Below are 66,642 nucleotides of genomic sequence, written 5' to 3' on the forward strand. Positions count from 1 at the left end.
TTGTGTCGAGTCGGAGACCTGGGGAAGGGTACCAAAACATTACTGCAGCATTGAAGGTCCCCAAGAACACAATGGCCTCCATCATTCTTAAATGGAAAAAAAATCCTAGAGCTGGCCGCCCAGCCAAACTGAGCAATCGGGGGAGAAGGGCCTTGTTCAGTGAGGTGACCAAGAACCTGATGGTCACTCTGACAGAGCTCCAGAGTTCCTCTGTGGAGATGGGAGAATCTTCCACAAGGACAACCATCTCTGCAGCACTCCACCAACCAGGCCTGTATGGTAGAGTGGCCAGGTGGAAGCCACTCCTTAGTAAAAGGCACATGACAGCCCGCTTGGAGTTTGCCAAAAGGCACCTAAAGGACTCAGACCATGAGAAACAAAATCCTCTGCTCTGACGAAACCAAGATTGAAGTCTTTGGCCTGAATTCCAAGTATCACCTCTGGAAGAAACCTGGCACCATCCCTATGGTGAAGAATGTTGGTGGCAGCATCATGCTGGGGGGATGTTTTTCAGCGGCAGGGACTGGAAGACTAGTCAGGATCGAGGGAAAGATGAACGGAGCAAAGTACAGAGACAGCTCAGGACCTCAGACTGGGGGCGAAGGTTACCTTCCAACAGGACAACGACCCTAAGCACACAGCCAAAACAATGCAGGAGTGGCTTTGGGACAAGTCTCTGAATGTCCTTGAGTGGCCCAGCCAGAGCCCAGACTTGAACCCGATCTAACATCTCGGGAGAATATCGCTGTAACGTAACAAAATGTGGAAAAAGTCAAGCGGTCTGAATACTTTCCGAAAGCACTGTATGTGTTGGATAGGCATCAGTTTTGTTCACTTCAGTTCACTTTACCTTATTGGCCTTTGAAATAAATAAGCTCACACTTCTCAAGCACTTAAAAGACAATAGTATATTGACAATAGTCAACAGGTGAGAGGGAGAGAGAGAGGCAGAAAGATGGAAATCACGATGGTCATAAAGTAGGAGAATAGATGCGTTATCAAAGACGGTGGCGCAAAGCACCAGTAGGTTATACACACAAAAATAGATGATATCATAACATGAAAATTACATCAACAAAAGCAACATAACAGACAAGTCTATACATTAAATAATGAAACACAGAAAGTGAAAGGGTGACGTCATGATTGAGAAAACAACAACAAAACAAAACAGAAAATGCAAAAGTTGGCTAATGAAGGTATGGAGTGCAATCCTCCCCAAATTCCCATGACCTAATTTTCTCATCATGGTAAGCTGTTACGCCATGTTTTGAAACTAACGCACATCATCTTCTGTCTGGAGCAAACTGTCCGCCTTACCACTGTACATTTAGTTCCATAATACTGTCCTCATTCTGTAACAGCATGACATATGACCCCTGAAATGAAGTAGGATTACGGTGTCTGAATAAGTACATTGAACATGTTGATGGGTTACAAAAGAATGATTAGCTCCAATAATAGGGTGTTTGTTTTGCTGCAGTGGTATGTCATCATACGTGCCCTCCGCTGCCTAACGCTGGAGTCACGCCAACATCTGACCCTTTCTCTGTATTGTTCTGAGGATGTACATTCAGAGAATAGCTGGTTTCTGTATTACAGTTCTATCAAGTATTCATACCACTGACAGACTTTTATAAAAGGTGTTTTGACTGCAACTAAATCAACTGTAATTTGGCTTTTGTATACGCTCATACCTAGTAATAACCAGTTATAACCTATTATATAGACCATGTCATTTCATGTCATTTCAGCATCACGTAATGTCTGTTAAAGGGGTGACGCCTCTCTCTTATGTAAGATTCCCCCTGCAAGCCGGGGCATGCTCCCCATGCAGGCACAGCCCAATGCTGGATTCCTAACTGCTGTTCACGACATAGTGTTCCTCTTTTGGCCAGTGATGCAAAGGTTCCATTAGGCATCCATGAGTCTGAAAACAAGCTGAAACAAGTTCCTTTCCCATAATATTTGTCTTTGTCACACTCACATAGCTGGTCTCGTGTTCACTCCTTTGTGCATAACAACACACAGTAACAGTGCTGTCATATGAAGATGACTTTATTTGTCAATTGCACACAAGGTCCAACCAAAATTTGTCTTCCGCTTTTACAGGTTTTGGATAGGTGTGGGGGGCTGCCACACTGGGCACCCAGGGAGCTGTTGTTGTTGGGGGGGTAAGAGCCTTGCTCAAGGGCACATATGGTACAGTGACAGTGCAGGCATAGACTAGGAGGAAAGATGGGTTGTGTAATAACATTGCATGTTTACTGTATCTACATCTGATAATGTACATAGGTCAAAGATATTAGACCCTGACCTGACCACTGAAATGACATTTTCGGCTCATGTTATGTCATGTTCCTTTTTAGAGGGTTAATACTAGGGGTGGCAGGTAGCCTAGTGGTTAGAGCGTTGGGCCAGTAACCGAAAGGTTGCTGGAATGAATCCCCAAACTGACGAGGTAAAAATCTGTCGTCCTGCCACTGAACAAGGCAGTTAACCCACTGTTCCCTGGTCGGCCATCATTGTAAATAAGAATTTGTTCTTAACTGATTGGGTAAACATAATTCCATGGGTTTGAGGGCTGTGTGACTTGTGAATGTAGATATTCCACGGCAAAACAGTCTGTGGAACCTTGCCAAAATTCCACAGAAATCTACCCATAATCCACCAGATAAATCCCATGTAACTCCCAGCTGCAGCCTTGGGCACAATTGAAAAAGCATATAGGCCTAAATATCTCTATCACTAATAAAAACAATGAATCAAGCGAAGTTCTGGATGGATTTCAGGCAGAGCTCGTTAGTCAAATTTGCACAAGAAAATTATGAGTATATTCAACAATGAACAATTTCATTGCAATTAAGAAACCAGGAAAACATCCTGGTACTTCAATCTAAAAACAAACAATCGTGCCTCTGCAGGTGATTTGAAGGAGCTGTATGACTGCCACATGACTAAGAAGGTGTATGCTCCATTCATTGTTCAATCTTTCACTTAAGAACATTTCAACCATTCCTGGACAGCCAATCCTTAGTTTGCTTTAATGGGTGCGGCGTGGCATAATAGCTTGGTTGATATGTAAGATTCTAACAATCTCAATATTAGGAAGGTGTCCTTAATGTTTTGTACACTCAGTGTAGGTCTGGCTATATTTACTGTATAATATATATAGCCCATAAAGTGTGTTCATGTACTGTATGGTCTTGGATACTAAACACTTTGAGATAAGAGGTAACCCTTAGACACAAACCCATACCTTCATATAAGACATAAACCCATATATCTTTATTGACGACTGGAACACAACACACATTAACATTATTGAGACCATATCGAAATCTTGGGTTTGAATGTCTACACACATCACCTTGGCTTGGAGACCACTACAAACCACTTTGCAGAGCCTTCATCCGCTCTTTTTGTGCATCTGCCCATTTACATTTCGTCACTGTGGGGCTCACACAGGTTTTTTTTTTTTTTTTTTTACAGCTTTGATCCTTCTCCCAGCTGTTGTAAACATGGGATCTGGCAGAGTGTCAGAGTAAATGACACAACAGACAGCAAAACTGGGCTAAAGGTGCAGTGCTGTACCCGGAGACGGATACACAATTATGGTCCTTTATAGCTCCTCACAAACCATTGAATATAACTTATTTCTTTTGATTTGTTTAACACTTTTTTAACACAAATTCATGTCGGAACTCTGACATGCGAAAAAATGCTAATGTTTATTATCTGGTCAAATTGGTCTTTACGATTTGGTCAAAAATTCCAGTAGTGGTGAAGTATTAATATTCTAAATATTTGAATTGTTTTTATACCATTTTATGTACTTAAGCACTTGAAGAGTTTATTTACAAAATGCTATAGACACCAATTTTTCACATTTGTGTTTTTTCATCAGAAATGATTGCTTCTGGGTACCTTCATGTGTCTGTAAAATATTGCTGTTATCAGATTCTTAAATCATAGATTTTAGAGGTGTATGTTTTTTTCCATTGTACATGTACATCCATTGTACATGTATATCCATTGTTTAGCTTAAATGAAATGTTCTTATCCTGTATATTTGACTGTGATATGTGGTTGTCTCACCTAGCTATCTTAAGATGAATGCACCAACTGTAAGTACTGTAAGATAAGAGCATCTGCTAAATGACTAAAATGTCAAAGTTATACATTCAGATCTCATATTACTGTATTGAAGTATAAAAAAAAAATATATATATATATATATATATATATTGATGTCACAAATGTATCATTTGTAAAAGTCTTTATTAAAAACGTAGATATTTGTTACATTTGACTGTGTAAAACCTAGCAGTACTACTTATTTCTCTGATAGTGAGCATTTAGCAAAACATTTGTCTCTCTGACGTGAAACCATCAAGTGATAGATATTTATTTTATATTTTGTACTGTCACCCCTTTTTCGTGATATCCATTTGGTAGTAAGTCTTGCCCCATCGCTGCAACTCCCCTATGGACTCGGGAGAGGCGAAGGTCGAGAGCCATGCGTCCTCTGACACAAGACCCTGCCAAGCCGCACTGCTTCTTGACGCACTGCTCGCTTAACCAGGAAGCCAGCCGCACCAATGTGTCGGAGGAAACACCGTCCAGCTCAAGCGATAGATTTTAAACAAATATATGTCTGTCATTGAACAACCCCATGCCATGATTGGATCTCTTTTATAATTTCTTTAAACAATAAAGCAATTTAAGCAATAAGGCCCGAGGGGGTGTGGTATATTGCCAATATACCACGGCTAAGGGCTGTTCATACACATGACACAATGCGGAGTGCCTGGATACAGCSKMMYGSRGTGGTATATTGGCCATATCACAAACCCCTGAGGTGCCTTATTGCTATTATTAACTGGTTACCAACGTAATTACAGCAGTAAAATTAAATGTTCAATATATTTATAAACTGTGTGGTTCGAGCCATGAATAATGATTGGCTGACAGCCGTGGAATATCAGACTGTATACCACGGGTATGACAACATTTTTACTGCTCTAATTACATTGGTAACCAGTTCATAATAGCAATAAGGCTTCTCGGGGGTTTGTGATATACGGCCAATATACCACGGCTAAGGATTGTGTCCAGGCACTCCGCATTGCATTGTGCTTAAAACTTCTTACGGCTGAAATCCCGTTAACGGGATCAATATGACAACAGCCAGTGAAAGTGCAGGGCGCCAAATTCAAACAACAGAAATCTCATAATTAAAATTCCTCAAACATACAAGTATTATACACCATTTTAAAGATAAACTTGTTGTTAATCGCACCACAGTGTCCGATTTCAAAAAGGCTTTACGACGAAAGCATACCATGCGATTATGTTAGGTTAGCACCTAGTCACAGAAAAACACAGCCATTTTTCCAGCCAAAGAGAGGAGTCACAAAAAGCAGAAATAGAGATAAAATGAATCACTAACCTTGATGATCTTCATCAGATGACACTCATAGGACTTCATGTTACACAATACATGTATGTTTTGTTCGATAAAGTTCATATTTATATCCAAAAATCTCAGTTTACATTGACGCATTATGTTCAGTAATGTTTTGCTTCCAAAACATCCGGTGATTTTGCAGAGAGCCACATCAATTTACAGAAATACTCATAATAAACATTGATAAAAGATACAAGTGTTATACATGGAATTATAGATAAACTTCTCCTTAATGCAACCGCTGTGTCAGATTTCAAAACCGCTTTACGGAAAAAGCACACCATCCAATAATCTGAGTATAGCGCTCAGAGACCAAAACAAACCATACAGATACCCGCCATGTTGTGGAGTCAACAGAAGTCAAAAATAGCATTATAAATATTCACTTACCTTTGATGATCTTCATCGGAATGCACTCCCAGGAATCCCAGTTCCACAATAAATGTTTGTTTTGTTCGATAAAGTCCATAATTTATGTCCAAATACCTCCTTTTTGTTCGCGCCTTTAATTCACAAATCCAAATTCACGAGGCGCAGGCCAGACGAAAAGTCAAAAAGTTCCATTACAGTTCCTAGAAACATGTCAAACGATGTATAGAATCAATCTTTAGGATGTTTTTATCATAAATCTTCAATAATATTCCAACCGGACAATTCCTTTGTCTTTAGAAATGAAAAGGAATGCAGCTACCTCTCACGGGCGTACGCCTGACTGAGCTCATGGCCTTCTGCCAGACCCCTTAGTCAAACAGCTCTTATTCTCTCCCCCTTCACAGTAGAAGCCTGAAACAAGGTTCTAAAGACTGTTGACATCTATTGGAAGCCTTAGGAAGTCCAATATGACCCCATAGACACTGTATATTGGATAGGCAAAGACTTGAAAACCTACAAACCTCAGATTTCCTACTTCCTGGTTTCCTACTTCCTACTTCCTTCCTGCCATATGAGTTCTGTTATACTCACAGACATCATTCAAACAGTTTTAGAAACTTCAGAGTGTTTTCTATCCAAATCTACTAATAATATGCATATCTTAGCTTCTGGGCCTGAGTAGCAGGCCGTTTACTCTGGGCACCTTATTCATCCAAGCTACTCAATACTGCCCCCAGCCATAAGAAGTTAAGAACAGCCCTTAGCTGTGGTACATTGTTATATAGCCAAAGGGGTGAAAGTACAAAACAGAAGAAAAAAATATCACTTGATGGTTTCATGTCAGAGAGACAATAAATGTATATTGGCTATATACCACACATCATCGGGCCGTATTGCTTAAATATAGCGTTTTAGAATTAAACTTCTATGGTGCGATTTCAGAGCACTTGTTCTACCAATACAAAAAAACAATGATGGAATTCAAGTACAATTTCTGTTGGCACTGAAATCGCTCCATATTCCTGACAAATATAATTGGATTGTGCACCACCTGGCAAAATGGGTACTTTCTGGGCACGCATGGGTACTTTCCTCTTGTAAAAGCACAATTACCAAATAGGTATATGGGTCACTAACTTGTCCTGCTCCACCTCATAGATTTATGTGACATGGTGGTTGATCTGAAACCTCTCGCTAACTAACTGTACACTCTCACACACTAATAGTGGTCTGTTTTACCGCATTCTACACCTTTTGGAAATGTCTCTTTCAATTCCACCGTGGGACCTTTTTCAGATTTCCAGCTGTCTTAACTGGTAGAACAAGACAGCACCCATCCAGTACCCTGCCCTGAACTTTAGTCACGGTCACTAGACGGCTACCACCTGGCTACTCTACCATGCACCAGAGGCTGCTGCCCTATGACCATAGTCATTGAACACTGGTCACTTTAAATAATGTTTACATACTGCTTTTCCCACTTGATATGTATATACTGTATTTTAGTCATGGCCTATCCTATTTAACTATTGCTGTACATATACTATTATTAGGATATACTACATAATCTATCCATAGGCTGTCTAAATTGTCTATACATCCCATCACATATATACAGTACCAGTCAAAAGTTTGGACACACCTACTCATTCAAGGGTGTTACTATTTTCTACATTGTAGAATAATAGTGAAGACATCGAAACTGTGAAATAACACAAATGGAATCATGAAGTAACCCCAAAAGTGTTAAACAAATCTAAATGTATTTTGATTCTTTAAAGTAGCCACTCTTTGCCTTGATGACAGCTTTGCACACTCTTGGCATTCTCTCAACCAGCTTCATGAGGTAGTCACCTGGAATGCATTTCAATTAACAGTTGTAACCTCTTAAAAGTTAATTTGTGGAATGAATTTTTGAGCCAATCAGTTGTGTTGTGACAGGGTAGGGTTGGTAGACAGAAGATAGCCCTATTTGGTAAAAGACCAAGTCCATATTATGGCAAGAACAGCTCAAATAAGAAAAGAGAAATGACAGTCCATCATTACTTTAAGACATGAACGTCAGTCAATCCTGAACATTTCAAACACTTTGAAAGTTTCTTCAAGTGCAGTCGCAAAAACCATCAAGCGCTATGATGAGTTTGCAGCAGTTACCTCTGCTGCAGAGGATAAGTTCATTAGTTACCAGCCTCAGAAATTGCAGCCCAAATGAATGCTTCACAGAGTTCAAGTAACAGACATGTCAACATCAACTGTTCAGAGGAGACTGTGTGATACAGATCTTCATGGTCGAATTGCTGCAAAGAAACCACTACTAAAGGACACCAATAAGAAGAAGATACTTGATTGGGCCAAGAAACACTAGCTATGGACATTAGACCAGTGGAAGTCCAAATTTGAGATTTTTGCTTCCAACCGCCGTGTCTTTGTGAGATGCAGAGTAGGTGAACGGATGACCTCCGCATGTGTGGTTCCCATCGTGAAGCATGGAGGAGGTGGTGTGATGGTGCTTTGCTGATGACACTGTCTGTGATTTATTTAGAATTCAAGGCACACTTAACCAGCATGGCTACCACAGCATTCTGCAGCGATACGCCATCCCATCTGGTATGCACTTAGTGGGACTATCATTTGTTTTCAGCAGGACAATGACCCAACACACCTCCAGGCTGTGTAAGGGCTATTTGACCAGAAGGAGAGTGATGAAGTACTGGATCAGATGACCTGGCCTCCACAATCACTCGACCTCAACCCAATTGAGATGGTTTGGGATGAGTTGGACCGCAGGGTGAAGAAAAAGCAGCCAACAAGGGCTCAGCATATGTGGGAACTCCTTCAAGATGGTTGGAAAAGCATTCCAGGTGAAGCTGGTTGAGAGAATGCCAAGAGTGTGCAAAGCTGTCATCAAGGCAAAGAGTGGCTACTTTAAATAATCTAAAATATATTTAGATTTGTTTAACACTTTTTTGGTTACTTTATGATTCCATTTGTGTTATTTCATAGTTTCGATGTCTTCACTATTATTCTACAATGTAGAAAATAGTAAACATAAAGAAAAACTTTTGAATGAGTAGGTGTGTCCACACTTGACTGGTACTGTATATACAGTATTTATACTCCGGACTCAGACATTGCTCATCCTAATAGTTCTATATTTCTTAATTCCATTATTTTACTTTTTAAATGAGTGTGTATTGTTAGATTTAACTGCACTGTTGGAGTAAGGAACACAAGCATTTCACTACACCTCCAATAACATCTGACAAATATGTGTATGCGACCAATAAAATTAGAAAATTAGGATGGAGTCACTTCCTCCTGGCCATATATGGCACTGACTTCCTGAAACAGTCACTGTTAATGCTGTAAAGATAATGGAATGGAATGGGGAAAAAACGTCATTACCACATACTTAGAATGCCTTATCAATTTCGTTCCCACGGCAGCTATAATTAACTTCAACATGCATGACTGTGAACAACAAAGTATGCGACAAGCAAAATATAGAAACATTTAAAAAGATCCAGAATATTTTGACTTGACACCTAATACTTTTTGTCAAAGTCAAACTCCAAGCAAACACCTACCAAAACCTTGGGTAAGTACGGCGTGGTGTCTGCTACCAGGACCTGCATAATCCAATACAATTTGCTCTTCACAGAATTCAGGACTCTCTCCCAGTGTCAGCTGACAGTGTTTTCCCCTGAGGTGCTTACAAAGCAAAAACAGCTCATTTTCCTGAGAAAGGCGTGGGAACACTGTATTTTAGGGCCAGATGTAGCTAGCTAACAATGAGCTCAGGCAAGACTATACCTCACATTGCACTAATCCTGCTCCTACCTTGCTGGTTAGGAATAACCCTCCTCCACCTGCCACCCATACCCAAAACAGAACGGATGATAACAACAATGAATTGAGCATGTTGGATCTTGAAAGAGGATGCTAATTGCAGCGGCATTGCCAGCAGTTTGTTTGATTACTAATGTTTACATGTAAGGGTGTGATATATAGATATTCAAAGTAGTGAGCATAGCCCAAGTGTAGCCCAAATCATCGTAAAACTCCAAGGAACTGAAATGACCCTCAACTCGGGTTGATAACTGAATTAGCCTCCAAACATCCACCTTAATTGAATTTGTCCTGCAAATCTAATCACTAATCCAAACTTTGTAACAAATACACAAGAAAGAGCTTGTTTTCCTCCAGTACACAGTTCCATTGGCTTTGCTGGCAACTGGGAGAGATACTTCATTACCACACAGTTACAGTACATACTTACCATTCCAAGCACTACTCACTAAACAAACAGTGACAAAAACAGTTTCTGAGAGAATAAAAAAAAACAGTTTCTGAGAGAATAAGCTATTTCTTATTTTATTCCGGCTGGTTCGAGTCCTGAATGCTGATTGGCTGAAAGCCGCTGTATATCAGACCGTATACCATTTATTTTTACTGTTTTAATTACGCTGGTAACCAGTTTATAATAGTAATAAGGCACCTCGTTGGTTTGTGATATTTTGCCAATATAACAAGTGTAAAGGATGTATCCAGGCACTCTGTGTTGCGTCGTGCTAAAGAACAGCCCTTAGCCATGGTATATTGGCCAAAAGCCACACCTCCTCGGGCCTTATTCCTTACACATACTATCCATCTTATTCAGTGGGAAGACTATGTGATCGGACATGGTTTATCAAGGGCCATAACCAGAAGACAACAACACATCAGATGAGAGAGGAGCTGTGTGTGCTAAATCTCATTTCCTGGTATATGGCTTCACCACAGACAAGCCTGCTCTTGTATGCCTGCCTACTGGTAAACCAGTCAGGGTAAATTTGTTTTAGGAGGAAGCAAACATCATGTGCAAGGAGTGGGGAGAAGGACAGAAAGCCTATGGGAAGAAAAGTGGAGGCTGTGGAGAGAGGGAGAATATTGACTGACACTTACATTTCTGTAAAGAACATTATATTTACTGTCAGTGTCAAATGTCACTGGCTTGTCATGGCAAGGACAAGACAGGTGACTGTGACAATGGAGGGGAAAGGTGAAAAAAAGCAGGAAGTAAATATGAATCCAGGAACACACAATGAGAAGTTTATTTGTTGAAGATTGTTGATGTGAGCTGAAATAGGTTAAAAGTACTACCAGGCAGACATGTTAGCTAGAATATTTTAGATATTTTTATATAGCTACTGTGACAGAAAAAAAAGAGATCCAAAGAGTTGGCCAGCCATTTATAAAGGGGAAATGACCAGACAACAGCACGACATAACAGTTCTATTGAAGTCTCATAAGCATCAGTCTATGCTTACTCATCCAAACCATAATAACCCCACTGGAATGTTTAGGGTGAATCATAGACTGGCCTTTAATGCCACAGAGACTCAGTAAGGTAAAACACTGAATATTGTGTGGGTGTAGTGTAGTGAAGTGTGTCTAAAAGCCTGAGTGTGTTTGAAACTTGAGAGCCGCTTCCTTAAGAGACTGTGCGTGGGAGGTGAAAGCATGCGGTGAGCCGAGCCAACCTGTCATTTTCTGTAAACGTAGACGTAAATTCTCAGTCTACAGACTCCAACACAATGGCCTTTAATAAAGCTAGCACTGAGTGGGAGAGCCAGAAGTTGATCAAAAACCCTGGAGGTGTATTAAACACCTGAAGGCAGGTTTCAGTTCAGAGATGGGTAAATACCAGACCATAATAAAAAGTCCAGATCATAAGGAGGGTGTTTTCCTATATCAAAACAAAGTGGGAAAATACTTGTGCATAACACAACTTTAATCAATTAACAGAGGAAAGATCCCCCTTCTAGAACAAATTGTAAACATACAAAAATTTCACTATGTACTTTTGGGATCCTGCCAAAAAAATACTCCGTTCTGTTCTCATTCATGGGATTCTTTGACCTTCTCTCTTGGCAGCTCACTCAAGAGTCTGTGAAAGGCTATCGACACCCCCCTCCCCTCACCTCCTTGAAATCTAGAGGCAAGGTCAAGGACATAGGATGTAGGGATAGTATGTTCTTGAACCATCACTGGCTAGAAAACCCTTCCCTTATCTACAACTTTCCTCCTAGGTGACTTTTATATGTTATAACTGTTTTATTGTGTTTTTTCATTTAGTATTTATTGTATCTATCAGCCTATCCTCTCTGCAATGTAATGTGTTTCTCTTCCCCTCTAGTATTTACTTTGTTCCCAATCTACAAGCAAGCGATGACACGTTCTTATCATATACTATATATCCAAAAGTATGTGGACACCCCTTCAAATGAGTGGATTCAGCTATTTCAGCCACACCCATTGCTGACTGTGTATAAAATCATGCACATAGCCATGCAATCTCCATAGACAAACATTAGCAGTAGAATGGCCTTACTGAAAAGCTCAGTGACTTTCAATGTAGCACCGTCATAGGATGCCACCTTTCCAATAAGTCAGTTAGTCAAATTTATGCCCTGCTAGAGCTGCCCCGGTCAACTATAAGAGCTATTATTGTGAAGTGGAAATGTATAGGAGCAGCAAAGTGGTAGGCCATAAAATTCATAGTGCCAACTGTAAAGTTTGGTGGAGGAGGAATAATGGCCTGGGGCTGTTTTTCATGGTTCGGGCTAGGCACCTTAGGTCTAGCGAAGGGAAATCTTAACGCTACAGCATAAAATGACATTCTAGACGATTCTGGGCTTCCAACTTTGCGGAAACAGTTTGGGGAAAGCCCTTTCCTGTTTCAATATGACAATGCCCCTGTGCACAAAGCGAGGTCCATACAGAAATGGTTTGTTGAGATCGGCGTGGAATAACTTGACTGGCCTGCACAGCCCTGACCTCAACCCCATCGAACATCTTTGGGATGCATTGGAACGCCAACTGCGAGCCAGGCCTAATCGCCCAACTTCAGTGCCCGACCTCACTAGTGCTCGTGGCTGAATGGAAGCAAGTCCTCGCAGAAATGTTCTAACATCTAGTGGAAAGCCTTCCCAGAAGAGTGGAGGCTGTTATAGCAGCAAAAGGGGGACCAACTCCATATTAATGCCCATGATTTTGGAATGAGATGTTTGATGAGTAAGTGTCCACATGTAGAGTATTTTGACATAATGTAATTTCACCAAAGTGTAAACATCAATTAAACAATATGACTTGGATCAATTCAAGATAGAGAAAACCACGACAAGCCAAGCTGTCAACATTTGATTTATAAGAGTAGCTTGTAGATTTCCACACTATGGCACCAACAGCAAGTACAGTACCAAACAAGCCAAAGAGTAATAGTTTGTCTTTATCAGTACCTCACTTTGCAGGTGCAGCCCCTAGCTGTTATTAGTAGTGCCTGGTTAAAAGAGTGAGCTATTAGCCATTGTGCTGAAGGCTGAACTTTAAACACTGATGCCATTAATGTGTGCTGATAACATGTACCCGCATTTGCATATTTCCAGACCAAAACAAACTTGCTTCAAAACAATGAGTTGCAAATACACTACCAGTAAAAAGTTTTAGAACACCTACTCATTCCAGGGTTTTTCTTAATTTTAACTATTTTCTACTTTGTAGATTAATAGTGAAGATCAAAACTATGAAATAATGTAGTAACCAAAATAGTGTTAAACAAATCAAAATATATTTTATATTTGTCAGGCTGTGCGCTACTGGTAGGAAGTCAGGTGCAGGAGAGCGGAGAGTTGTAATCAGGCACACACTTTAATTGGCAGAAGTAACAACAGACGGACGCAACTGCGTCAAAAAACCTCCAGCCAAAATGGCAAAAGTGCAAAGCGCGACAACAGTCACAATAATGCATTAGTTAAACAATAAACACACTCGGGTTCAACACGGTACCCGGGGAAAAACCAGCCTGGCGCGTAACACGATAACATGTAACAAAACAATTCCACCCAAAGACATGGGCGAAACAGAGGGAATATATATGTAGTGTGATTAGGGAATGTAAACCAGGTGTGCGGGGAAACAAGACAAAACAAATGGAACAAGGACAAGTGGAGCGGCGATGGCTAGAAGACCGGTGACGTCGACCGACGAACGCCGCCCGAACAAGGAGAGGAGCCGACTTCGGCGGAAGTCGTGACAATATTTGAGATTCTTCAAATAGCCACCCTTTGCCTTGATGACAACTTTGCACACTCTTGGCATTCCCACAACCAGCTTCATGAGGTAGTCACCTGGAATGCATTTCAATTAACAGGTATGCCTCCTTAAAAGTTAATTTCTGGAATTTCTTTCCTTCTTAATGCGTTTGAGCCAATCAGTTGTGTTGTGACAAGGTATGGGGATATACAGAAGACCAAGTCCATATTATGGCAAGAACAGCTCAAATAAGCAAAGAGAAATGACAGTCCATCATTACTTTAAGACATGAAGGTCAGTCAATACGGAACATTTCAAGAACTTTGAAAGTTTCTTCAAGTGCAGTCGCTACAAACCATCAAGCGCTATGATGAAACTGGCTCTGATGAGGACCGCCACAGGAATGGAAGACCCAGAGTTACCTCTGCTGCAGAGGAGACGGTCATTATAGTTACCAGCCTCGGAAACTACAGCCCAAATAAATGCTTCACAGAGTTCAAGTAACAGACATGTCAACATCAACTGTTCAAAGGAGACTGTGTGAATCAGGCCCTCATGGTCAAATTGCTGCAAAGAAATCATTACTAAAGGACACCAATAAGAAGAAAAGACTTGCTTGGATCAAGAAACACGAGCAACGGACATTAGACCGGTGGAAATTTGTCCTTTGGAGTCCAAATTGGAGATGTTTGCTTCCAAACGCCGTGTCTTTGTGAGACACGGTGTGGATGAACGGATGATCTCCGCATGTGTATTTCCCAACGTAAAGCATGGAGGATGAGGTGTTATGGTGTGGGGGTGCTTTGCTGGTGACACTGTCGTGATTTATTTAGAATTCAAGGCCCACTTAACAAGCATGGCTACCACAGCATTCTGCAGCAATATGTCATCCCATCTGGTTTGCACTTAGTGGGACTATTATTTGTTTTTCCAACAGGACAATGACCCAACACACCTCCAGGCTGTGTAAGGGCTATTTGACCAAGAAGGAGAGTGATGGAGTGCTGCATCAGATGACCTGGCCTCCACAATCCACCAACCTCAACCAAATTGCGATAGTTTGGGATGAGTCGGATCGCAGAGTGAAGGAAAAGCAGACAACAGGTGCTCAGCATATGTTGAAACTCCTCCAAGACTGTTGGAAAAACATTCCAAGAGCGTGCAGAGCTGTCAAAGGCAAAAGGTGACTATTTGAAGAATCTCAAAAATATTTTGATTTGTTTAACACTTTTTTGGTTACTACATGATTCAATATCTGTTATTTCATAGTTTTGATGGCTTCACTATTATTCTACAATGTAGAAAATAGTAAAAAATGAAGAAAAACCCTTGAATGGGTGGGTGTTCTGATTCTGCTCAAGGATGTTTGTTTGTTAAACTCAACTCAATTCAGGAATCACATAGGATTAGTTACCCACAGAAAAGGTGTGCGGGTGTGGGATTGGTTTGAATGGGCACACACTCACGTAATAAATAGAGCTTTAATTATCGATATGGGCATTAATTTGTGAAATACGTCCGGGGTTTGATACCTTGTTCACATGAATAATACAACTTTGATTGAGTAGCAGGATGACGATAGTAGACAGTGGTGTTCAGTTTCTCTGTTCCCGAGGTAAGTGGGGGGGTCAATGAAACTGCTGTTTCCTTATTGACTGTCTTTCACATGTGGTCTTTGGGGTTGTTATTTTCCCCCAATCTATTTCCACTCCCATGGGTGGGGGCCCTCCAGGAAGCAAAGCTATCAGCGTTACCGATGGAAAAACTACCTCCATGTAAACTAGGAGATGCTAATAAACAAACTGCTTAACACACACACCCAGTGATTAGGGTTGGACAGTACTCAGGTGAAATTTTCACGTGATGCATTCACTATTTACCTATTTTCCAGTCACCTTCACCTGATACCACCTAAGCTTCTAGATGTACAAAACAAACAATGCTGCATTGCAAGCTGAAACAATTATAATCAATATTGAAAGCAGTTAAAATGTGAAGCTATGTTCATTTCTTAATCAATTTCATTTCTTAAGTTGAATACAACTCACATATTTTTGGTTTATGATGTCATAACATTATATTTTATACAGTTGTTAATTTAGATTTACACCAACAGCTACACTATGTAGTAAAAATTAAAGGTTACCACTTTATTTGATGGTATAAAAATGGACAGTTATTTATAGGAATTACATGGCAACATTGTAATTAAAACACAATAATAACCCATGAACCACTCATAGGATATCCATTAAAATAAACACCATAGGCACCACTTGGTACAAGTTAATAACCAATAGTTTAATCTTTTACAAAAAGTACCAGTTGATACAACACATTTCCTAGTAAATACCAGTGGAAACTACCATCAAATAAAGTGTTACCAACAATGTGCGGTTGAGGTTGACTACCTCCAACCATGTATTTATGATGTTTATAACATAGCTTATGATATCAAAAAACTAGGAAACAACAAATTAAGCACGAGACAGGTACAGGCCTACTGCTCTCCATTGACCAAAACTACCAACACATGGTTAAGGCTACACGTTAAAGAAATAACCTGTGGTGGTGAATCACCAGCATTCACTTCATCAAAATGTCCTCCAGTAACCTTAAGTGTAAGCTTGACTGTAGTTTATGATCGACAATCAGCACTTTCATTGCCTGAAAAAAAAACACACGATCTGTCAAAGGTTAACATGGCCATAAAACATGTATTCCTATGCGCCAAACTGAAAAACCTTTTATTAGTATTCATACCTCATTGTCACGTGGAGGTTTGACTTTGAACAATAACCAATGCATTGGTAAATGTTTTATACCATCCTTATTGTACTGTCATCTAAAACCATTAGCAAAACTACTTGTCAATAGTGACACGTGTATTCCAAAACATTGGGTGATGACTAGGGCTGTTACGGTGACCCTATTACCTCCACACTGGCGGTCACCAGTCATGACCATAGTCAATTTCCACATGACCGTTTAGTCATGGTAACTAGGCTTCTCCAAGCCCTGATGCTGCTGATGGTCATTAGTAGCCTACCAAACTTCCTAACTGCTTGGTACTCTTAGCTCTCTATTGTGCCTTTAATCACTCTGACAACAATGCAAATGTTTTCAAAAATCAAATCAAACACATTTACATTTACATTTAAGTCATTTAGCAGACGCTCTTATCCAGAGCGACTTACAAATTGGTGCATTCACCTTATGATATCCAGTGGAACAACCACTTTACAATAGTGCATCTAACTCTTTTAAGGGGGGGGGGGGTTAGAAGGATTACTTTATCCTATCCTAGGTATTCCTTAAAGAGGTGGGGTTTCAGGTGTCTCCGGAAGGTGGTGATTGACTCCGCTGACCTGGCGTCGTGAGGGAGTTTGTTCCACCATTGGGGTGCCAGAGCAGCGAACAGTTTTGACTGGGCTGAGCGGGAACTGTACTTCCTCAGAGGTAGGGAGGCGAGCAGGCCAGAGGCTGTCTCTTATACACATCTAGATGTGTATAAGAGCAGAGGTGGATGAACGCAGTGCCCTTGTTTGGGTGTAGGGCCTGATCAGAGCCTGAAGGTACGGAGGTGCCGTTCCCCTCACAGCTCCGTAGGCAAGCACCATGGTCTTGTAGCGGATGCGAGCTCAACTGGAAGCCAGTGGAGAGAGCGGAGGAGCGGGGTGACGTGAGAGAACTTGGGAAAGTTGAACACCAGACGGGCTGCGGTGTTCTGGATGAGTTGTAGGGGTTTAATGGCACAGGCAGGGAGCCCAGCCAACAGCGAGTTGCAGTAATCCAGACGGGAGATGACAAGTGCCTGGATTAGGACCTGCGCCGCTTCCTGCGTGAGGCAAGGTCGTACTCTGCGAATGTTGTAGAGCATGAACCTACAGGAACGGGTCTTCAAGACCCGTTCAAACACTTCAAGAGAACCCATGAGCTCATGTTGCACAACATTTCTATAGGCTATGCAATTGCGCGAGAAAAGAGTTTTGAAGCCCTCTATTAAAAAGAGGATCCCATCAGGCCTACTATGTTTATTTATCAATTTTACTAATATTAAGCACATTGCTTCGCTTTACAACAGGAGTATAGCCTACCTGGCTGGCATGAAAATGAACCACGGGAAAAGCGTCCTTCATTCGCTATTTAAGTATAGATGACATGTATTTTTTTCCCATGCCCCTGTTCCAGGGGCATGATATTGGTCCATTCTAAATCAAAACTAATTTCACACATATATTTATTTAGTATATGTAAAGACAGCTTGTGAATGAGGCCCAGCGTGTGCAGTAAGACAAGAAACAAGCCGTGCCTTTTTTTGTTGCGACTTTTTCAAATCATAGTCGCACACCTCATGTAGCCTAGCCCATAGGCCTAGAGTATGTTTGTATCACAAGCAAAGTGGCCAAATAACTTCTTAAAATTAAGCACATTAATCCATTTTGCAACCGGTGTAGAGCCTAACTGGAATACATAGGCGGTGCGTGAGTTTCAAGTTTGGGGGAGATCATTTTCACCATAAAAATGCACCTTTATAATAAAAGCATTACATGCATAGTGGCATTTGCTGTCACTTTTGAGAACAGTGTTTTCCCACTAATTGATTGAATTTTGGAACATTCATGCTTATAGCGTGTAGCAATACGTGTGCGTATTGCTACTGTAATGAAACAGCAGGGAGCAGGTCTCGAACCCTCGACCTTCTAGCCCGAGGTCCAGTGCGCTATTGACTGTGCTGCAAAAGCATGCTCGTGCAGTAGAGTCGATTTCCACGCTTATAAACCCAGGGTAGTTACACTACTCCCTCCTTTCAAAGAGCGCGTCCTCGCGCTAGCTTGCGACTCTACGTCTTACAGGAACGCGCTCACCGGCCAAGCACACGCACTGTCGTGGATGCAAGGTCCGATCACTTCTGACACCAATGAAATGAAACAGCAGGGAGCAGGTCTCGAACCCTCGACCTTCGAGCCCGAAGTCCGGCGCCCTATCGACTGTGCCGCAAAAGCATGCTCAAGCGGCAGAGTCGATTTCCGCGCTTATAAACCCAGGGTCGTTACACTACGCTTAGTGTAACGTGTGAAGAAATAGCCTAATAGTTTAACATTTCAGCTAAACGTTCTGATCGGTTTCATCAGCCTCGTTACTTAAAAAAAAAAAATTGATGCGAGTGGTTGTATCAATTTGGGGTCTATTGCATCCGACAACTGTCCCAGAGTTTGTTTGGAATATTTATTTATTGCACAGAAGGACGAGTTGACCAATATAATAGGTAAACTTTTGTACGATGGGGGATAGTAGATTGACATAAGCTAGTGCTTGTAACGAGTGCGCTGAGTGTCGGGAAGCAAGTACAGGGAGTGAGTGTTTTAATAAATAAACAAAACAATAAACACGAAACACAAACAACTCACCGACATGAAACAGAGTAAATAACACCTGAGGAAAGAACCAAGGGGAGTGACAGATATAGGGAAGATAATCAAGGAGGTGATGGAGTCCAGGTAAGTGTCATGAAGCGCTGGTGCGCTTGACGATGGTGACAGGTGTGCGGGATAATCAGCAGCCTGATGATCTAGAGGTCGGAGAGGGAGTATACGTGACACTACCCCCTCCCCGACGCGCGGCTCCAGCCACAGGACGCCAACAAAGGAGACAAACCCGGGGATCAGGAGCAGATCGGTCACCCCTGCTGAAGCGTGGAAACCTGTCACGCCGGCTGAGGCGCGGGAACCTGTCGAGCCGGCTGTGGCGTGGGAACCTGACAGACCGGCTGAGGCATGAGAGCCTGACGAGCCGGTGGAAGCAGGGGAGTCTTGCGATCTGGCAGAGGCATGAAAGCCCGACGAGCTGGCTGAGGCAGGGGAGTCTGGTGATCCGGCTGAGGCATGAAAGCCCGACGAGCCGGCTGAGGCAGGGGAGCCTGGCAATCTGGCTGAGGCATGAGAGCCTGTGGCGGCTCGCGGACCCAACGACATTTACACTGACACCCCTTAGGTGAGGTGTTATACTGTAATGAGTGTGCTGAGAATCGGGAAGCAAGTACAGGGAGGGAGTGTTTTAATAAATAAACAAAACAATAAACACGAAACACAAACAACTCACCGACATGAAACAGAGTCAATAACACCTGAGGAAAGAACCAAGGGGAGTGACAGATATAGGGAAGATAATCAAGGAGGTGAAGGAGTCCAAGTGAGTGTCATGAGGCGCTGGTGCGCTTGACGATGGTGACAGGTGTGCGGGATAATCAGCAGCCTGATGACCTAGAGGCCAGAGAGGGAGTATACGTGACAGTGCTTTTGCTGTTCATTAGGCATAATAATTTTGTTTGTAAAATAGGCTAAATGTGGACAGTTCTTCCAGCATCTTCAATATGCACCTCGGAATTCGAATAAGCGCAATTGTGTCCCCAATGTGTCAGTCTTCACTTGTAGCCTACTTCTTAGCTAAAGGCCTGTGAAAAGGACCTGATCATGTGACAGGCATTGGCGAATAAGAATTGAGATATCTGAGAGAGCCATGTGAGTGAGAGGTGCTTCGGAGCATGGCAGCCAGGGGAAGGGAATTATAATTATTATATTCAGCCCAAGAGCACCACGGCCACTTTGGCAGAAAAAGGCATGGATTTTTTAGGGGGCATTACGGCCACACAATTGGGATGCCGCCAGGAAATTCAAGACCTGGTGAGATTATTATCAAGTACTGATGAAGTGTGTGCAGCCTGCACAAGAAACAAATCAGAGCTCATGCCTTTCATGCAATTTTTTTCAAATCATAATTTGAGTCGCATCATGCAGCCTTTGAATGTATTACAAATCAAAACATATAGCCCAACATTTGTTTCACAACTAAAGTTGCATAAATAACTCAAAATGAAGCATATAGGAGGACCTGTTTCTTTGTTAACCGCTCAACACAGAATAGCCGCATCTGCGCACTTCCTTGGAAATCGTTTGGAGAAAATATCATTTCTATGTTATTCAGCTATCTTCAATTGTATTCTTCATAAAATTGAATACAATAAAAATAATGCCATGTAATTCTAAGCAAATCTTGTCTGCTAAATGAACTAGTGTAGCCCACAGCCATATCAGGGCCTAACATAAGGACAACTAGACTACATTTTTCTTCATAACATGTTTCTTTAGACCCGTCTAAAATAAATAATGGACTTATTGTGACAGTGTAGGCTATATTAAATGGAATTAGACATTTTAAATGCAGATGTTCCAAAAGGTCTGCATCAGTGGCTTGTAGGCTATGAGTGGAAGCCAAGAGATGCTAAACGTGTTTATGTTTATCCCCAGCTGACAAAAATGTCATGATTGCCACAGCCCTAGTGGGAGTGTTTCATGGTTAAACTACTGTTCAGCCAACAAACATCAGTATTAGCCTTTAAGGAGATTTCATGTTTTTCATCATGTGAAAAACCTGTAGCTGATGTAAGATGAACAACAACATAAAAAGCAGCAGGCCAAAGTATAGGGATCATTTGTTAAACAGCACTCTTGGAAATAGCTTTTGACAACATCACTGTCTCAGTCAAAAAAACAGGCTTGAGCTGGTCTGGCTTTTTCTGTCACTTATCAGCAAAGCACTTATTTTGACTGTGTTGTAAACCCCCAGTCATCTACAGAGGGAGGATAAAAGTCTTAAGTGCTGACTCAAATTCATATGTAGGCCTATAGAGACAAAACACAAGCTAACAATAAGAAAGGGACCCTCTAATTACTGTCTTTATAAGGGTAAGGCCTATGAGGACACACTGATAAACCACATAACATTTGAATACATGTTAAACTTGCTGAATATAGACTACAGTGTTGAAATATATCACGAATAAGGCTGGCATTTGGATTCCCAACAGATCATAGATGTTTTGAGATTAAACCAAGACCATTGATGTTTGATTTGTAGTCACAATTAGGCTATTGCCATTTCTGTCTTTACTTGTATAAATCCCTCACAATGTTACACATTGAAAACACGCCATAATAGTGTATGCTCAGCAGCTCTAATGATTCCAAACAAAAATAGTAATAATTATACTAGTTATTGTGAGATCACTTCTACTTTTGGGGGACATGGCCATGGCTCATCATCAACCTTGATCCCTGTCCTAGATAAGTGATGTCCCAACACTTAGTCATTCAGACTGAGTCACGTCCTGTGACAAAGACATATGACCCTGTTCCTGCTTAATTGAACATGCGGTACATGATGTACCATTAAATGGTGGAAAAAGTACCAAATTGTCATATTTGAGTTAAAATAAAGATCATTAATATAAAATGACTCAAGTAAAAGTCACCCAGTAAAATAACCCTTTGACCCCCGGGACCCACTTAACGACTCACCATATAAAACAACATCCCACCTGAGAGCGTCAAGGGCAAACAAGTCTTGGCCTGTTGCAGCTTGACCTCAAGAAGCTAAAAGCCATGGAACAGGTCTACAGGTCAATTTAAATGTTTGCCACAGAATCTCTACGCAAACATGACACCAAGGCACCATTACAAAGGCACAAACTGTTACAGTGCAATGGGTTCCTATGAGTTTCTGTAAAGTCAAAGAGTGTCTAGTTTAAAAACTGCATTTTCACCTAATTTCATGGTAATTCTCTGGTAATTAACAAGTACACATAGTGACTATGTGTAGAAATCAAATCAAAATCAAATCAAATCTCTGTGTACAGACACACATTACACTGTGGCAGTTGAAAGAATGCAATTGTGACTCTTAAAATAGTAATACAGTAAATGGAATGACCACCTACGCATGAAATGTGAAACTAATTATTAAAAAGGTAAAAGTAAACCATTGACATTAAACACAATGGTGGATGTCAAAACACTAGAGTAGCCTATATCCACTGCAAGGGGTGGAATTGTCCTCAAAGATGGGTGTTGCCTGGTCCCCAAGTTAGAATCCACAAGGAACGCAGTGTTCTGGCTGGATTGGTATTCTTAGTAACATAACATCACCCACTGCTTCCTTCCGGTCTGTTATGAGTTGGGATTCTTGGGAACATGTTACACCCCTATTGTAGGGAATATTTGTCTCTGGACTGCACTGTTGTCCTCTCACAGAGGGTGGGGAAACAGGCCCTATCTGGAATGGCCCAATGTGCCCTCACATCTGAGGTTACTGCCTTCCCTGAGACTACATGTACTGAGAAGGGACAGTTAAAATGTATCTCTTGCGCCAATAAGTTTGAAAAAGTAAACTTATACTGAACAAAAATATAAATGCAACATGTAAAGTGTTGGTCCCATGTTTCATGAGCTGAAAGAAAAGATCCCAGAAACATTCCATACACACAAAAAGCTTATTTCTCAAATTATGTGCTCAAATTTGTTTACATCCCTGTTAGTGAGCATTTCTCCTTTGCCAAGATAATGCATCCACCTGACAGGTGTGGCATATAAGATGATTAAACAGCATGACCCTTACACAAGTGCACCTTGCGCTGGGGACAAGAAAAGGCCACTCTAAAATGTGCAGTTTTGTCACACAACCCAATGCCACAAGTGTTTTGGGGGAGCGTGCAATTGGCATGCGGACTGCAGGAATGTCCACCAGAGCCATTGCCAGATAATTGAGTGTTCATTTCACTACCATAAGCCCCCTCCAATGTTGTTTTACAGAATTTGTCAGTACGTCCAACTGGCCTCACAACCGCAGACCACGTGTAACCACGCCAGCCCAGGACCTCCACATCTCGCTTCTTCACCTGCGGGATCATCTGAGAAGCCACCCGGACAGCTGATGAAACTGTGGGTTTGCACAACCAAAGAATTTCTGCACAAACTGTCAGAAACCATCTCAGGGAAGCTAATATGCGTGCTCGTCGTCCTCACCAGGGTCTTGACCTGACTGCAGTTTGGCGTCATAACCGACTTCAGTGGGCAAATGCTCAACTTCGATGGCCACTTGCACACTGGAGACGTGTGCTCTTCACGGATTAATCCCCATTTCAACTATACAGGGCAGATTTTAGACAGCGTGTATGTCATCGTGTAGGCGAGCGGTTTGCTGATGTCAATGTTGTGAACAGAGGTCCCCATGGTGGTGGTGGGGTTATGGTTTGGGCAGGCAAATGCTACGTACAACAAACACAGTTGCATTTTATCGATGGCAATTTATGCACAGACATACCGTAACGAGATCCTGAGGCTCATTGTCATGCCATTCATCTGCCGCCATCACCTTATGTTTCAGAATTATAATGCACAGCCCCATGTCACAAGGATCTGTACACAATTCCTGGAAGCTGAAAATGTCCCAGTTCTTCCATGGCCTGCATACTCGCCAGACATGTCACCCATTGAGCATGCTCATGATGCTCTGGATCGACGTGTACAACAGCGGGTTCCAGTTCCCACTAATATCCAGAAATTTCGCACAGCCATTGAAGAGGAGTGGATCAACATTCCACTGGCCACAATCAACAGCCTGATCAACTCTATGTGAAGGAGATGTGTCAGGCTGCATGAAGCAAATGGTGGTCACATCAGATACTGACTGGTTTTCTGAGCCACACCGTTACCTTTTCTTTTAAAGGTATCTGTGACCAAAAGATGCACGTCTGCATTCCCAGTCATGTGAAATCCATTAGTGCTTAATGCATTTATTTAAATTGACTGATTTCCTTATATGAACAGTAACTCAGTAAAATCTTTGAAATTGTTGGATGTTGCATTTATATTTTTGTTCAGTGTAAAATTAACTTGGCCTTAATGTTGGTAAATGTGGAAGAACAAGTTATTCTGTTGAAGGCAAGGTGGTCCAAAAGTGGAACAAGTTATTCCTACAAAAGCAAGGCAGTCCAATGCAAAATTAACAGCTCAACTGACACAGACAGTGAATGTGCTTTACATTTGATGACATTTTTTAAATTTTTAAATTTTATTTATTTTACCGTTATTTTACCAGGTAAGTTGACTGAGAACACGTTCTCATTTGCAGCAACGACCTGGGGAATAGTTACAGGGGAGAGGAGGGGGATGAATGAGCCAATTGTAAACTGGGGATTATTAGGTGTGTGTACCATGTGGATGAGATGTGATCTCAGCCCAACGGCCATGCAACTCTGGGTGTGTGGGACTGGGTTCAGAGTTCACACTGAGGTGGCCTGTATTACAGCACTACTGGAACTGGGCAAACTCCCTCTAGAATTTCCTAAGGCTATGCTCTGGCCCTGCATAGAAGAGTAGTCTCTCCATTCTCTCTGCTGTCACAGATAAACTTCTGTGTCAGCTGACTTCTGGGAAACTGTTGCTTTTTTAAGTATCAGGGGCGGGACTTAGTTGGCTGTTGCTAAGGGGAAGTGGAGAAACTTTCAGCTAATCTTCAACTTTGCTTTATTGAAAACTGCAGTTAAAGCCAGCCCTCTTGAAGAAGTCACAAACTTGCAAACAGCCTAAATCCCAATCTTGTTGAGAAAAAGCTTTTTTTTGTGAGAGAAGCTTTATTGAATTAAAGAGAGTGAACTGATTTAAAACAAAAAATGTAGCTTTTAGCCTGTTGTGGTTATAGTCTGAGACATTTTATTTTCTCACAACATCAAAACTCCATGGTTTCATCATACTCAATGATCAAAACGTTCCTTGATGTTAAAGGTAGGCCTGAATGGAGACGGTAAATCTTCCACATTCCAGAAAGAGATAATGAAGGCTACAAACTAATTAAAGCATGTAAACTACAAAGTGTTTGATGGCATAGAAACAAACCTGTTTACAACATGCTCTAAACCTGTATAACATTACAGGTGACAAACCTCTGCTGTGCAGTGTTGACTTTATGCACAGGCAGGAAATGGCAAGAGAATAGGTATAATCTGGGACACCTTATCTAGTGCACAACTTATTTTTCTTTCCTCCGGTAAAGTCTGCTTTAACATACTGTAGGTAAACATGCCTTCAAAAGTCACATTTATAGAATGCTTCCCTTGCAACCACTGGGTGAAGAGAATATCACCACAGATATGCTAGTAATCCACTCCTGAGCTACAGGTATTTGATTCTGTGTTGGTGGTTGGCTAGTTTCACAGGTGTGACCAGGCAGAGATGAGGCATGATTAAGAACACAGTTATTATTACACAAAGATACCAAATGTACATGTATGTTAACAGAGTTTTACAGTCTGGTCCTTGTGAGTGCATATGTATAGATGCAAATAAGGTTTTATATGACACACATTTATTTCAAAAAATGTTATTCCTGTATGATCAAGCATTCTAAATAATCATAAAGAATAGGTCAGTGTGTGCACTGAATTGGCAGGTATGACAACATGTCACCTGACTGAGCACTTCAGTTACATGGCAGTACAGGCTCACAAGGGAAGTGTTCATACAGCAGATTCACCCATATACAAGTACATATTGCACGAAGATAGTGGGCACGCAGATATTGGGGGAACCGGTCTACACTGAGCAGCTCACTATGAGCAGCTCCTTCTCAAATGCTGCCATGACTGGCCAATAGGTAGCTAGATGGTTGTCTCCAGATATTGTCTCCGGCTCATACTTGACTTGCATGCTAGTTAGTTAACGTTGGGGCTATCTCCCAACAGTGTTTGGGGGGGGGGGGGGGGGCTGCGTTAGTCTGCGAGGTCCTCCTGACTTCAGAATCTGGAAAGTCTGTCTCTCAGTCAAACCCACATGGCCATCAACGCACAGCCCCCCGAGCGCCACCCCCTTCCAATGCAACTGTTGGATTGTCTCATCCAAAACAACTTCAGGATTTTTGTCTCCCTAGCTGTCTAACACTTGAGTCGCATCAGGAAGTCTAGGACTGCGTGGGGTGGATCGCCTGAACACTGAAGTATGTGTGACGTGAAGCCAATCTGGTACAAGTTACACTGAAACTTCCTTGCCCAACCTTAACAATGAGCCTGGTCACAATGAGTAGGACTTTCATGAGACCTCAGGCCCGGCTCCAGGAGCAGAGAAACTTGTGCCCCCCTCAATTTTTGTTTTATGTCCCTATATAAAAATAGCTAAAAAGTTAAAATGATTGATTGACAGGTTGGCGCAAAATGTGTATCTCTGCTGCATTGTGTCAGCACAGTTGACAGAGCACACTGTGGTGTGTGTAGGGGGCCATGGAAAGCCACTGGGGTGGTTAGGTATGACTCCTTTGGGTTTCCATAAAAAGCAGGAAAAACATCTAATCTTTTGTAGCCATCACATTTCCGGTCACAACTTGCAGACTTGTTACGTGCTGCTGTGCATTTTCTTGCCAACCTTACTTTGCTACCTGACAACTTTACGGTTTTTACTTTTTAATTACCATTTATATTTTTAGTTTTCCCCCAACTCAACTTTTTTTCATTCAACTTTTTCACTCTGGACGTTTTATCTGGACATGATTTATCTGGACTTCCAACAGCCGAAGCTAAGTAGTAACATTAACATGATGCCTTCTAATTGCAGTCGCTGTACTCATAATATACAGGAGAACGATCGCCTTACGACGAAGATAGCTGTGCTGCAAGCCCAGCTTCAGACGCAATCGTTAGGCAAGGGTAATTTCAGTGTAGGAAAGGATGAAACAGCGTTTGTGCCACCAGTAAGTACAGATAGTAGTATAAAACCCCTCGCACGGTCCCCGCAGCCGGACAACTTTCTCATGGCTTCTGGAGGGAAATGCTGTAGGAATGCTCAACCGGTGTCGCTCATTCAGCCAACAGAAACTTTCAACCGGTTCTCCCCATTAAGCAGCGAGTCGGAGTCAGAGGCCGAGCCTTCACTGGTCTCTACTCCTCCCGTTACGGGGTCTGAGACGCCGAATCTTCCCACCATTAGCTCTGATAAATTGAAAACCCTAGTCATTGGTGACTCCATTACCCGCAGTATTAGACTTAAAACGAATCATCCAGCGATCATACACTGTTTACCAGGGGGCAGGGCTACCGACGTTAAGGGTAATCTGAAGATGGTGCTGGCTGAAGCTAAAACTGGCGAGTGTAGAGAGTATAGAGATATTGTTATCCACGTCGGCACCAACGATGTTAGGATGACACAGTCAGAGGTCACCAAGCGCAACATAGCTTCAGCGTGTAAATCAGCTAGAAAGATGTGTCGGCATCGAGTAATTGTCTCTGGCCCCCTCCCAGTTAGGGGGAGTGATGAGCTCTACAGCAGTCTCACAACACAATCGCTGGTTGAAAAATGTTTTGTAACATGTAACATTTACGATAGCAAATTCCAATTTACAACAAAAAAAAACGGCGTTTTCGTCTTTTGAGCTTCTAGTCATGAAATCTATGCAGCCTACTCAATCAATTTGTATAGCTTCTGTTTACAGGCCTCCTGGGCCATATACAGCGTTCCTCACCGAGTTCCCTGAATTCCTATCGGACCTTGTAGTCATAGCAGATGATATTCAAATTTTTGGTAACTTTAATATACACATGGAAAAGTCCACAGACCCACTCCAAAAGGCTTCCGGAGCCATCATCAACTCAGTGGGTTTTATCCAACATGTCTCTGGACCTACTCACTGCCACAGTCATACTCTGGACCTAGTTTTGTCCCATGGAATAAATGTTGTGGATCTAAATTTTTTACCTCATAATCCTGGACTATCGGACCACCATTTTATTACGTTTGCAATTGCAACAAATAATCTGCTCAGACCAACCAAGGAGCATCAAAAGTCGTGCTATAAATTCTCAGTCAACCCAAAGATTCCTTGATGCCCTTCCAGACTCCCTCTGCCTACCCAAGGACGTCAGAGAACAAAAATCAGTTAACCACCTAACTGAGGAACTCAATTTAACCTTGCGCAATACCCTAGATGCAGTTGCACCCCTAAAAACTAAAAACATTTGTCATAAGAAACTAGCTCCCTGGTATACAGAAAATACCCGAGCTCTGATACAAGCTTCCAGAAAATTGGAACGGATATGGCGCCACACCAAACTGGAAGTCTTCCGACTAGCTTGGAAAGACAGTACCGTGCAGTATCGAAGAGCCCTATCTGCTGCTCGATCATCCTATTTTTCCAACTTAACTGAGGAAAATAAGAACAATCCAACGTTTATTTTTGATACTGTCGCAAAGCTAACTAAAAAGCAGCATTCCCCAAGAGAGGATGGCTTTCACTTCAGCAGTAATAAATTCATGAACTTCTTTGAGAAAAAGATCATGATCATTAGAAAGCAAATTACGGACTCCTCTTTAAATCTGCCTATTCCTCCAAAGCTCAGTTGTCCTGAGTCTGCAGGACCTAGGATCAAGGGAGACACTCAAGTGTTTTAGTACTATATCTCTTGACACAATGATGAAAATAATCATGGCCTCTAAACCTTCAAGCTGCATACTGGACCCTATTCCAACTAAACTACTGAAAGAGCTGCTTCCTGTGCTTGGCCATCCTATGTTGAACATAATAAACGGCTCTCTATCCACCGGATGTGTACCAAACTCACTAAAAGTGGCAGTAATAAAGCCTCTCTTGAAAAAGCCAAACCTTGACCCAGAAAAAAAAAAAAAAACTATCAGCCTATATCGAATCTCCCATTCCTCTCAAAAATCTTAGAGAAAGCTGTTGCGCAGCAACTCACTGCCTTCCTGAAGACAAACAATGTATACGAAATGCTTCAGTCTGGTTTTAGACCCCATCATAGCACTGAGACTGCACTTGTGAAGGTGGTAAATGACCTTTTAATGGRGTCAGACCGAGGCTCTGCATCTGTCCTRGTGCTCCMAGACCTTAGTGCTGCTTTTGATACCARCYATCACCACATTCTTTTGGAGAGATTGGAAACCCAAATTGGTCTARACGGACAAGTTCTGGCCTGGTTTAGATCTTATCTGTCGGAAAGATATCAGTTTGTCTCTGTGAATGGTTTGTCCTCTGACAAATCAATTGTAAATTTCGGTGTTCCTCAAGGTTCCATTTTAGGACCACTCTTGTTTTCACTATATATTTTTACCTCTTGGGGATGTCATTCGAAAACATAATGTTAACTTTCACTGCTATGCGGATGACAACAGCTGTACATTTCAATGAAACATGGTGAAGCCCCAAGATTGCCCTCGCTAGAAGCCTGTGTTTCAGACATAAGGAAGTGGATGGCTGCAAACGTTCTACTTATAAACTCGGACAAAACAGAGATGTTTGTTCTAGGTCCCAAGAAACAAAGAGATCTTCTGTTGAATCGGACAATTAATCTTGATGGTTGTACAGTCGTCTCAAAAAAAAACTGTGAAGGGCCTCAGTGTTACTCTGGAACCTGATCTCTCTTTTGACGAACATATCAAGACTGTTTCAAGGACAGCTTTTTTCCATCTACGTAACATTGCAAAAATCTAACTTTCTGTCCAAAAAATATGCTGAAAAATGTATCCATGCTTTTGTTACTTCTAGGTTAGACTACTGCAATGCTTTACTTTCCTGCTACCTGGATAAAGCACTAAATAAACTTCAGTTAGTGATAAATACAGCTGCTAGAATCCTGACTAGAACCAAAAAATTTGATCATATTACTCCAGTGCTAGCCTCCCTACACTGTCTTCCTGTTAAGGCAAGGGCTGATTTCAAGGTTTTACTGCTAACCTACAAAGCATTTACATGGGCTTGCTCCTACCTATCTTTACGATTTGGTTCTGCCGTACATACCTACACGTACACTACGGTCACAAGACGCAGGCCTCCTAATTGTCCCTAGAATTTCTAAGCAAACAGCTGGAGGCAGGGCCTTCTCCTATAGAGATCCATTTTTATGGAATGGGCTGCCTACCCATGTGAGAGACGCAGACTCGGTCTCAACCTTTAAGTCTTTACTGAAGACTCATTTCTTCAGTAGGTCATATGATTGACTGTAGTCTGGCCCAGGAGTGTGAAGTTGAATGGAAAGGCTCTGGAGCAACGAACCACCCTTGCTGTTTAACATGTTAAATCTCATGTTAAAAGGAACCACCAGCTTTCATATGTTCTCATGTTCTGAGCAAGGAACTTAAACGTTAGCTTTCTTACATGGCACATATTGCACTTTTACTTTATTCTCCAACACTTTGTTTTTGCATTATTTAAACCAAATTGAACATGTTTCATTAATTATTTGAGGCTAAATTGATTTTATTGATGTATTATATTAAGTTAAAATAAGTGTTCATTCAGTATTGTTGAAATTGTCATTATTACAAATAAATAAATAAAAATCGGCCGATTAATCGGTAACGGCTTTTTTTGGTCCTCCAATAATCGGTATCGGCGTTGAAAAATCATAAAATCGGTAGACCTCTAATATCCCAAAAATATGGGGGATTGGAAATGATGCAGACAATTACATTGATGGAAGCAACAATCTATCCGCAATATTAAAGCTGATCCACCCACTTAAATGATATCTATATATACACACACACTTTCTTAAAAGAGTCAGAATTGATCTAAGATGACTCAATACATTTTTCATTAACTTTCTCGTTTCTGCAAAGTTAATATTTTAGTCGTGTAATTTTACATCTAAGATGTTGGTGCAGTATTTCTTAAGTCATTTTTGGGGTATGAAAACAAGTCGTTTACCGTTGAATGACAAGCACGTAATTGAAGAATCCCTACTGTTGATCAATGACTATAAAAAAGGCGTAGACTTCGGCTACTAAAATTAGGGTTGCTGTGAGAAAGAATTTGCACAAACAGACCAAAAAACCCTGCTCGAAGATAACAAACTAAAACTCCATAAGCACAAACTGTTCCGGATGGGAAGCATCCGGACGCCTTTAGACACTTTATCCTGGTGCCGTGCCTGTGGGAACTACTCTTTACCTTAAAAAAAAAAATCCACTCTGAAATAACAGTTTAGTTACGGTGTCATATGTGATTTGTGCTTACTATCAATCTATTTTTATGGTGTAATATGTGGCTGCCTTAGCTTCAGGCCTGGGCAATTCCAGTCCTCGGGGCCTGATTGGTGTCACACTTTCCCCCTATCCCTAGCAAACACACCTGATTTAAACTAATTGCATTTAACTGAAGATCATGATTAGTTGATTAGAGTCAGGTGTGTTAGCTGGGACTGGTTCAAAAGTGTGACACCATAAGGCCCATGAGGACTGGAGTTGCCCAGGCCCGATGTAGCTAGTGCCTGGCAAGACCCACTTGAACTAGCCCTTTGGTGATGGTAACCACGGTGGTTGCCAACTTCATTAGCAGGAGGATTAGGGGAGGTCTGAAGTGAGCATTAGTCACCATGGAGAGGGCCTACTACAATTCCTCATAAGACCTCTATTGGTGTGTGTTTGTGCTGTAACCAGAGACGACAAAGGAGATCTGAACAAACAGAACTACCACACACACAGAGTGATCATTAATGACTAAGCGCAACATGACCCTTTGAAAGGGTTCCCTTAATTGAGGCTTGATATAGCTGCAGGCCTCCTGCACAACCTTGTTCGCATTAAATTAAAGTACATTGTGTTTACTCTAGCATATTGGTTGTTTCCATACCACTTTTCATTACCAAAGAAAATCCTCTTTATCCAAAGTATGGCATGCTCTGACACAGGTAATGTGAATTTGTTGCAAGATTAGCCTAGGTGAGACTAGTGAGTCTTCTACAGATATCATTTTCTCATTGACAACCTCATAAGTTACACATACTACATTTGGAGAACTGTTATGAGACGGAGTGCAAACAAAAGTGAACTCAAATTTCCCCTCAACTTCCGTCACTACCCTGTGATATCTCCAACTTTCCTCGGCCCAGCAGACGTCAAACAATACCTGCTCTGTGGCTGATTTCCATAGCTGTGTAAAACATGCCTGATTAGATTGTACATTGCTGACCTATGCTTCCTTCCGCCATTGGCCCCCCAACTGCTCCAGTTCTCCTCAAGCTTCAGGGGAAAGCGTTATCTACAATAACCAGTCTGATTCTGACCTTTCTATACATCAGTGACAGACACATGCAAAAAGAGAAGTGTGGTATTTCCGGGCTTTCGCTCAAATCAGTCATTTTATGGCCTATGTGCAAGAGGGTTTCAATGTCATGTCATTTAAAATTTGCATATCATTAAAAAAAATTGAGACTGGATGCATTACACCCGTGGCACTCGGAGATATACTGCTTTGGTATGCAGAAGCAACTCTCAAGTTGGTAAATTAGTCTGAGCAACAAAGGATGTGGTTAATATTAGCTTCAACTGTTACAACGCTATGATTGTGGTGCAGATAGAGCTGTCAGATGCAATTTGTGGAAACATCTCTAAAGTGTATAAGGAGGTCACAGCCATAATGCAACATTGTAAAGATCTTTGGACTCCTGTCAACTTATTTTATTGGCACCCAACAGGTTCTGGCAGTCTTAATTTAATAATGATGTTTCTGACAACTGAGGCTGCAGCGATACAGTGGTGGCCTGCCCATGACACACATATAGGCATGGTTACCACAGAAGCTTCATTTCTAGGAAATAACCTCACAGTGTATGTCCAGGGGGTATGGTGTGAATAAACATGTTTGACTGTGTGTGTGTGTATAGATGACTATGTACAAAACAGGAATTAATTTGTGTATGTGGTTACTTTTCAGCACCAGAAACTAGCACAGTGCAGATGTCACTGCTGTCTTTTCACCCCCACCCCTTCTGAGAAGTAGTCTCAAAGTTGACAGCAAAACTTCTGCTTTCAGACAATTGCTGCCACAAAGTGAATAAAGTCACATTCTTTATTCATTGCAGTCACAAAAGTTGCATGATTTTATCCTTTAATCATATAACTTCAGGAGATTAAAGGAATTTGCCAGCAAGATGCATCAGGAGGGTTAGTGCTAGTTTGTTAGGTGGAACTGCTGTACACGTTTACAGTCCAGACGATCTTGCCTCTATTGAACCAATGCCAGATACCATTTGCAATCTTTAAGCTCATATTTAAAAAAAACTTATACCTGTGAGCACATTGCATTTACATGGATATAACTTGGAAATGAAACACTTCAAATACAAAATCAGCATAGTCTTGAGAATGGAATTTTGAACTGACTTTAAAAACAGGTTCCCCCTTCCCCCTCCCAGTGCAACAGCCACAAGATTTCCTTAACCAGGAAGTCACATTACATCCACGCAAATGCATTGCCAGGCATGACTGGCAAATCTACCCCAAGGAACAGGAATATGGACTTATGAATTGGGTGTAGGCGAGATGACATACGTGTAAGGCAATTAAATGCATGTAGAATACAGTCTTCCCTGCTGTAAGAACTTTACATTTTCAATGCCCATAAACTGGGTATACCTTAGTTGAATTCTAAGGCCCTCGCTGGTCAGTTCAATGCAGATTCTGCCTTTCTGCCACCAATGCCTGTTTGTACATGTATGACTAATATCACAAGGAATAGAAACAAGTCATTTGAGCCAACTTTATGGTCAGAGGCGGAACTTTGCCATTGTGAAGTTTAGCTATAAGCTAGTGCTTTTCCACCTTGATTACAAAAAGAGTTGAACATTTGCAGATTAATTAACTGTTTTTGTACGGGTCTAAATTCAACTATACATTTATTACAAAAATAAAATGTCTGTACTTTTTACATTAAATAAAAGCTCCATTAAATTTAAGTAGTCAGATGAATATATTTGGAGACCGTTCCGACAGCTACCAAATATCCTCAAATGGCCACTCAAAAAAAAAAAACAGCACCAACACATGATGCGGAAAAAAGCTAACTTGAGCTTGACACCAAAGCACTGTCCCAATTCAGTCCATCACTATAATCCAACAGACTGATGACCCTCTTCTTTGACTAAACAGGACATCATTGGGTAGTCATTCCAATCATGGTGATATTAAGGATTTCAGAGAACTTGCGGGAATAGTCCATTTTCTTTGTTGAAAAAAAGTAACAGAGTCTTTTATAGTTCAATTCACCTGATCAACATGGCGAGTGTTGCCCCAAGCCCAGCAACTCCAGCAAAGGCTAGGAGGGTGTTCCTTACTGAAGACTCTGGATCTTGCACATGAAAGAACTCTACAAATCCATTCTGAGTAAGAGACAAAAATACAGCGTTAGGTTTATGATTAGCTACTGAACAAGTAGGCTAAATAAGATTAACTGTCCTCATTTAGATTTGAAGATGTGAGCCAATGACTCATGGGCCACATAGAAGACTCACCCAAGCATTGTTTTTGACCAGCCAGTCCCTTTGGTCAGAGAGGAGGTATGTGGCGATCTCTTGGCCCACCGACCCAATGCAGTGTCCCCTGCCCATCTCCTTCAAGTGCTGGCTCACCACTGCTCCAAATGACACCAGGCTGGCGATGCGACCCCAGTTCGTGGTCCCATCACTGAACATGGCCTTGGCCACAGAATTGATGAAACCCATGTCATCGCATCGGTCATCTAAGTCAAGTTTGGCGATCATACCTAAAAAAAAAAATATATATATTTAAAGTCTGAGTAAAACGAACTAACCACATTCCTGATAATATTGCTCTGTTATTCAGCAAGTTAGCGGATATTGCGCTCAATACCATATTTAAAACAGACTATACAGATATTTAGCTAGCTAGTGCCAGTGATTAGGATCTATAGAGATGATTACTGTAAATCTACGTACCATTGTATGCGTATTGGTGCTTTGATATGATATCCTTCACCACTCGTGTCATCGTCGTAAGAGCCTTGCTTTGCTTCCAACGAGGCGGAGACAGTCCTGTATAGCCCCCCAATAAGTTGTCAATTAGTTGTCTTGTATCATGTTCCAATACTTCATCGCCCGATGGACAATTCGATAGTTCAGGCCCACATTCTGACGCCTTCTGTCGAGTGCATGGCAAAGAACCGTCAGAGTCGTCATTGTTGCTTCGGTCTGACAAATGATTACCCAGGACGTTGCTTTTCACGACATTCACTCCTAATTTCGTGGGTCGTTGTGGAGTGTCGCTAGTCCCGTTACCCAAGTCAGTATCCACTTTTGACTTCGGTGACGCCCCAGCACATACGGCCCTAGTCTCGCCGAAATAGTACAAAGAGGTACCAGCAGGGTACGAAGAGCCTCCGACGACTCCATTTTGAATATTCAACATCGTAGTTGTGGCTCGTGTAATCGACTTCGACAGAATCATCTTGACTTAACCTTTAGATAAAGAAACAAGAATTTGAAAAATAAAGGTACGCTTCTAGCAGTTATTTTAAGAAAAGCTAGCGCTGAGCTACTTTGTTGCTCAAATATCCCCCATCATTGACTGCTAACTACAACAGTGAGCCCGAAGAGGAAATGACCAACCTTTTGTCGTGTAGTTAAGAGGGAGGGGAAAGTGGGAGGGACTTCGATGACTTTCGACTCTGCCTCCTCCATTGGGTCTCCCCTCTTCCTTGAAGTAGTTTCACAATTCTATCTGGGATGGTTTTCCAAAAACATTCAGATAAATACCTCCACGAAGAGAGGATATAAAAATGCATTTCTCTGCATTGAGCGGTACAGATAAATAACACATTTTTATGTACACTTTGATGTAGCCCTTCAGAGACCATTGATAGTGAATGCGGAGTTCTCCTGTCCCCTAGTGGCCAATGACGGGTATAGACTCATTTATCAACATAAAACGGTGATCCTAGACTTTGTTTGTCATTTATCAACATATAAAGTGGCGGTATCCTGCCCTGTGCGGTTGCAAAGATTACTGTAGCTAGAGACAGTTGGTTGGTTATTGGTTTCTAATGTAAACTTCACCAGCACTGGTGATCAAATCAATAATGTGAGAAGATAATTGAAAATAGCCAAAAGTCATTCATATTCATGTAAAAGTTTATTTCAAATACTGACAAATTTGCTCCACTACTTCCACACAACAAACATTATTAGTACTCATGTACTTTCTAATTTCTTAAAATCAATCTTTTGTTTTGTCTCCAGCTCCACAATACGCATATCCTGATGTAAACCCCCAGTTATTGGGAGCAAGGGTGCTCCAGATATCCCTGCAGTCTTGGGCCAGGATAAACTTTTGTTGTAGTTATGTAGTGATGTAAGAGAACACTAAAACATCTTTACTGTATGCAAAACCAAAAACAGTTTCAGTAAGCAGCACACAGTCATTTTAATTTGTTTACATTCTGGCACATACTTATGGTTGAACAGGTGGCATGGTATTTTAACAAACCCTGCTATACCCCTCATTGCATCGCTCCATACAAAGCCAGACAGTGCACAAAAACATAGCAATCAAGAATTCCTCTGTTGTTTCAACAACCTTAATTTCAGCAGCATATCCAATTATATTATGACACTTTTTAAGCCTGCAATGGCAAGCTACAATTATTTAGGATTCTGCACGGTCTTTCTGTTCAAATTCAAGTAACAAGTTGGGGTCAATTAAATTTAAACTCCTGCTGGCCAGTTCCCAAAATGGATTGCATTGGGCATGGGTAGAATTTCAATTCATATCCTAATTGAAATGGAATTATACCCCCAACCCTGGAGGGGTTAGTCAGTCTCCAATTGGCAGACATTATTCATGGTAGGAGTGGGTCCAATTGTTTGAATCCTGGGACAGGCTTTCTTTATAGGGTAATATCTCCGTTTAAGATTTGTCATCGACTGAATCAGCAGCATTTACACATTCATATTATACAGATTAAGATCTCTGTCGTAAAAAAAAGAAAAAGATAAAGCAGAAGTAGTGTATTCACCGACAGGAGAAAGGAAACATTGAATCAGAGAACTACAAGTAGTGAATCAACAGAAAGAAAACAAATCCTCAACCCCCAAGTCTATTTACACCCGCTGGGACAGAGAACAGCAGCACATTCATACAAACCCAGACAAACACACTATCTTCTTCCCTGCAATTTGACACAGATCCGTGTCTAATATTCAAAAGCTGCCAAGATGGGAGTGATCAAGTGTGTATTTTATAATTTGTGTGGAGTGTGTGATACATTGAGATAGGACGACTAGCCTTTACTTTTGTATGATTTATCTAACACACCTCTGACCATAATTACTTTGCAAGTTGAGCCATCCCAACAGGTGTGAGCAGGGTCAACTAAATACACTCACACTTTTCCCCCTCTCCTCATGTCATAAAATCCCTTCCTTTTGCCATGTGTCAAGTGAGCATATCTCTAAAGCGCACTGTGTGTTCCAGTTAGGTCTGTGTGAGCCCGGGGCCAGTCAGGGTCAGTTTATCAGGTGGCCGACTGTTTACCCCATTACTGACGTCACAGATTTTTATATTTAGAATGTCAATACGTAAGGCTATATGCTTTAGCAGTACGCTGTGAGGCTCCTGCTACGTTGAATTTGAAGGAGAGACTGAGGAGAGGTTTAGCAACTAATGTAATTTGGAACTAGGCAGTAATCTTCTGTTACTGGAAGAGTTTCTCAACAGGAGCGGCCATTAACAGTGAAGAGCCAGATTGTAGTAAATGGCTAATGCGTGACAATGAACAAACAACCCATTATAAAGACACAAATCATACCAAATGTCACATTTCTCAACACAATACAGAAATATACACTGAATTGATCCCCTACAAATAATTTAGGCTTTTTGATGTGATGTAATAGCCACAGAACTGAGATTTAACTTGAGTATTATACAGTTTCTTATTTTCCCAGCCTTAAAACGATACATGGGTATTTAGTTTGCTTTGCCATTGCTTTCGCCATGGGCAGCCTACAGACAGTGTGTGGATTGTCAGGACATTGAGAGGGAAGGATGGAAGGTGTGGAGAGTGACCATGGACATTCCAGGGCTTCATTTGGTTGCTTGCTACTTCCTATCAGTCGTCTAACCCCTCCAGATTTGCACATTTTGTTACATGTTACAATCATGCAGCATATTTAGAAAAAGAAGAGCAACAGGGAGTCAAGAATTAAAGCGACATGAGCAGAAAATGTGCAGTTTCATATCCGTTCGTTCAGGTCAGCGTGGACGACCTTGGATTTTTGTTTGACAAAACATGAGATAAAGGAAACCTCAAATCAGTTTCCACATTTCCCTCTGATTACCACTCCATTCCTTTGGATACTTCACCATGGTTCCCTTCCCTCCCAGATTTGGTGTGCAAGCAAAATACGCAAACATCTACCCCCAGCTTTGAGGAGAACACAACATCGAAAAATGTAGAGCGATCATGGTTCCTAACTCCCTCGTCAACAACATATTTTGGTGTTGTTCGGGATGCAAAAACGTACTGTACATAATACAAAGTGCATTAAACTCAGCCTCCCCGATGGCACATCTACTTTATGTACCTCTGAACACCAAACCAAGACATAAGGGAGGCGGTAGAGCAGAGTGCACAGAGAGCAGAGCTGTGTGGAGAGATGGTAGAAAATGTCCCAGCTCACCTCCCCACATACAAGCAATATGTACTGACTTTCACAGCTCTCCCCGATATGTTAAAGCCAAGTGAAGCCTGGAGATGACTAGGGGGGGGGGACATTGTTGGGGGACAGGTGAGGAACGTTAGCTGGGGGCCTAGTGGATGCGTGGAGGCTAGGTTAGCCTGCTAGTTTACTGGTCACCAAGGAGGACCTCCTCTGGGGCAGGTCCTGCGGCGTGGGAATGTGGTCCCCTGTGACGAGGTTCTTGTCAGGGCCCGCCACGGGCAGCTGTTTGTTCTTCATCTTGGCCTTGGCCATGTTGTAGTCACCTGAGTCAAAGTATTTTTGCTAGGTGGGGGCAAGAAAGAAGGAATTCAATTCAGGTTGTCTGGAGTAGATCAGCTAGTTAAAGTTAATAGGCAAGTTTCCATTGACGCTGGTTTATTTGCCAAAAGCAATGCCGCAAAAAAAAAAATCTTTGCAACGTGTCATATAGGAGAAACGTTCTAAAGATCGACAACATTTTTATCCATTCAACAGGGGTGGATTTTCTTTTGTCGAACATTCTTGCGACAAATTATAAATGGAAACAATGTTTTTGGAATAGATGGTGATTGTCGAATCATTTTGAAGGTACGTGGGGCATGTGATGTCACAGGTAACTATAAAGCTCCACTCCACATTTAACTCTAAATGCCTACTGCTTGCAAAATCCATTTATTCAACTATAAAAATAATGTTTCTTTGCAGGACAAGGATTGTCCTGACTTTCAAGAATGCCTAAATTGTTTCACCTTGCTTTTCTGGTTGGCTGGATGCAAGTTTCAACATCCAATTATTTCAGATTTACAGGAGTGCAAGTTTCACCATGGCGATACATTGATGATACATGAGAATTATTAGAATATGGAAATATTAGTCAATTATTGCATTCTATGCATGCTGGCTTTCCCTGGCTATACCCGAGACATGAAACAGATATGTAGGAGGGCATAGAGGCTGTGCTTTAATACATTGACGACAATTTGCCTAAATGGGTAATGGAAACACTTCAACCACTATATTGTTAGTTGACACTGTAGGTTTTCGCGGATTTTTTTTTTAAAGGTGCGAGGTCATTAAGTATAGCTGTTTTTAACGACATAAGATAGTTATACGGAAATGCACCGTAGCAGGTAATTGTCACATCTATTTTCTTTGTGAACTTTCTAAAATGTGGACAAAAAATTTAAATAATATCACTGGACAAGTTAATTTGAACATAGCTACTGCCACAGACACACCAAGGCAATCTGAGATGCTCATGAATGCAGAACGTATTGATATGTCTTAAAGAAGACTATTCTAAGCCTATGCGATTTCCTAGTCAAGTGGTCAACAAGGGTGTGTAGGCGTTTGTTCCAGCCTAGCACTTCACTAACATGTTGAATCAAAAGCATGCATTATCTGTGGCTCGCCGGGAGAAGCGTTCCACCTACCCCTTTCTGTAGCCTCTTCATGAGGAAGTCGGAGCCTCCAGGCTTCTGGCCCAGGCCGGGGTACTTGGCCTTCAGCTTTACCTCTTCGCCCTTCACAAGGTTGGCATTCTTTTCCTGAGAGTCCTGTCCAGACAAAGAAAACATTTCGATGTGCCGTCATATGGGTGCTACTTGCTATGTGCAAGGAATTTAGCTAAAGAGGAGAAACATCTAAACAATAGGCCTATGTAGCCTACGCCTATATATCCTTCATCATAATGTCAGCCATGATGCGCAGAGAAGAACAAGCATAGGCTTTTAAAATAGACATTCTCCATTTAACTGTCCAATGCCTTGTGATATGCAGTAACATATCCTGATGCCTAGTCACCTTACCTCTACAATTATCTACCTCTATTACTCCAGTATCCCTGCACATTGTAAATATGGTACTGGAACTGACTGACCCTGTATATATTATGCTTACTTACTTCCTCGTGTTCTTATTTCCATTTCTTGTTTGTTTATGTTCTACCTTATATAATTTTTTGTATTACATTGTTATTGATTACAGCATTGTTGGGGTTAGAGGTTACAATAAGGACATTTCACTGAACTTGTGAAATTAAAACTAATAAGAAGGTTATAAGATGGTCTGATGATGACAAAACAAAAAGATTACTGGGCTGGCACTGTGCTCTTCAGAAAGGATTGCATCTGAATCATATCGCTTAACCCTACTCATATTCAGCTGTGAAGTGGGCTAACGCCATGAAAATGACTTGAGGGAGTTGAAGCGTCTTCATAGTATGAGTCACTCTCTGTATGCGCTCCTGCAACACTATCTCTCACGCCCTCATGGTTGCCTGCGATGAACAACTCACACAGAAGACGAGTGTTATGATTGAGTAAGAATTAAGTGACTAGAAAGCCGTTCACATCCATTATTTCCCCCTCTCATACACATTTCTTCAGCTGATGATGACAAAACAGCCTTGTTACCAGTTTCCCCATCACTGACATGTTATTGGTGCCATAAAAACAAATTGTTTTCCCCTCATGAAGCCGTTTGTCTGCAAATATGTACAAGCCAAGTGTGGCCTTACTTTATGGTTATTGAAAAAAAAATTATACAGAAACTGGCCTTGAGTAATTGCTGACCAAAGTCTAGGTACACAGAGCTTGCAGAGTGGTTCTAGTTTTCACATGACACCTTCATGCTAAAGCTTTTTGTAAGGTGTAAGCCTATGGTTTACTGGAGGCAACTCCTGCACTAGACAAACTGGTTTACCCTTTACTGCCAGTGTGGAGTCCATGGACAGATGCCAGTGGAAAGTAGGTTAACAAGACACACCTTGTTATTGCCCACAGTCCAGATAGACTCTGAGCAGAAGTCAGCAAAACATTCTCTATTGGGGCAATTCCACAGTAACAGAGTTAAGCTGAGACTGATTTTTCACTTTAAAATGTCAAACAAAAACCAATGATTGCAAAATTAAATAAACCATACAACTCTATGCAGAAGGACTACTTTCAACAATTTCCACATTTTTTTTACAAAAAAAAGAACAAGTACTTGCAGAACAGTGCAGATGCAAAGTTTGGTAACAGAATGACAGCACAAACACAACCCGTCATACTGTTTGTATCTGCACTGTTCTTCAAGTAAATGTGTTTTTGTCAATTATTTGGTGGAAACTTAAAGTAGTCCTTGTGGATGCATGCTTTTTAAACTGTGCAATCATTGGTTTTTAGTTTGGCATACATTTTAATTGGAAACATCTGAGTCTCAGCATCACTGTTAACATGGCATTGTTAACTTACAACACATTGTTACTTATCTGGCTAAATAAAGCTAAGAAAACATTGAGAAACCCACAAAACACTGCAATTGAAGTACATGAGAATATCTGCCATTCCATGTAGAGGACAGTGAACGCAACGCTAGCAGGGGCAGGGACAATAAGTGACTCAGGGTAGAGAATCCGATGAACAGATTCTGTTGCTGGTTCACTTGGATCCATAACAAAAATGTAAAGGTTACTATATTCAGCCCCAATGAGGGACAATGCAAGAGTGGACAGGATACTTTCCAGTCCCTCAAACAGTTCCAAACTGCTAGACTAGACCAATAGTAGCTAGCTACCATGAAATGTTATTTTCTCACATGACCGTTTCTCTTCTTGTCATTGTATCAAAATACCATTGTATTATTAGCACCCATTATCATTGATAAGACAAAGTATAGCATCAGTAACTTCCCTATGTAGACATGCTAGTCAATGCATATTGATATGACCGGTGGGTTTGTCAATAGACCTCTGACCTTCACCAGCATCCACTCAGGATGCTGCCTGTACAAGTGCCTTTTCATCAGTGTACTCCATTTGATAGATGTCACATATTGGCCTATATTATATATAGCTAAACCTAATATCAGTGCAACACTTTAAATAACATTCACAAAGTATAGGGGACTGAAATCGAGTATGAATCAATAGATCTAGCTTATACATCCTTATAAGCTTTGTGTGACTGATCAGCTAGCATATAAGTGACTGATGATTGACCCTGGTTTCCATTAAAACGCAGATTTCAAAGGATAGGCTACAATATTATTGTTTGCATGACAGTATCGAACGCCGGTAGACTCAACCTCAACTACTGCTGTGTCAGGATAGACCAATGAGGCCCAGGCATATCTCATAACCTATGGACCAGTGAGCCAATTGCACAAGGGAAAACTCAATAAATAACTCAATAATACAGTACCTATGTTATTATTGATTATCGGGAGACACGTACATATTACTCAAGACCTTTCCAAAACATTTATACACACTGTCATTGTTGGTAAACGAGACGTTTACAGGTTTGATGCCATAACGAAAGCTAACTAGCTAGCAATCAATTCAAACACGTTACTTGTAACGCGTTACAACAAACAGAGCTAGCGTTATGGCTAACTGACAAACTCAAGATAGTGTCACGATATTAAACCCACCTGTTTTTCATCCTCATATTCCATCTGAGTATCTGATAGATTTTCGGACGACATTACGCAGCTCTAATGGACTGGAAGTCCGAATTGCTTGAAAACGCACGTTAGAATGTATGCAGGGGTGCTCCTCGCCTCCTCTAGCTATTCCACTGCTAGCAAAATCTAACCTGCCTCTCGTGAACAAGTCTCCTCGATAAAAAAAAAAAAGGCTAAATATTTTCTGACGCCGTTGTGTGGGATTGCCATTTGTGACAGACATATACAGTAACCAATTGTATAAGGAAACACGTTGTATTAGATACCAAGAGAGCCAATGAAATGCTACTACTCGTAGAGAGATGCTGATTGACAGGGCTGTGTCCAATAGAGTGCGGATATTCAATCTGTGCGCAGCGTTGCATCAAACTACACCAACAACAGAGCGAATTCCCTACAGTGCCGCAACATAAACACCTTCATTTAAAACTGATGTTTACCTCCGCCAGGACATATCACTACCTTTGATATCTCTATTCACGCAATGTATGTTGTGGTGGCAAGAAAATTTACGTTATCTAAGGCTGCCCTCTGATTGGCTACTTTAGCTGTCCTTTTTGGCGGGTAACTGTGTCTGGCGCGAGTTTGGCCCAAGGTCCAACAGTTTCTTAGTAAGTTCGATCTGGCTAGCTAGCTAGCTTGTTTTTGGTTGTTATTTTTTTAACCAAAAAACAGATTGAGTGACTGCGCTCTATCTAGGTAGTAATAGCTAGCTATGTGAGTTATGCAATTTCATACTAATCACAATAGGTTGTAGAGTAAAGTCAGTGACATCAGTGGCTGTGTGTACTGCTGCTAGCTACGTTAGCTAGCAAATGTAATGTAGATAGCTAGTTAGCTAAAGTAGCTAGCCAGATTAGTATAAAATATTTCTGTATCTATCTGTGTAAACTAGTACTTAGCTAGCTAGCTACATATTTCAACATAGCTTTACCTTGATAGCTAGCTATCTGGCTTCTAATGAATCTTTATTTTGTAGATTTGACAACTTGTTATCAACTAGTATTACTACCATGGCATGTGAACAACGTTTGCGGGCTGCTCAGGTAAAACCTCTGGCTATCCATAGCCAGACCTTGGTCCTATTGAATTGCTGTTTTATAGCTAGCAAATGGCATGTTCTAATAACGTTAGCATGTTCTGTGGATATCTACATGCCTCTATTTATTCAGACATCTTCAAATGGCCTTGGTGTAAGCGCCTGTCTTTGTTATATTTTATAGGGCACCCAGTTGCTGCCAAATGTAGTTTCAACAGAGCAGCAGTCCTTGATTGTTGTGAAGAAACTGCTGGCCATTGCAGTCTCCAGCATCACTTATCTCAGGGGTCTTTTCCCAGAAAAAGCTTATGGGAGAAAATGTGTTGAAGGTCAAACACATTTTATGTTCTTTTTAAATGTACTCAATTGTTATTTAAATGTTGATACTGTAGCTAGCCAACATCTTCAAGAAGTAGACTTACACTTTTTTGTCTCTATGCCACAGAGCAGAAAGTTATGATCCTCAGGGAGGAGCGCACCTGCCCTGGTGCCAGTCAGATTGTACAGTGGTTAGTATACACCACCAAGCCTCAGTGGGAAATTCCAGTACAGTGTTTTCTCTGTGGCCAAATCCTTTCCCTTTATCCTGGTTAGATTATTTATTCAGTGTTGATTAATTAAGACTATTTTATACACCTCCCAGGATGCAGGGATGCTTTGATGCCCTTCAGAGGAAATACGTAAGTGAGATACTAGCATTTAGTTGTTTATTCATTATCTACATGTTATTAATGTTAATTAATTACATATAATGAATGTCTTGTATTCCAACAGTTGAGGGCGGTCGTTATGTCTGTGAGTATATCTCATCAAATATTTTCTTCAGCATATAAAGCATTTTAATTAGTTGCTAAATAGTTGCTAAAGTTTGTATCCTCCTTCCACTTTCTATAGATATACACAGACCCAGATAATCCAAAGGTAATAGACAACTTTTTAACCCCATAGGTATCGATCATAGTAATGCTTTGATTCTCTGGACTAGAACAAGCGCTACAGTATATGTAACCTCTTGAATCAAGCCTTTTCTCATTGTGACACTGGTCTTTCTTTACAATTTGCAGAAGATTACTGAATGCTACCAGTTCAAAGTCCAATACACTGAAAAGGGACCCAAAATTGACTTTGAAAGGTATAGCTTTGTGAATGTGTATTAGGGTTGAATGGCAGGAACCCGGTTACTGAGATATACTGCCCAAAACCACTCCCCTTTCCCGGGATAAATAACTGAGAAACCGGTAAATTATAATAAATTATTTATATGAACAGCATGACGTGAAATGGAACTGTTAAATTATATACAATGTCTAAATTTGGATTCTGTAAGGCCTTGCCTCTGGTCACTGCATAATGAATCATCAACTTTCAGGGTGGGAACCGACAGCCCATCTCAGTATGTAGACCTTCCCTTGGTAACTTTTTTTATTGTGATAGGTAGACCTACATTTGCTGCAGCACAGCCTACGCTACAGTAATATAAAGACCGAATGCGCATCTAATTTGCACATCACCATCTGGCTTTCGGGGATCACCTTATTTTTTTATTGTAAAGATTATATATTTTTTGGATTGCAGAGTTTAAAACACTCCTATATCGTTTCTTTAAATCAGTGCATGAGTGATCACTTTCTCGCTGTCTTTCTCTCTCCATCAATTCCATTCAAATTGCATCCAAAATAGATAATCGTGTTCAAGATTGATATATATAGGCCTATATATACAGTGCATTTGGAAAGTATTTAGAACTGTTATGAACATGACGGGAGACAGAGAGCTGGTTTCAAGCGCAGTGCGCAGCAGGTGTTTATTTGTAAAGGACCCACAGGAGGAGGCAGGTAGCTGGGTCCAGGGGCAGGCATAAGGTCATACACAGGGGGTCCAAAAAAGGCAACTGTACTGGCAGGGAAAAGGCTAGTAACGTCATCCGGGAGATCAGGCAATAGGTTGATAACAGGAAATCCGATAGGCTAAAGTACAGGCAGGGAATAGGCAAAAGGCGTCGTTAGTGAGGCAGGAAAAAACTAGCATACACGGGAGGATTAAATTACGGCAGCAGGTAGCCTAGTGGTTAGAGCGTTGGACTAGTAACCGAAAGGTTGCAAAATCGAAACCCCGAGCTGACAAGGTAAAAATCTGTTGTTCTGCTCCTGAACAAGGCAGTTAACCCACTGTTCCTAGGCTGTCATTGAAAATAAGAATTTGTTCTTAACTGACTTGCCTAGTTAAATAAAGGTATAATAAAAAATTATTAAATTACAGGAAAAACAGAGCTCTGAATAGAAGTGTGTCACAAAACAAACAATACCTCACAGTGATGGGGTGTGAGCTAGAAAGTGAGCTGCATTCAGGGGATCTACGTGTGTGAGTTGGAAGCAGGTGTTACAAGAACCCTTCACTTTTTCCACATTTTGTTACGTTACAGACTCGTTTTCCCCCCTCATCAATCTACACACAATACCCCATAATGACAAAGCAAACAGGTTTACCTTTTTTTGTTGCAAATGTTAAAAAAATTAAAAACTGAAATATCACATTTACATACAGTTGAAGTCGGAAGTTTACATACACCTTTGCCAAATACATTTAAACTCAGTTTTTCACAAGTCCTGACATTTAATCCTAGTAAAAATTCCATGTTAGGTCAGTTAGGATCACCACTTCATTTTAAGAATGTGAAATGTCAGAATAATAGTAGAGAGAATGATTTATTTCAGCTTTTATTTCCTTCATCACATTCCCAGTGGGTCAGAAGTTTACATACACTCAATTATTATTTGGTAGCACTGCCTTTAAATTGTTTAATTTGGGTCAAACGTCTCAGGTAGCATTCCACAAGATCCCCACAATAAGTTGGGTGAATTTTGGCCCATTCCTCCTGACAGAGCTGGTGTAACTGAGTCAGGTTTGTAGGCCTCCTTGCTCCCACACGCTTTTTCAGTTCTGCCAACAAATGTTCTATAGGATTTGAGGTCAGGGCTTTGTGATGGCCACTCCAATACCTTGACTTTTTTGTCCTTAAGCCATTTTGCCACAACTTTGAAAGTATGCTTGGGGTCATTGTCCATTTGGAAGACCCATTTGCGACCAAGCTTTAACTTCCTGACTGATGTCTTGAGATGTTGCTTCAATATATCCACATAATTTTCCTGCCTCATGATGCCTTCACTATTTTGTGAAGTGCACCTTCCACTCCTGCAGTAAAGCACCCCCACAACATGATGCTGCCACCCCCGTGCTTCACGGTGGTGGTGTTCTTCGGCTTGCAAGCCTCCCCCTTTTCCCTCCAAATATAACGATGGTCATTATGGCCAAACAGTTCTATTTTTGTTTCATCAGACCAGAGGACATTTCTCCAAAAAGTATGATCTTTGTCCCCATGTACAGTTGCAAACCGTAGTCTAGCTTTTTTATGGTGGTTTTGGAGCAGTGGCTTCTTCCTTGCTGAGCGGCCTTTCAGGTTATGTCGATATAGGACTCGTTTTTACTGTGGATATCGATACTTTTGTACCTGTTTCCTCCAGCATCTTCACAAGGTCCTTTGCTGTTGTTCTGGGATTGATTTGCACTATTTGCACCAAAGTACGTTCATCTCTAGGAGACAGAACGTGTCTCCTTCCTGAGCGGTATGACGGCTGCGTGGTCCCATGGTGTTTATACTTGCATACTATTGTTTGTACAGATGAACGTGGTACCTTCAGGCGTTTGGAAATTGCTCTCAAGGATGAACCAGACCTGTTGAGGTCTACAATTTTTTTTCTGAGGTCTTGGCTGATTTCTTTTGATTTTCCCATGATGTCAAGCAAAGAGGCACTGGGTGTGAAGGTAGGCCTTGAAATACATCCACAGGTACACCTCCAATTGACTCAAATTATGTCAATTAGCTTATCAGAAGCTTCTAAAGCCATGACATCATTTTCTGGAATTTTCCAAGCTGTTTAAAGGCACAGTCAACTTAGTGTATGTAAACTTCTGACCCATTGAAATTGTGATACAGTGAATTATAAGTGAAATAATCTGTCTGTAAACAATTGTTGGAAAAATTACTTGTGTCATGCACAAAGTAGATGTCCTATCCGACTTGCCAAAACTATAGTTTGTTAACAAGAAATTTGTGGAGTGGTTGAAAAACAAGTTTTTTAATGACTAACCTAACTGTATGTAAACCTCCGACTTCAACTGTAAGTATTCAGACCCTTTGCTCAGTACTTTGCGATTACAGTCTCGAGTCTTCTTGGGTATGACACTACAAGCTTGGCACACCTGTATTTGGGGAGTTTCTCCCATTCTCTGCAGATCTTGTCAAGTTCTGTTAAGTTGGATGGAGAGCGTTGCTGCACAGCTATTTTCAGGTCTCTCCAGAGATGTTCAATCGGGTTCAAGTCCAGTCTTTGGCTGGGCCACTCAAGGACATTCAGAGACTTGTCCTGAAGCCAATCCTCCGTTGTCTTGGCTGTGTGCTTATGGACGACGGGGCTGCGTGGAGCAGGTTGAGAGCTTCAAGTTCCTTTGTGTCCACATCACCAACAAACTAACATGGTCCAAGCACACCAAGATAGTCATGAAGAGGGCACGACAAAACCTATTCCCCCTCAGGAGACTGAAAAGATTTGGCATGGGTCCTTAGATCCTCAAAAGGTTCTACAGCTGTACCATCGAGAGCATCCTGACTGGTTGCATCACTGCCTGGTATGGCAACTGCTCGGCCTCCAACCGCAAGGCACTACAGAGGGTAGTGCGAACGGCCCAGTACATCACTGGGGCCAAGCTCCCTGCCATCCAGGACCTCTATACCAGGCGGTGTCAGAGGAAGACCCTAAAAATTGTCAAAGACTCCAGCCACCCTAGTCATAGACTGTTCTCTCTGCTACTGCGCAGCAAGCGGTACCGGAGCGCCAAGAGGCTTCTAAACAGCTTCTACCCCCAAGCCATAAGACTCCTGAACATCTAATCAAATGGCTACCCAGACTTTTTGCATTGCCTCCCCCTCTTTTACTCCGCTGCTACTCTCTATTGTTATCATCTATCCATAGTTACTTTAATAACTCCACCTGCATGTACATATTACCTCAACTAACCGGTGCCCAGGCCTCCCGAGTGGCGCAGTTGTCTAAGGCGCTGCATCGCAGGTTCGAGTCCAGGCTCTGTCGCAGCCGACCACGACCGGGAGACCCATGGGGCGGCGCACAATTGTCCCAGTGTCGTCCAGGTTAGGGGAGGGTTTGGCCGGCAGGGATATCCTTGTCTCATCGCGCACTAGCGACTCCTGTGGTGGTCCGGACGCAGTGCACGCTGACACGGTCGCCAGGTGTACGGTGTTTCCTCCCGACACATTGGTGCGGCTGGCTTCCGGGTTGGATGGGCATTGTGTCAAGAAGCAGTGCGGCTTGGTTGGGTTGTGTTTCGGAGGACGCATGGCTCTCGACCTTTGCCTCTCCCTAGTCCGTACGGGAGTTGCAGCGATGAGACAAGACTGTAACTACTACCAATTGGACACCACGAAATTGGGGTGGGGGGAAAAAAACTAGCCGGTGCCCCCGCACATTGACTCTGTACCGGTACCCCCCTGTATATAGCCTCGCTATTGTTATTTTACTGCTGCTCTTTAATTACTTGTTACTTTTATTTCTTATTCTTATCCGTATCTTTTTCAAACTGCATTGTTGGTTAGGGGCTCGTAAGTAAGCATTTCACTGTAAGGTCTACCTGTTGTATTCGGCACATGTGACTAATAGGATTTGATTTGATTTGAACTTTCGCCCCAGTCTGAGGTCCTGAGCACTCTGGAGCAGGATTTCTTCAAGGATCTCTCTGTACTTTGTTCCGTTCATCTTTCCCTTGATCCTGACTAGTCTTCCAGTCCCTGCCGCTGAAAAACATCCCCACAGCATGATGCTGCCACCACCATGCTTCACCGTAGGGATGGTGCCAGGTTTCCTGCAGACGTTACGGTTGGCATTCAGGCCAAAGAGTTCAATCTTGGTTTCATCAGACCAGAGAATCTTGTTTGTCATGGTCTGAGAGACTTTAGGGGCCTTTTGGCAAACTTCAAGCGGGCTGTCATGTGACTTTTACTGAGGAATGGCTTCCATCTGGCCACTCTACCACAAAGGCCTGATAGGTGGAGTGCTGCAGAGATGGTTGTCCTTCTGGAAGGCTCTCCCATCTCCACAGAGTAACTTTGGAGCTCTGTCAGAGTTACCATCGGGTTCTTGGTCACCTCCCTGACCAAGGCCCTTCTTAGTTAGTTTCCTGGCCGGGCGGCCAGCTCTAGGAAGAGTCTTGGTGGTTCCAAACTTCTTCCATTTAAGAATGATATTGTCTTCTTGGGGACCTTTAATGCTGTTGAAGTTTTTTGGTACCCTTCCCCAGATCTGTGTTACAATCCTGTCTCGGAACAGACACAATCCTGTCTCGGAACTCTACGGACAATTCCTTCAACCTCATGGCTTGGTTTTTGCTCTGACATCAACTGTGGGACCTTATATTGGCAGGTGTGTGCATTTCCAAATCATGTCCAATCACTTGAATTTACCACAGGTGGACTCCAATCAAGTTGTAGAAACATCTCAAGGATGATCAATGGAAACAGGATGCACCTGAGCTCAATTTCAAGTTTCATGGCAAAGGGTCTGAATACTTATGTAAATAAGGTATTTCTGTTTTGTTTTCTAATAAATTTGCCAAATTTTCAATAAAACTGTTTTTGCTTTGTCATTATGGGGTATTGTGTGTAGATTGATGAGGAACGTTAAAAAAAATCAATTTTAGAATAAGGCTGTAATGTAAAAAAAAATTATGTTAAACTCAAGGGGTCTGAATAGTTTTCGAATGCACTCTAGATGTGCTAACCTACCTCTTTCAGGAAATAAATCCAATGCAGTATTATTCTTATATTTATGTAATGAATGATGGGTAATGCATAATAAGCTTCTAACTTATATCCTCTGTCTCTTGCGCAATACGCAAGCACCTGTGCTCTGCTGGACTCTGTAAAAAAAAAATGCTCCTTAGCTCTTGGAGTCCCATGCAGGAAAATCTAGACTAGAATAGCTTACTGGAAATTTAGTTTTTTGTATTTCTTATACCAATAGACTATTCGAAGAGGGACACAAGCTCTTGTTTGCCGAATGTTAAATACAGCAGCTAATAGAACTCTTGTGTAGTTTGAAAGAAGAGGGAACTCGCGATGGGGGTAGGCTATAGCAGTTATTTATGCAGACCTATAACCATCCAATCCTCGTGAAGAGAAATGAAAGGCTTTTGCATCTCATTCTAGTCCTATATTATTCAAGCATGTCATTAGAATGATGAAGATAAGGACAACAACACTTATTTCATTTAACTGTTGAAAGCAAGGAAGGAATGAAGCAACACTAGATAGAGAAAGAGGAGGTAGGCTAGGGGAAATAGGGGAAATATTAGGGGAAATAAATAAAACATTAGGGGAAATATTATGACAAATGTAAATCAAATTCACTAGCCTATACTTGTAACTTTGTAGACCGCATGTGCTGCACCAGAATCGCATGTTCTCTCCCTGCTTTATCATGGTTTCAACAAGGTGCCTAATTCCAGTCCATATAATACAGTATAAACAATGCAGTACAGTAATACAGTTCCCACTCAAAAAGATTACTGGAGCTTGTTTCATTTATTTACCAAAGAGAGCATATAGCTAGCTACATCTATGTGCTATTATGTTTTTCTGTCTTATGTAATGTTCAGTAGCTGTATTGGATAACGGTACAATCATTTGGGCTTGGGCTCATTAAATGTCTTTAATGTAGGGCTCATAAAATGTATTTAATCAGGTTTAGGTTGCATCAGGCATGAATTTTCGATCAAAGCTCTAATAAAATCCAGACATAGGTCTATTTATATGCTTTGTAATGCTTTTGAATGACACATCCGGCAGGAAATACCGGCTTCACAAAAGTGATTTATTCTCGGGATGGAACATTTGTAAAATACCGGGAAAATATTCAACCCTAATGTGTATAACATAATGATAACATGGCAGAATTTCATTGAGAAACATTGAAGAAAGAAACTTTTAATTGTCTAAAAAATGTTTACATTTATTCTTGTTTTAGCAAAAACAGCAAGAATCTGGGAAAGATGGCTTGCAGCAACACAAAAAAGTCCAGCATCCTCCTGGTGCGTAAACTCTACACACTGATGCAGAACCTGGGTCCTCTGCCAGACAATGTCTGTCTCAACATGAAACTCTCTTACTACGACGACGGTAAAGACCACACAATGATGTCGAGCAGACTAAAAGAAAAGGGATGATGTGACGCAATACGCTGCGCAAGTGACATACTTCCGGGGTAATGTCCCGGGTCTTTTAAATGCGCTCCAAGATTATATGATCAAATTCATTTAATTACACTGAGTATACCAAACATTAGGAACACCCCATTGACCTCAACAGCCTCAAATCATCGGGGCATGGACTCTACAAGGTGTCGAAAGCATTCCACGGGGATGCTGGCCCAAGTTGACTCCAATGCTTCCCACAATTGTGTCAAGTTGGCTGGATGTCCTTTGGGTGGTGGACCATTCTTTATACACACGGAAACAGCGTTGCAGTTCTTGACACAAACCGGTGCGCCTGGCACCTACTACCATACCCCATTCGAAGGCACTTCAATCTTTTGTATTTTCTATTCACCCTCTGAATGGCACACATACACAATCCATGTCTCAATTGTCTCAAGGCTTCAAAATCAAAAGTAAGGCATCATAGCTTTCACCTGGTCAGTCTATGTCATGGAAAGAGCAGGTGTTTTGTATACTGAGTGTATATTTAAGCAATAAGGCCCGAGGGGGTGTGGTATATGGCCAATATACCACAGCTAAGGGCTGTGTCCTAGCACAACCCCCGTGGTACCTTAATGCTATTATAAACTGGTTACAAACATAATTAGAGCAGTAAATATAAATGTTTTGTCATACCCATGGTATACCATGGCTTTCAGCCAATCAACATTCAGGGCTCGAACCACCCAGTTTTTAATTGTGTATTGATTTGCTCATACCCGATGCTTTTTATCAACATATTTGACGCTGAAAAAGTAAGACAGACACATCACGAAAGATAGAAAAGTCTCATTTGAACTACATCTCCTGCAGCGATGTTAGCATGCTGGAGCATGCCTGCTTGAGCTGAGGACTTACAGGAAGGTAACAACCTGTTAGTTACAGGCTTTTTGATGTGTTTTATATTAGATTAGCTGGGAGTGTTTTTCACTGAAAGTTGCCAGCTATTGCCTTTTGATTTGTAGTTCATATGTGTAGTTCAAATGAAATGGTTGTAACTTTTCCGCTTCGTGCTTTTTGAGCGTCAAATACGTTGAAAACCGGCATATGGTATATAAATATATACAAAAACACTTTAATATATATCTTAAATGACCACGTTTTTATGAATTTGACAATAAACATTTTAAGCCCATTAGCCTACAAAACCCGGACGGAGTACGGAAGTCAAATTGAAGTGCATCTTTCATAGGGTATAACAAGTATATGTTTTCAAAAGAACACATAAAGAGTTTGTGTGTGTGTTTGCATGTATATCTCAGTCACTCCCCAGGACTACCAGCCCCCAGGCTTCATGGAGGGGGACAGCGATAGCATGCAGTTTGAGAAGGAGCCTGTCAACCTGACTATGGGCGAGGTGGTCACTCCCTTCCACACCCTGAAGGTGGACGTGACCACAGAGAGAGAAAGGCTGGAGCAGGTATGAAGGAAAGGGGGGAAATAACTAGAGTCAGTAATGTCAACCAGACTAGCGGGTGACACGTTGATTAACAGCTGTCCCCTTGTCTCTGTAGGTTGATGACGAGCAGCCCATCTGCGTGAGGGACAAGTGGGAGCTGAAGATGGAGGAAGGGACAGTGACCAAGATCAGCAGTCAGCAGGTGAGACCTGAGGCCTCTAGGCTAATTTGACTGGGCACCGATGGCATGGCGCTATTGTTTTAACCCAGTAGGGGGCGTTGCTGTCTATCCCATGGGATGCATCTATAGTCTATAACATTTTTTATGGGGTTTCTACTTTTAGACTCACATGATAAAAGTAATGGAAAATCCGGACAACGACCTTTACTTGGACAATTCCGGTAGGACCTCCTCTCTCAAATCTTAGTATAAAGAAGTTTCGCTGAACATGATAACAGTAGTGCTATTTTCTCTTTTAAGAAGTCAAATGCAGTCTGAAATCCATGTTTTGTTTTATTGTGTTTTCATCGTGTTTGATGCTCAAAGAGGTCCAGGTGAACTGCCAGGAGAAGATGGAGGTGTGTGAGGAGAGCACAGAGAACTCTCAGGTAAAATAACAGCAAAATGTYCATTCTGCATAGTRACGACTAAGATAGGCCTTGTATCAASCAAKTGCAAATACAGAACAATACAAATGCATTGGTGGGATAGTACTGTAGGAATATAAAGTAATATAGGGGCTGCTCCAGTTGTGAAGGTAACGGTCTGTSGTTTGATTGACCTGTCTGTCTCAGATGGACACTTTGGGAAAGAGGACATCTGACCTGGAAGTGGTCATTAAGAGGACCAGGAGCGGACGCGTCACCAGGTCCACCCTGGTCAGTGCCCCCCAAAACATACAACCCTATCTAACTCCTACTGGTCCTGTTTAAATGGAAGACATTTTTGTATAGCGTAATGTAAAAATGACCACGAAGGATGTACAGTTGAAGTCGGAAGTTTAAATACACTTAGGTTGGAGTCATTAAAACTCGTTTTTCAACCACTCCACAAATTTCTTGTTAACAAGCCATAGTTTTGGCAAGTCGGTTAAGACATCTACTTTGTGCATGACACAAGTAATTTTTCCAACAATTGTTTACAGACAGATTATTTCACTTATAATTCACTGTATTACAATTCCAGTGGGTCAGAAGTTTACATACACTTAGTTGACTGTGCCTTTAAACAGCTTGGGAAATTCCATAAAATGATGTCATGGCTTTAGAAGCTTCTGATAGGCTAATTGACATAATTTGAGTCAATTGGAGGTGTACCTGTGGATGTATTTCAAGGCCTACCTTCAAACTCAGTACCTCTTTGCTTGACATCATGGGAAAATCAAAAGAAATCAGCCAAGGCCTCAGAAAAAAAATTGTTGACCTCCACAAGTCTGGTTCATCCTTGGGAGCAATTTCCAAACGCCTGAAGGTACCACGTTCATCTGTACAAACAATAGTACGCAAGTATAAACACCATGGTGCCACGCAGCCGTCATACCGCTCAGGAAGGAGATGCATTCTGTCTTCTAGAGATTAACGTACTTTGGTGCGTAAAGTGCAAATCAATCCCAGAAKAACAGCAAAGGACCTTGTGAAGATGCTGGACGAAACAGGTACAAAAGTATTGATATCCACAGTAAAACGAGTCCTATATCGACATAACCTGAAAGGCCGCTCAGCAAGGAAGAAGCCACTGCTCCAAAACTGCCATATAACAGCCAGACTACGGTTTGCAACTGCACATGGGGACAAAGATCGTACTTTTTGGAGAAATGTCCTTTGGTCTGATGAAACAAAAATAGAACTTCCAAAGTTGTGGCAAAATGGCTTAAGGACAACAAAGTCAAGGTATTGGAGTGGCCATCACAAAGCCCTGACCTCAAATCCTATAGAACATTTGAGGTCAGAACTGAAAAAGCGTGTGTGAGCAAGGAGGCCTACAAATCTGACTCAGTTACACCAGGTCTGTCAGGAGGAATGGGCCAAAATTCACCCAACTTATTGTGGGAAGCTTATGGAAGGCTACCCGAAACGTTTGACCCAAGTTTAACAATTTAAAGGCAATGCTACCAAATACTAATTGAGTGTGTGTAAACTTCTGACCCACTGGGTATGTGATGAAAGAAATAAAAGCTGAAATAAATAATTTCTCTACTATTATTCTGACATTTCACATTATTAAAATAAAGTGGTGATCCTAACTGACCTAAAACAGTGAATTTTTACTAGGATTAAATGTCAGGAATTGTGAAAAACTGGGTTTAAATGTGTTTGGCTAAGATGTACGTAAACTTAAACTGTATCTATGGTACTAGCTTCACAAGCACTTCCCTGCAGTCTGTGATTTACTGTCTTTGGTCTGTGTGTGTGCAGGAGAGAAAGGCTGAGACTGAGGTGCACAGCATCAGCAAGAAGAAGCCCTCTCCCATCGAAGACAAAATGGTGGGAGACACGCCCCCTCGAGCATCATAGATTTCATCCCCCAGTCTTACTCACAGAAGGAGTGATAATAATGTGCAAATTGTCTTTTAAAGATAAAAGTTCCCAGACCTACATGTTTTTTAACAAGTCAATATGACTCATTCAGTCCATCCCATCTAGATGTATACAGAATATTGTTTGGCAATCATTATTCATTTTAGAGCCTTGCATTAGTTAGTAAACTGTCTGTCACTCTCTGATTAACAGATATCCCAGTTCGAGTTCCCCTGCAGTCAGGATGTCCAGGCCTCTGTGCCGAAGAAACGCAAGTTCAGCGAACCCAAGGAACGCTACTGACCTCTGACCTTTCCACTTTACCTATAAGATACCTTTCAAGACAAGAACCGATTTTCTAATTTGCATGGGCAAAATCTCTAAGCTTTTTTAGTTGTTTTAAAGGAAAGGTGTAGTGCCCACCGCCAACACCACCATAGTACAGCTGCATTCTGTTGGATGGATCTTTCTAGTCCACCTTGTTGTTTATGTTTATACTTTTGTTTCCATTGTTGAGTTTCATGCTAGTGTGTGATATGGAGACTGGGGGAAATGTATTTTCTACAATTGTATATTGGGGTCTGTGAAGTGCGAAACTCACAGTTTTATTTATTTCAAAGGATGGCATTTTTATTGTGACAATACTGTTTTTTTAAATCATTTTTTTTAATGATTACAATGAACTTTACACTGTGCAAAATTGTGTTTATTTTTTATATTGTTATATAATGTATCAATATACAGTACCCTCCAGTTGTAAGTTATTTGATTAAATGTATGTTTCTAATAAATTAAAGTGCCTTTTCTCAGTTTTGAAAAAGGTTTGTTATTTCGGTGTGTATGGTTCAGAGCAGATAGTTCTACACACTAGTGCTGAACCTCAGATATAACTGCTTCCATCAGCAGCAAACCTGGGTGCACCTGTTTTAGTGTCGTGGTTGCAAAAAGGAAACAAGTTCTTGCTACAATTCAAGATCAAAGAGCTTCAGCTTCCTGTCTGCAAGATCTGATACTGTTAGCATGAGCGCAAAAAATCTATACAATACTGTATAATCTTATTAAATAATAGCCAACCTTAAATAAAGGGACTGCCAAATGGCAGCATTTGCATGAGGTGTGACTTAAATTAAGCTGTTAAGTGAAAGTGGATTATATCTGTACACACTGACCTTTGGGCTGAGATAACCGGCCATCAGCAGCCTCCTGCCAGGCTGCTGTGTGTTTTTAATCAGCTGTTGTTTTTCCCAGAGAGGGACATTTGCTGATAGACTGCCTTAACCCACTGCAGATCAATACTGCAGGAAGCCTTTGTGATGCATATCCAAACAGGCCCTCTTCCTCCACCACACCGGCTGGCGGGAGAAGGAGAGTCCATCAAATCAGCTCCTACATCCAAACAGGGCTTGTCTTCGACACTGGAGAATAACCTCATTTCATTGTCTCTTGTTTTTTATGGGCACTGGAGATAACATTCAAGTGGAAAGTGGAATGGACTGCAAAATCTAGTGCAATGCCCTCTGCGCCTTTGACAATACCCACACAGCAGCGAATTGACAAACTGTATGAGCTGTGAAAAGCATTTTTCAACTGTTTTTATTATATCGACAGCCCACTGTCATAAAATGACAGTAAGAAAGTCTCTCTCTCTAGTCATGTTATACTATATTGTAGTTACAGTACCTGTGTATCCAGGTTGATTATTCTAACCAATACTTCATCTAATAGTGCACATTGAACAGGTGGCTTTTATCATTTAAGATTAATCTAACTCCTATAGTTTGGTAACAGTGGAAGCTGGTGAAGGGAGGACGGCTCATAGTAATGGCTGGAATGGAGTGAACACATGGAAACGTGTTTCATTCCAGCCACTCCATTCCAGCCATTACTATCCCTTCACCAGCCTCCACTGCTTAATAATTATTGGCAACTGGCTACTTGACGGCATTGATGGGACTTAAAATGTAGCTACAGTTTTAACATGTGTAGTTTATACTAAGGTTTATTTGCTCTTGTACACATTAGTGTCTAAAAGCTGAATTGCAGTGTATATCAGGTGTGTGATACATCAGAGAAAATACAGTATGATTGAAGCTCTTCAGCCTACTCCAATGAGGTAAAGTGCACAAATTAATCAAAAACGACACGCCAACATCAGCAGACAACATCTGAATTGCAATGCTACTTACCTCCACTCCCTATCCCTCAAACATTATGCCTGTACTACACACCTCTCAAGAAATGAATTCTGAAATTAAATTCAGGGACACACGTCGAATGGCAAGTGTTAACAGATCAATCAGCTGGTCAAACATGAGGCTGGTTTCAGAGGCCGTCTCTCCCCCTATGTGGAGCCAAGGCCCGGGTCTCTGAGTCAAAGTCAATATGAACCGGCCGATGCGGTTCGTGTGATGAGGAGGGAAGCCCTGTCAGACAAACAGACAGAGGGACTGATAGACGGATGGACTGGCCCATCCCTGGGCCTTAGATTAGAAAGACTCAGGCTGCATGTAGGGGGTGCTGGGATTATGCCTGCAGGGCCTGTGGGCCCCAGAGGCGGTTGGGGTTTAGAGGCGAGCGGGGGAGAGGACTGGACATTCAGCCAGGGACCGTGACCCCTTTGACCTTGCCAGAAGGGCAGCAAATGTTTCCTAGCTGATTAGCAGTTCTTCAACAGAGCATCGTGGCTGATGGGATCTCTTTGCTGTAAGGTAAAAGGAAACTGGGGGAGTCTCCTCTGAATATAGATGGCATTGTATCTGAGCATGACTATGAACAATAACAAGTATTTGAGGGTAAGCCTGATATATATTGATTAAAGTCTGCAAAAATAAACAATAGGGGAGCCGTGAACTAAATTAGAGAAAAACACACTGAATAGCTCTAAACTAGTATAAATAATATGTATTACAAAAGTATTTAAAAAACATACTATACTGTAATTTGCAGTTTGGTAGTTTTGAAAATGACCACAAGGGGGTGATAGGCTGCTGCAGAACATTATGAGACTCAGGCCTAGATGATAAAGGATGCAGTATCTGTAGGCCTATGTGACTATTGACAAATACTTCCATGTACTTGCACCAATGAACAGGTTTATTTCTTTCTCTACAGTATTCACTTCCAACTGCATTACATTTTAATCACAAATGAAACTCTCTAAAATGATCTGTTTTGTGATGCCATAAAACCACTGTCTGCAGAGTGATAGCCTATTCCTATTTGATTTGCATAAAATAAGTTAAATAAGATTCCATGTGAGCAGGTGTTTCCAGGGAGAACAGATTATGAGATTGAATCTGTGTACATGGTCAGTGTTGAGCAGTAGTGTTACCTACTTGAAACAGATGCTCAAAGATGTGCTTCCATTGTGATCCGAGTAGACAGCTGAATTGTTTACCAAAGGCCCTTTCTTCAGTTCAGGACACTTACAATGGCTGAGTTCTGACACTGAGGATTTCTGAGGGAGTGGGAGGGAGGAGCAGGGCAGATTGAAGGGAGAGCTTCTGCCTTGTACCCCTTTTCTCTGTGCTCAGATGGACCTCACCCTCCCCCAAAGCCACCGGAGGGCAGGGGTTTAAATGTCACGCTTGGTCATCAGAGCGCCCGGCCAGGCTCGTGTCTCTGGGGGGAACACGCCAGGAGAGAAAGGGGAGGGAGGGAGAGACACTTGCCTTCACCATTGTCCATTACGATAGGCATGAGCTGCTAACTGACTCCAAATCAAGTGTATCCTCTCGCCACGTGAACTGCCTGTCCAACTTGGTCAAACACAATGCTTTTATCCTTATGAAAAAGCAGTCCTGGTCATGGTACGTTTTGTTGAAAAGCTTTAAGGAAGTCGGATATACATTTGGTCACCAGGTGCATGAAAAATGCTCTATACAGTATGTCACCTGGAGCCTTTGAGATCGTTCTGCACATTGCACTCTAGCATGTCCTTAAACGTGACAAAATCTATGCAAACTTTTCCATTCAATTACATTCAACCCAACTTGGAAACGTAAAAGGCTAACTGATGAGACCAACTTCAACTTGAAATACAAGCAACGAACAAAATATATGAGTGGCTGGTGACTTCACCCTGGCCAAGGTCTGAGCCCATATTTTACACACTCACTTGATTGAGTGTTTCATGTATCTATTTGTTCTAAATAGTGGCACACTTGACCTTGGGCGAGATGTGTGTGCTTCTAACATAGCCGAGAATCATCCCTCTGGCAGGATCAAGGGAATGACCTTGAACTGCAAGCACAGGCGTAGCTGAATGCACAAACTCATTTAACTCCTGGGTTTGCTATCGACATGCTGTAATCGTTAACATTACGGATGATGAATAACTACTGACTGCCGTACCTACAGTACCCAAGGCTAGGCAGGAGAACGCATGCTGATGGTCAGATGACTTGGGCGACATCCCTTATAACAGTTTTATAGAGCCACGACAACAGGGCCAGCACAGATCTAACACACAGTAAAGCCCTTGAAGGTGTAGGCTACGTCTTCTTTAATGCATTACTGTAGAAAACTGAACCTACAGTACATCCCACATGAAAAAAGACAATAGTCTTTAGACAATATACTATGGTAGGAATGTTTTTGCAGACTTTTTTTGTATTTATTGTAGTATACTGTAGTATTTACAGTTTACTATAGTATAAATACTCTAGTGAAAAAAAGAGTAGTATATACTATGTTATAAACTGGGTGGTTCGAGCCCTGCATGCTGATTGGCTGACAGCCGTAGTATATCAGCCCTTATACCACAGGTATGACAAAACTGCCTTAATTACATTGGTAACCAGTTTATAATAGCAATAAGGCACCTCGGGGGTTTGTGATATATGGCCAATATACTACGGCTAAGGGCTGTGTCTGGGCACTCCGCATTGCGTCGTGCATAGGAACTGCCCTTAGCCGTGGTATATTGGCCATATACCGCATGCCCTCAGGCCTTACTGCTTAAATAATAACTGTAGTGCTTTTGCAGACTGTAGCATACAGTAGTATTTTCTATAGTGTTTTGGCGGGATGTCGTACAGTATACTGTAGTATTTACTGTAGTGTTTTGGGGGTCATTATAGTAAAAAAATATATGTTTTTATTATCTGTGATATAGAAGTGGAGGCTATCTCCTTGAGGAAACCTATTGGAGAAATTGTCCATAACCTGTAAGTAGGTAGGACTGGCTTCTGAAAGGATAGTTCAGAGATTCTGCTCTAGGGAACACAATATATGGGTGGCGCAAATTGGGTTATGGGCGAGGGGAATGGGCAGGGTATATGCAAATGAAATATTGTAGTATTTACTATAGTTTAAAAAAATGTTTTTGCGGACTGTAGTGTTTTTGCTGACATTTCTGTAGTATTTATTACAGTGTTTATTTGTGGATAATACTGTAGTGTTTACTATAGTATTCCACAGTATACCACAAATTCTATACTAAGCACTATACATGATCGAGGGATACTAGTGTGTAGTATAGTATTGTACAGTATACTACAGTTTAATACAGAATTCTATAGTAAGTATTGTAGTATTCTATAGTAAATTATAGTATGTTCAGGAAGTTCCGTTTACATGTACAAATGAAGCTGAGCAGCTGAAGTTTAGCACCAGGTTCTCACTTTGACAGCTATCACACACAATCTGCTGGAGGGAAAGAAAAGTTTGACTCCTTGATTCTCCTTCTCTCCCACATGCCGGGGCCCGGGGAGGCTGACTTCTGCCCTGGTAGTGTTTCCTCCTCTCCAGGCTGAAGGGTTTTCATCTCAGCGGGATGCCAGGGCAGACACTTTCCTCCTCTTGCTCCCTCCTCCCATCCAGCACGCACAAACACTACAGTGATTTCCAAAGTTTCCTGTTTAGTGTTGTGGAGCTAACAGTAACCACCCGGGCTGAGGTAGCCGCCCAGATAAAACAAGTCTCCAACACAGGAATGGAGATGGCATATTTTACATTACTTTAAGTCATTTGCAGACGCTCTATCCAGAGCGACTTACAAATTGGTGCATTCACCTTATGATATCCAGTGGAACAACACTTTACAATAGTGCATCTAAATCTTTTAAGGGGGGGGGGGTTAGAAGGATTACTTATCCTATCCTAGTATTCTTAAAGAGGTGGGGTTTCAGGTGTCTCCGGAAGGTGGTGATTGACTCCGCTGACTTGCGTCGTGAGGGAGTTTGTTCCACCATTGGGGTGCCAGAGCACGAACAGTTTGACTGGGCTGAGCGGAACTGTACTTCCTCAGAGTAGGAGGCGAGCAGGCCAGAGGGTGATGAACGCAGTGCCCTTGTTTGGGTGTAGGGCCTGATCAGAGCCTGAAGGTACGGAGGTGCCGTTCCCTCACAGCTCCGTAGGCAAGCACCATGGTCTTTGTAACGGATGCGAGCTTCAACTGGAAGCCAGTGGAGAGAGCGGAGGAGCGGGGTGACGTGAGAAACTTGGGAAAGTTAGACACCAGACGGGCTGGCGGCGTTCTGGATGAGTTGTAGGGGTTTAATGGCAACAGGCAAGGGAGCCCAGCCAACAGCGAGTTGCAGTAATCCAGACGGGAGATGACAAGTGCCTGGATTAGGACCTGCGCCGCTTCCTGCGTGAGGCAGGGTCGTACTCTGCGAATGTTGTAGAGCATGAACCTACAGGAACGGGTCACCGCCTTGATGTTAGTTGAGAACGACAGGGTGTTGTCCAGGATCACGCCAAGGTTCTTAGCACTCTGGGAGGAGGACACAACCCCTATATATTATATATATATTATATAACCCCTATTCCTGGCATAGGAAGAACCCCTGAGACCAGTCTGGACCCACAAGTCCTGTGGATAGTGGATACATCCCAAGTTAAGTATGTTCATATGACACACACTCAGCCTTTTGCTCCTTTGTGGAGCATGGACCTCGGGCTCAGCTACTTGGTGTCAGAACCGTGCCACGAAGCACAGTATGGTCTACAATGAATTTGACAAGCCACTTTAGCGTGAAGCTCATACACTCTTAGAAGAAAGGTTTTGAAAAGGGTTATTTGCAGAGGGATAGGGTTCAACCAAGAACCATTTTCATCTGAAGAACCCTTTTTGGAAGATGAGGGTTCTTTGTAAGGAAAAGATTCAACCTAGAACCTTTCTCGTCCTAAAAAACGTTTTTGGAAAAAGGATTCTTTGAAAGGCAAGAAGGGTTCTTCCTAGAACCCTTCTGAATCTGAATATCTTTTCATTGTATTTAAAAATATACGATATACTGTATATTTTAAATAGTGCCTAAGCATTAGTGTTTATCTCAATGTTTAAACTTTAACGCTTTAGAGTTTATTAAAAGGATAGGTATGAGAATGTTTTAAACTGTAGCTACAGTGCCTTCGGAAAGTATTCAGACCCCTTGACTTTTTCCACATTTTGTTACGTTACAGCCTTATTCTAAAATGGATTAAATTGTTTTTTCTTCTCATCAATCTACACACAATACCCCATAATGACAAAGCAAAAACAAGTTTTTAGAAATGTTTGCTAAGTTAAAAAAATGATCAAAAATGAAATATCACATTTATATACATTTTCAGACCCTTTACTCAGTACTTTGTTGAAGCACCTTTGGCAGCGATTACAGCCTCGAGTCTTCTTGGGTATGACGCACACCTGTGTTTGGGGATTTTCTCCCATTCTTCTATACAGATCCTCTCAAGCTCTGTCAGGTTAGATGGGGAGTCTGGCTGGGCCACTCAAGAACATTCAGAGACTTGTCCCGAAGCCCTTCCTGCATTGTCTTGGCTGTGTGCTTAGGGTTGTTCTCCTGTTGGAAGGTGAACCTTTGCCCCAGTTTGAGGTCCTGAGCACTCCGGAGCAGGTTTTCATCAAGGATCTCTCTGTACTTTGCTCCGTTTATCTTTGTCTCGATCCTGACTAGTCTCCCAGTCCCTGCCGCTGAAAAACATCCCCACAGCATGATGCTTCCACCACCATGCAGGGATGGTGCCAGGTTTCCTCCAGACGTGACGCTTGGCATTCAGGCCAAAGAGTTCAATCTTGGTTTCATCAGACCAGAGAATCTTATTTCTCATTGTCAGAGTCCTTTAGGTGCCTTTTGGCAAACTCCAAGAGGGCTGTCATGTGCCTTTTACTGAGTGGCTTCCGCCTGGCTATTCTACCATAAAGGCCTGATAGGTGGAGTGCTGCAGAGGTGGTTGTCCTTCTGGAAGGTTCTCCCATCTCCACAGAGGAACTCTAGATTTCTGTCAGAGTGATGATTGGGTTCTTGGGCCCTGACCAAGGCCCTTCTCCCTCGATTGCTCAGAGTCTTGGCGGTTCCAAACTTCTTCCATTTAAGAATGATAGAGGCCACTGTGTTCTTGGGGATCTTCAATGCTGCAGACATTTTTTGGTACCCCTGCCCAGATCTGTGCCTCGACACAATCCTGTTTCGGAGCTCTACAGACAATTCCTTCGGCCTCATGGCTTGGTTTTTGCTCTGACATGCACTGTCAACTGTGGGACCGTATATAGACAGGTGTGTGCCTTTCCAAATCATGTCCAATCAATTGAATTTACCACAGGTGGATTCCAATCAAGTTGTAGAAACATCTCAAGGATGATAAATGGAAACAGGATGCACTTGAGCTCAATTTCGAGTCTCATGGCAAAGGGTCTGAATACTTATGTGAATAAGATATTTCAGTTTTAAATATCCTGAGTGTTGGTGTTAATAACCACAAGTGATTGTGTCATTTTTACTCTGTGTAGAGTAAAATACCCAAAACCATTCCCATCATTATCATATTTTCCAGCATGCTCTATTGCAGGTTGATTTTTAGAATTGTTTGTTTCAGTATCTATGTTTTTGCATGTACATTGATTGATTGATTGATCTTATGCTACACAAAGATAAACAAGATACATTTTTCTAAACTAATCAAATCTGATAGTGGTTGGACGTAATGCACCCATTACTGAGATGGCTGTTCCAGTTGAGATGATTTAATTAGTCTCTTTTATCAATCTTCCCTACCTTGGCAGTCATTCTGAATGCAGGTTGCCGGTGATTAAAAGTTCAAATTGTTGGATATTCTCACTCTGGCTGGATTCCAATAGGAATTAGACATCACTTTGCAAGCCAGCACAATGGTCCTGTGTGGCTCAGTTGGTAGAGCATGGTGCTTGAAAAAACAGCGTTGTGGGTTCAATACCTATGGGGGACCAGCATGGAATGTTTTTTTTAAGTATGAAAATGTATGCACTCGCTACTGTGAGTCTTTCTGGATTATAGCGTCTGCAAAATTACTAAAATGTTAGTAATTTAGTGATGTGGCATGTAAACCATTAGTTTCATAACACCACCGTGTTAGGGTATATCTAGTCCCTCAATGAAAAGCCGTATGATATATGTAAGGTATTGTCATAAAGAGTTACATTTGAAAGGCTAATAAGAAAGGTGGAACCGACTCTGGGTCTTTTTTGTTTCTGTCTGCTCTTGTAGGTTTAGATAAGAATTGTATACCTGTCTTTTATACCTATACACCATTCTTGTGTGTGTTCAATAAAAAACATTTGAACGAGAAAGGTGGAACCGTTCATAGAGGGTTCTACCTAGAACTAACCAAGATGGCGTAGCAGTAAGACATGTTTGTTTTAGTCCTGTGTAAATACTGTATTCATTAAAAAATAAATTGTATTACATTTC

The 66,642-nt window shown here is 41.6% G+C and overlaps 3 protein-coding genes across 3 annotated transcripts; 1 reads left to right on the top strand and 2 right to left on the bottom strand.

Moving 5' to 3' along the window:
- Positions 1–34,274: 34,274 nt before the first annotated feature.
- Positions 34,275–36,139, bottom strand: LOC111959066 (induced myeloid leukemia cell differentiation protein Mcl-1 homolog). Its single transcript, XM_023980489.2, has 3 exons — positions 35,484–36,139; positions 35,040–35,290; positions 34,275–34,907 (listed from the first exon to the last, which is right to left on the bottom strand). The coding sequence occupies exons 1-3, from the start codon at positions 35,989–35,991 to the stop codon at positions 34,791–34,793; spliced, it is 876 nt and encodes a 291-aa protein (XP_023836257.1). The 5' UTR covers positions 35,992–36,139; the 3' UTR covers positions 34,275–34,790.
- Positions 36,140–38,888: 2,749 nt separating this feature from the next.
- On the bottom strand, positions 38,889–43,855 carry LOC111959067 (alpha-endosulfine). The gene is made up of 3 exons (XM_023980491.2): positions 43,662–43,855; positions 40,679–40,801; positions 38,889–39,548 (listed from the first exon to the last, which is right to left on the bottom strand). Exons 1-3 carry the CDS (start codon positions 43,713–43,715, stop codon positions 39,378–39,380), a joined length of 348 nt encoding a protein of 115 aa, XP_023836259.1. The 5' UTR covers positions 43,716–43,855; the 3' UTR covers positions 38,889–39,377.
- Positions 43,856–44,219: 364 nt separating this feature from the next.
- On the top strand, positions 44,220–57,520 carry LOC111958565 (HORMA domain-containing protein 1). Its single transcript, XM_023979824.2, has 16 exons — positions 44,220–44,305; positions 44,674–44,740; positions 44,918–45,062; positions 45,179–45,242; positions 45,377–45,413; positions 45,508–45,528; positions 45,628–45,654; positions 45,798–45,865; positions 52,827–52,978; positions 54,318–54,475; positions 54,570–54,656; positions 54,799–54,856; positions 55,002–55,063; positions 55,250–55,333; positions 56,870–56,938; positions 57,185–57,520. Exons 2-16 carry the CDS (start codon positions 44,708–44,710, stop codon positions 57,272–57,274), a joined length of 1,155 nt encoding a protein of 384 aa, XP_023835592.1. The 5' UTR covers positions 44,220–44,305; positions 44,674–44,707; the 3' UTR covers positions 57,275–57,520.
- Positions 57,521–66,642: the final 9,122 nt, after the last annotated feature.

The sequence above is a fragment of the Salvelinus sp. IW2-2015 genome, linkage group LG35, assembly GCF_002910315.2.
Source record: "Salvelinus sp. IW2-2015 linkage group LG35, ASM291031v2, whole genome shotgun sequence".
Taxonomy (NCBI): domain Eukaryota; kingdom Metazoa; phylum Chordata; class Actinopteri; order Salmoniformes; family Salmonidae; genus Salvelinus; species Salvelinus sp. IW2-2015.

Bases quoted from the DNA above. Each gene is read 5' to 3' on its own strand.
- LOC111959066 (XM_023980489.2), bottom strand. From the start codon at position 35,991: ATGATTCTGTCGAAGTCGATTACACGAGCCACAACTACGATGTTGAAT. The intron at 35,291-35,483 runs GTACGTAGATTT...TTTTTTTTTTAG, and splicing joins GCACCAATACGCATACAATG to GTATGATCGCCAAACTTGAC. The intron at 34,908-35,039 runs GTGAGTCTTCTA...TCTCTTACTCAG, and splicing joins TGGTCAAAAACAATGCTTGG to AATGGATTTGTAGAGTTCTT.
- LOC111959067 (XM_023980491.2), bottom strand. From the start codon at position 43,715: ATGTCGTCCGAAAATCTATCAGATACTCAGATGGAATATGAGGATGAA. The intron at 40,802-43,661 runs GTGGGTTTAATA...TTGTCTGGACAG, and splicing joins AATATGAGGATGAAAAACAG to GACTCTCAGGAAAAGAATGC. The intron at 39,549-40,678 runs GTAGGTGGAACG...GCCCCCACCTAG, and splicing joins TGAAGAGGCTACAGAAAGGG to CAAAAATACTTTGACTCAGG.
- LOC111958565 (XM_023979824.2), top strand. From the start codon at position 44,708: ATGGCATGTGAACAACGTTTGCGGGCTGCTCAG. The intron at 45,243-45,376 runs GTTAGTATACAC...TACACCTCCCAG, and splicing joins GCCAGTCAGATTGTACAGTG to GATGCAGGGATGCTTTGATG. The intron at 45,414-45,507 runs GTAAGTGAGATA...GTATTCCAACAG, and splicing joins ATGCCCTTCAGAGGAAATAC to TTGAGGGCGGTCGTTATGTC.